Here is a 72,089-nt window from a genome sequence, read left to right as displayed (position 1 = left end):
CATCCACTGGAGGTGTCTCTGGAGCCGGATATGAGCATCATCTCAGTAGAGCAAGGTTCCTCTATGATGTTGTCCTGCAATAGTTCAGGGTGTCCTCATGCACAGATCATCTGGAAGAACGTGACACATCAACCACACCTGAGCTGGAATGACTCTCTGGCATTTGGATCCCAGCTTGGCCCATGGACCGTAGATGTGGAGGATAACCGAACGTTCATTTGTGAAGTTAAATGTGGCTCTGTCGTGAAGTCCAAGCTCACACAGATGAAGGTTTTCTGTAAGTATCAAGCTTTGCTTCTATTAAATAGATCTTATTCTTTTTTCAGTTGCTCCCATTAGTAGTCACTACAGCAGTTCATTTGTCTCCATACCACCCTGTCCTCCTTATCTGCCTCTTTCAAATGAACCACCTGCATGACTTCTCTCACCACATCCATAAACCTCCTCCTTGGCCTTCCTCTTTTCCTCCTGCCTGGTGGCTCCATCCTCAGCAAATCTTTGAGCTCTTCTACTATAAAAGCGTTTGACACTGATGTCATTTCAAACTTTCACAAAATGTTCTTTCTTAGATACTGCCAGGAAGCCATGCATTAGTTTAAGGAAAATTACATTGTAATGATGAGACACAACGTTTCAATCTCAAAAACATTGTGGTGTTTCCTTGTTTCAGCCTTTCCTTCAGATCCTACTATTGAAAGTTCTGGACCTTTTCTGGAGGGTAAAGTAACCAACCTGACCTGCACAGTTCGTGACATCTTCCCAGCTGACCATTTTCATATACAGTGGCTGGATGGAGATGTGGAGCTGCACTCAAGGCATGGGAATTTCTCAGACAAACTGCAAAACCTGATTCTGACTCTCCCCTTCAAACCTGAATACAGCAACCAAAAGAAAACTCTTACCTGCAAGGTGTCACTGGAGATGGATAAAAAATCATCACAGAAGACAGCTTCCACTACACTGGAGGTGCATTGTGAGTAGAAATGTTTGTTTGGGGAAATTTAGAGGAATTGTGACTAAAAGAAAATACCTTATTTCTGAAGCAAAGGTAAAAAGATGCTCGATGGGGATGCATTTGAATTTTAACACTTGTCTCTTGTCAGGAATGACAGTATTTTTATGTTTTTACAGATCCACCCAAGCATACCAGCATTGCCGTGAGACCCCAGAAGAAAGTGAACGAAGGGGAGACTGTGACTATCGTCTGCAGCACTGAGAGTGTTCCAGAGGGAGACGTTATTTTAAAAGGGTGTGGAATGGAGAAAAGAAAACTTTGGTTTCCAGTAAGGGGACCCAAGCATTTTTCAACATCTCCTCAACTAGTGTGTCGGACTCTGGCATCTATGTGTGTGAGGCTGTAAACAAATATGGCAATCAGAGTGAGAACGTCCAGATTACTGTGCAAGGTAAGAAAAATCTCCCTTCAACCATTTTCCTGACTATTGAGATATCTACTAAAAGGCTGTCAGATAGTCCTGAAATCCAGGAGACTTTTTCTATATTCTGGATTATGTACTTTGTTTCTGGTTCTGACTGAGAATGTAGCTCTCACCCATGTTGCCAATATCCTATATTATGGGTTCCACAGTTTGGGCATAGGAGGGCCATATTTCAGCAGAGCCTGCTTTATCCCACCAGGTAAACCTGGTAATAATCTGGTGAACTGAATTAGGTCTTCTTAAAGGGGAATCACTGAATTTAATCATAAATCTTGAAAAGCTTTAGGAAATCTTGTTCCCAAATATAATACATGTGGCATAATGGCATTGCTGCCTCAGAGGTGCATGGTCACCAGTTTGCTACTGAGCTCAGGCACAACATTATAACATTATGAGAGGTGAAGTGAATAACACTGATTATCTCTTCATCATGTCACCTCGTAGTGTGTGGGATATTATTAGGCAGCAAGTGAAAATTTTTTCCTCAAAGTCGAGGAAAAAAGTGCAAGCGTAAGGATTTGAGTGAGTTTGATAAATTGTGATGGCTAGACGACTGGGTCAGAGCATCTCCAAAACTGCAGCTCTTGTTGTTGTTCCTGGTCTGCAGTGGTCATCATCTATCAAAAGTGCTCCAAGGAAGGAATAAAGGTGAACCAACGACAGGGTCATGGGGCGCCGAGGCTCTTTAATGCACATGGGGAGTGAAGGCTGGTCCGTGTGGTCCAATCAAACAAATTAACACAAGTAGCACAAATTACTGAAGAAGTTCATGCTGTTAATGCTCGAAGGGTCGGAACTGTTTTAGCAGCAAAAAGGGGACCAACACAATATTAGGCAGATGATCATAATGTTCTGCCTGATTGGTGACCATGAAATTATGCCTGTTTAGTGTACCTAATGTGGTCCAGCCAGGGTTCTCTAAGTTCTCTCTTTTCTGTCCACTTCTCACGATCATGATAAATGGACTGGTCGCTCTTATCTGCCTGTAGGTGTAAATGCGTGCTTGCATTCCTTCGCAGATTATTTTCACTTTAAAATCAAGGATCAACCCATGTGCCCCAAAGTCTAATGCCTTAACCACTAGGCTACCAGTTCCCCCATGAATAAAAATACAAGGTATTTTTCCTTGTTCTAAATTTACTCTCACATTTTCTTTTTTAGCTCATCCACTGGAGGTGTCTCTGGAGCCAGATATGAGCATCATCTCAGTAGAGCATGGTTCCTCTATGATGTTGTCCTGCAATAGTTCAGGGTGTCCTCATGCTCAGATCATCTGGAAGAACCTGACACATAAACCAAGCCTCAGCTGGAATGACTCTCTGGCATTTGGATCCCAGCTTGGCCCATGGACCGTAGATGTGGAGGATAACCGATCATTCATATGTGAAGTTAAATGTGGCTCTGTCGTGAAGTCCAAGCTCACACAGATGAAGGTTTTCTGTAAGTATCAAGCTTTGATTATATTAAATAGATCCTCTTTATCTGCCTCTTTCAAATGAACCACCTGCATGTCTTCTCTCACCACATCCATAAACCTCCTCCTTGGGCTTCCTCTTTTCCTCCTGCCTGGTGGCTCCATCCTCAGCATTCCAAGTACAACATTGATATCATCCTATTTCCAAGGCCTATGAAATGCCTTATATTTTGATCAATTAAGGGATTTGTTGGTAGTGTTTTAATTTGTGTATGTATATAATTAAATTTAATAAAAAAATCAGCGGAATGGCCTGAGTTGTAGAGTTGTTGTTTTTTTGGGAGATGTTTTGACCCCTGCAAGGCATCTTAAATTATACCCTGGTTATAGATAACTAAAATGATATCCCTGACTGAGCTGAGTACCTGATAAGCTCTAATAAGAAGCAGCCACTGATTCAGCAATGAGGGAGGATGAGAAGCAGCAAGCATTATAAAACATCTCCCAACTTATTAAAAAGGGAGTATCTTTGAGCTCTTCTACTTTGAAGCGTTTTTGACGCTGATGTCATTTCAAACTTTCACAAAATGTTCTTTCTTAGATACTGCCAGGAAGCCATGCATTAGTTTAAGGAAAATTACATTGTAATGATGAGACAAAACGTTTCAATCTCAAAAACATTGTGGTGTTTCCTTGTTTCAGCCTTTCCTTCAGATCCTACTATTGAAAGTTCTGGACCTTTTCTGGAGGGTAAAGTAACCAACCTGACCTGCACAGTTCGTGACATCTTCCCAGCTGACCATTTTCATATACAGTGGCTGGATGGAGATGTGGAGCTGCACTCAATGCGTGGGAACTTCTCAGACAAACTGCAAAACCTGATTCTGACTCTCCCCTTCAAACCTCAATACAGCAACCAAAAGAAAACTCTTACCTGCAAGGTGTCACTGAAGATGGATAAAAAATCATCACAGAAAACCGCTTCCACTACACTGGAGGTGCATTGTGAGTAGAAATGTTTGTTTGGGGAAATTTAGAGGTATTGTGACTAAAAGAAATTACCTTATTTCTGAAGCGAGGGTAAAAAGATGCTCGATGGGGATGCATTTGAATTTTAACGCTTGTCTCTTGTCAGGAATGACAGTATTTTTATGTTTTTACAGATCCACCCAAGCATACCAGCATTGCCGTGAGACCCCAGAAGAAAGTGAACGAAGGGGAGACTGTGACTATCGTCTGCAGCACTGAGAGTGTTCCAGAGGGAGACGTTATTTTAAAAAGGGTGTGGAATGGAGAAGAGACAACTTTGGTTTCCAGTAAGGGGACCCAAGCATTTTTCAACATCTCCTCAACTAGTGTGTCGGACTCTGGCATCTATGTGTGTGAGGCTGTAAACAAATATGGCAATCAGAGTGAGAACGTCCAGATTACTGTGCAAGGTAAGAAAAATCTCCCTTTAACCATTTTCCTGACTATTGAGATATCTACTAAAAGGCTGATAGTCCTGAAATCCAGGAGACCTTTTCTATATTACATATTACATTCTATATCCTATATCATGGGTTCCACAGTTTGGGCATAGGAGGGCCATATTTCAGCAGAGTTAGATGTTTGGCCTGCTTTATCCCACCAGGTAAACCTGGTAATAATCTGATGAACTGAATTAGGTCTTCTTAAAGGGTAATCACTAAATTTAATCATAAATCTTGGAAAGCTTTGGGAAATCTTGTTCCCAAATATAATACATGTGGCATAATGGCATTGCTGCCTCAGAGGTGGTCACCAGTTTGCTTCTGAGCTCAGTATACACAGATCAGGCACAATATTATTACATATAAAATATTGTGCTGTAAAGTGAATAACAGTGATTATCTCTTCATCATGTCACCTGTTAGTGTGTGGGATATTATTAGGCAGCAAGTGAACATTTTGTCCTCAAAGTCGATGTGTAAGAAGCAGGAAAAAAGTGCAAGCCTAAGGATTTGAGCGAGTTTGATAAATTGTGATGGCTAGACGACTGGGTCAGAGCATCTCCAAAACTGCAGCTCTTGTTGTTGTTCCTGGTCTGCAGTGGGCAGTATCTATTAAAAGTGCTCCAAGGAAGGAATAATGGTGAACCCACAACAGGGTCATGGGCTGCCGAGGCTCTTTGATGCACGTGGGGAGTTTTAAATGAAGCAAAATAGTGTTCCATGACTAACCAGTTACTCTCATCATTTACAACAAAATCAATGCAATTTTAGCATTTAACCACTCTGACACTTTTGTCATTTTGTTTTGTTTCCCAACAATAGCACCTCCAAGGAATATCGTTGTGACAGTATACCCATCAAAGGTAGTGCAAGAGGGTGATTCTGTCACAATCTGCTGTCAATCATTGAGCTTCCCACCCTCTGACATCACCTTAAGGAAACTCAACAATGGAAGTGACATCTACTCTTCTAATGGCACCTTCCTGCTGGTGAACCTCACATCCAACGACTCAGGCCAGTACCAGGTCAAAGCTACCAATGCCCTGGGTTCCGACACCGAGATTTTCACAATTAATGTACTCCAAAAAAGCAAAAACGATGACAGTATATACACAGACCTGTTTCGAAGAATAAGCTCTATTGACTTCATAATTCCAGTCATCGGCTTAGGACTTCTGGCTATGTCAGCCAGTATCCTGGACTACATAAGGAGAGCAAAAAGGAAGGGTTTCTATGAGTTGACTGAGGGCACACCAGAAACTGTGTAGACTGCAAATGAATCTATGTATTCTGCATTGAACTTTAGCAGAGTCTACTGAACCTAATCAGATTCACATTCTGCTGAACTGAATTTCACTCAGTCACAGTTTGAGATGTGCTCTGGCAACCTGAATGACTGATTTCGGTTTTGGTTTGTAAAACTCTGCTGAACTGGATTGCACTACACTTAAAGGGATCACAGTCACACTTCGAACGTCGAACAGAAACACACTCGTTTTAACAGACTCGGTTTAACTTATACGGATTCTGCTGAATTGAATTACACTCTAAAGACTTGGATCACACTATGTTGAACCGAGTCTCACACGACTAAACCGGAGCACTCTACAGATTGTTCAGTTGAAGCAGAATCTGCCGAACTAAACTTGAATAAACTGAATCGCACTCCACTAAACTAAATTACAATATAAATTAAGACTGTGACCGAGCCCTGTAAGGTCTTCCATTTATCTGCTGTGGTACTGTGAGATGGAAAAGTCTCAGACTTTTGTAGCAGTTTGGTGTGTGTGTGTGCGTGTGTGGAGGGGTTTTTGATGGGCTCTTGTCTTTGTATACGACATGGACAATGAGCATAATGTATAAATTATTTTGCAAAAACTTTATTGGACAGATTTCTCATATCTAATACAGTCTTTCCAGCTAGGGGAAGTATAATTTCCTAAAATAACTGCAGGGCTGAGAGAGATAAACATAATTCGAGTGACGTGTAGCATAACATCACGTGTTAACGTCTTTACAGTGATTGTAGTAGCCTTTTTATCTTTCTAATGTGATATCAGAATTGGTGTCGGACATTTAAATGAGACATTTATGGCTGGTTAATGATTTTATAAAGTTTTTTTTTTATAAAGTCATTTTCATTCATTTTTGACATGTCTAATAAATATTTATTATAGAAAAAGTAGCCATATAATGTAAATGCTGCCACTCTTGGGCCCTTAATGGATGCTGTATCATGGCTGTGCGAAGAAAGAATTTCAATGCGCTGTACATGTGACAAGTATAAATAAATCTTTCCAATATGTGGAAGTTTTGAGGTATGTAAAGAGGATATTTCTTTTCCAATCTATTTCAGTCTTCAGGGTTTTACACATTTTCTAACAACTCACTTCAATAACTCACCACTGTTCATTTCAATGGGAGGAAGTGTTATATAAAATGTTTATACAGACACAGTGTCGTTCGTCTCCATAATGTGCGCCAAAATATTTCTGTTTATGCAGTGTAGGAAAAACATCCATGCACATTCATATTATGAATGCTTTCATATTATTAGATTATGTTGTTGCACGAGACAGACAAGATCAGCAGCCAGACGGCACCAAACCTGGAGATTGTTTCAGTCTGTGATTATTAAGATGAATCTGTTGCAGCCACAAAAATAACAATTTCCTTCCGTATAATTCGCATTTGCTAGTGGTTGTTTTGTATTCTCTGAAGAAGAATACAGGAAAACTGGAGGAAGATTATGGGTAAAAATGTAAATAGAAATCAAAGGTTTTAGCTTCTTATGTATCAAGAAAGCACAGCATTGTATATGGAATAAATCCCTAATTTAGTGTTTTAAAGTGCTGTTATCACCCTGAAGTTCAATATTTTCTAATAAGTCCTGAAGTGCTTTATTCCTCTTATGCCACAAGGACCAACTCACTGAAGATCTGTTTATTTATATTTCCATCAGCAGTAAAAAAATGTTTTAGTTCTTACATACAGTCATTTTGTCAACGGCATCTTTTTCCTTACTTTTTAAGTCAAAAACCTCATTAAAAGAGTCCTAAAGATCTCGGAAATCATAAAGGTACAGCTCCAATGTTGAAACTACACTGACACTGAAGACTCCTTCCATAAATGTTAAATAAATGCTAGTTAAAGACAACGTCACAATATCAATGATAATATAAAAGCAGTATTTTAAAGCCTATTCATTATACTTCGATTTTACCTTTCAAAAATATAAATGATATATGATCAATGATCAGAAAGTTGGGGATTCTAGCCCTGGTATTGCCAAGCTGCCTACCTCGGGGCCCTTAAGCAAGGCCCTTAACACTCTGTGACCCAAGAGTGCTGTATAATGTCTGACCCAAGCTTCTTAATATCATTGGTATATGCAAAGAAAGAAATTCACTGCACAGTACATGTGACAAGTATAAACCACCTTATTTTTTAATGATCTGACCAATCGGAATCTATAGAACATATGAACATCACTTTCATAAGCAGAAATGTAAAAATCAGCCAAGAAGATCAAAGAACATTACACCCCTTTGTCCCAGAATAATTACTTGATTATGTTCCAGGATCTGTTCCAGTTTTTCATGAGAAGTTATTCAAGATGTTCCAGGATGCAACCATAATCTAATATCCCTAGCTCAATAAGAAGTCTAGAAAATAAAGAGCAGCTTCATTCATCCCTGCTGTCGGGGCTTTTCTGTGGTAAAGTGTAAACCTCCTGTAATGGAGACGTTACACAATGAGAACTCAATGAGGGCTTCTTGCTGTCTGATACGGCTCAGGTGCTTCTCTTCTCGGTGTTGAATATTAACACACACATCACACCTTATCTTTATTCAGAAATGACAAGAAAATTTGTTCTAACATGCCTGGTCTAAGGTTTTTTTTTTTTTTTAGCATCTATTGATTATAGTCTCTTACTGATAGAGTCAGTTGTCATGGAGACAGGCTCGATCCCTTGTGCACCCCCAGAGGGAAAAGATGAGGTGGAGTGACAGAGGTGCAAATCGCAACCCATCTACTGGGCAAAATGAAATAAGATGGGAGAAAACGAGTCTTTTCCTCTAAATCTGAATCGAAACTGTTTGTAAAGAATAAACTTCTTTCATCTTTTTTATATTTCGAATTTGTTGATTTGGACATATTTATTGTAAAAGTGGTGTTAAAACATGCTAGTCTTGATCCTAATATATTATTTATATTTATATAATATGTACAATATATATTTATATATTGATCTGCACTTGCCAATTTGCACAATTGCTACTATTTGCACTTCAGGTGGATGCTAAAGTGCATATTGTTGCTGTGTACCTATGCTTTGCAGTCCATCCATCCATCCATCTATCTATCTATCTATCTATCTATCTATCTATCTATCTATCTATCTATCTATCTATCTATCTATCTATCTATCTATCTATCTATCTATCTGTCTATCTGTCTGTCTGTCTGTCTGTCTGTCTGTCTGTCTGTCTGTGTCTGTCTATCTGTCTGTCTGTCTGTCTGTCTGTCTGTCTGTCTGTCTGTCTATCTATCTATCTATCTATCTATCTATCTATCTATCTATCTATCTATCTATCTATCTATCTATCTATCTATCAGTATGACATGGCAACCCTGTATCAGTTGATCTGGGTATCTTTTTATAGCATTAAAGTGTAATATAACACTGTTGAGGAAATGGTAGATGATTTGGCTGGGAAAGCAGCCATAATGTTAAGAGGATCTCAGCTTTTACTTGGTAGAAACAGTGTGAACATGTCTTTTTTTAATTCAATTCAATTCAATTCATTTTTATTTGTATAGCGCTTTTAACAATGAACATTGTCTCAAAGCAGCTTTACACAGATAATGTGGTGATTAAACATAAATATGTTCTTTGTAAGTATGTTTGTCCCTGATGAGCAACTGTGGCAAGGAAAAACTCCCCGAGATGGCATAAGGAAGAAACCTTGAGAGGAACCAGACTCAAGAGGGAACCCATCCTCATCTGGGTTGCACCAAATGTCCATTTGAAGCAGATATACAATGTTGTGGGGTACAGTGATGATGATCAGAAGCAAACTGCACTCCCGAGTCAGTGCAGCAGACCGCCGACACCAACTACAGTCCAATCCGTCCTCAAAGCACCCGTTCTACTCCGAATTAAGAGACCGTCCCGAGCTGCACAGAAGTGTGAAGATCCAAGGAGGGAGAGGGGCAGGAACACTGGTCACTGGAGCCTCAGGAGCATGTTTAACTCGACCGAAGAGAGAGAGAGAGAGAGAGAGAGAGAGAGAGAGAGAGAGAGAGAGAGGTGACGGAAGAGAAGGATATGGATTATTAAGTGTAACTATTGGTGTATGAAAGTTAATGTCACTGTGCAGTTTGGACTCCGGCAAGACTCGCTATGGCAGCATAACTAAAAGGGAGAACCAGAAGGTAACACAGACATGAGGGATCTCTGGGATAAGAGACGACCCACCACACCACCGTCAACAAACCTGAGTGAACGTGTGAATGTGAGGGGACGACAGTCTATATCCATGTTCCCTCCAGATCTGTGCCTTTACCTAAGAGAAATCTACTGATAAAAGGCTTGACTAAATAAATACGTTTTCAACCTCGACTTGAACACTGAGACTGTGTCTGAGTCCCGAACACTGATTGGAAGGCTGTTCCATAACTGTGGGGCTTTATAAGAGAAAGATCTGCCCCCTGCTGTAGTCTTCATTATTTGAGGAACCAACAGATAGCCAGCACCTTTTGATCTAAGTAGGCGTGGAGGATCATACTGGTACAGAAGTTCACTCAGATACTGCGGTGCGAGACCGTTAAGTGCTTTATCGTCAGTAGTAATATTTTATAATCAATGCGAGATTTGATTGGGAGCCAGTGTAGACTGATTAAAACAGGGGTGATGTGGTCGTATTTCCTAGATCTAGTGAGGACCCTTGCTGCTGCATTCTGGACTAACTAAAGCTTATTTATGCACTTACCGCACACCCAGACAGTAAAGCGTTACAGTAGTCTAATCTAGAAGTAACAAAAGCATGAACCAGTTTTTCTGCATCCTGTAACGACATCATATTTCTAATCTTAGCAATATTTCTAAGGTGAAAGAAGGCGATTCTGGTGATATTATTCACGTGAGACTCAAAGGAAAGACTCGGGTCAATAATCACACCAAGGTCTTTGACAGCCGTACATGCTGAAACAGAAACACCATCCAGAGATGCTACGTAATCGGAAAGTTTACTTCTAGCTGCATGTGGTCCTAGTAAAAGTACTTCCGTCTTATCTGAGTTGAGCAGAAGAAAGTTATTAAGCATCCACTGTCTAATGTCCTTTACACACTTCTCAACATTGTTAAGCTGATCTCTCTCATCTGGCTTTGCTGAAATATACAGCTGTGTGTCATCAGCATAGCAATGGAAGCGAATCCCATGTTTATGAATAATTTCACCAAGAGGCAGCATATATAAAGAGAAAAGCAGTGGGCCTAAGACAGATCCTTGAGGAACACCAAACTTTACCTCATAGAGCGTGGAGAACTCACCATTTACATCCACAAACTGATAGCGATCAGTCAAATAAGACCTGAGCCAAGAGAGCTGTTCCTTTATTCCTACAACATTCTCAAGTCTAGCAAGCAGTATAGTGTGATCAATGGTGTCAAAAGCTGCACTAAGGTCGAGCAAAACAAGTAAGGAGACAAAACCCTGATCAGAGGCCAATAACAGGTCATTTACCACCTTAACTAGCGCCGTCTCTGTGCTATGATGAGGCCGAAATCCTGACTGATACATTTCAAAATGTTATTCATAAGCAGATGTGAGCATAACTGCTGTGCTACAACCTTTTCTAAAATTTTGGATATAAAGGGGAGATTTGATATCGGTCTGTAGTTGGACAACTGACATGGGTCAAGGTCAGGTTTCTTAATAAGGGGTGGATAACTGCCAGTTTGAAGGATTTGGTACATAACCAGTGCTAATGGAAGAGTTAATTATTTTTAAAACAGGTTTGATTACCTCTGGAGCTATCTGTTTAAAGAAACTAGTAGGCAAGGGATCGAGAATACAGGTTGATGATTTTGATGAGGAGATTAATGAAATTAAGTCACTCTCATGAATAGTAGTGAAGCTTTGTAATTGATTGTCTGCTATAATGACACTGCTGTCTACAGGGTTACTTGTAAAATAATTTGGATTTATATTAACCGCCTGGATTTCTTGCCTGATGTTTTCAATTTTATTATTAAAAAAGTTCATGAAATCATTACTACCTATTGATGGTGTGCATGTTAGCGCAGTGCTTTTATTCCTGTTAATTTTGCTACCGTGCTGAATAAAAATCTAGGATTATGCTTGTTATTTTCTATGAGGGTGGAGAAATATGCTGATCTGGCAGCACTAAGAGATTTTCTATAATTTAGAGGCTCTCCTTCCATGCTATTTGAAATACTGTTAATTTTGTTTGACGCCATTTACGCTCTAGTTTTCGAGTGTTCTATTTTAAGGTGCGCGTATGATCATTATACCACTGTGCTAATTTTTCTCCCTGATCATTTTGGTCTTAAGGGAGCTACATCATCTAGAGTGTAACGTAACGTTGTTTCTAGATGTTCAGTGGCCCAGTCGAGCTCTGCGGGTCTGACGGAGATCTATCTAATATCGTAATATCGGAAGATTATTAATAAACGCGCTGCTGTAGCTGACGTGAAAGTACGCTTAACACGGTAACGTGGTGACGTAGAAATGCAATGACTAAGGCAAATTTTAAACAAGATTAGATAATGGTCTGAAATAGCTTCAGACTGTGGAATTATGACTAAGTTTTTTATTTTTAATCCAAATGTTAACAACAAGTCGAGAGTGTGTCCACCACTATGAGTGGGTCCTATAACATTCTGATTAATTCCGACTGAATCTAGAATGGACACAACTGCTGCTCTTAAGGAGTCTTCCTGATTATCAAAATGAATATTAAAGTCTCCAACAATTAATGCTTTGTCTAAAGAAGTAGCTAGATTTGTAATGAAATCAGAAAATCAGAGTAGGGCCCTGGGGGTCTATAAATAATAATTAGTGGAATTAACTGACTTGACCTGCTTTCGGACACTGAATATTTTATGTTGGTGTAGAGAACTTCAAATGTTTTACATTTGTGTTTAGTCTTTTGTGTGACGTTTAGATTATTATTATAAATAGCTGCTACTCCGCCTCCTCTGCCATTTAGACGGGGTTGGTGTATGTAACTATACCCAGGAGGACTCGCCTCATTTAATGCTACATATTCATTCGATTTAATCCACGTTTCTGTCAAACACATTATATTAAACTCCTGGTCGGTAATAATTTCGTTTATAGTAAGCGCTTTTGGCGTGAGAGATCTAATATTCAACAATCCTATTTTTAGATCAGAGGTGCTGGCTGTGCGTTCAGTCCTATTTAATTTAATGTTAATCAGGTTACTTAAACAGACTTTCTGATAATTCCTATATTTTGGTTTTGCTCGGGGGACAGACACAGTCTCAATATGGTGGATCCTGAGTGACGACTCTGTGCAGCTAGCAGACGGTCGGTTTAGCCTGTCTGTCTGCTCCCTGGCCTTGGCTCTAGACAGTCACTTGTTAACTAGTGCTGTTCTGAGACTATGACCTATACTACAAGAAATGAGAGCAGCACCTTCCCGGGTGGGATGGACACCGTCCCGCCCTAACAGGCCAGCCTTGCCCTCAAAAATGCTCCAATTATTAATGAAGCCCACATTGTTTTTGGAGCACCACTCGGACATCCAGCAGTTCAGCGACCACAACCTGCTGTAGGCTACATCGCCACGTCGCATTGGGATGGGGCCAGAGCATACTACAGCATCGGACATTGCCTTCGCTAATTTACACACCTCTATAATATTACTCTTAGTAACCTCTGACTGTTTTTTTATCCTGCTCCCACAGACACTCTTGACCAATTCCATCTGCTCTCACGTTATCATTATATTTCCTGCAATAATTTCTTGGTTCCCTATGTACACTACTACATGGACATGTTTGGGGACACCTGACTAATAGATTCATATGCTTTTAAACATCGCATTCCACATTTAGTCCCTATTTGCTGTTATAATATCCTCCACTCTTCCAGGAAGATATTTACATTTTTGTATTGTGCTTGTGGAGATTTGTTCTCATTCATCCACAAGGGTGTTAGTAAAGGCAGGTACTGATGTAGGAACTAAGGAGGCTTTAACGAGGCCTGGGGTGAAGTCAGCATTCCAATTCATCCCAAAGGTACTTAGTAGGGTTGCGATCAGAGCTCTATATCGGCCACTTAAGATCTTTGACTCCAACCCATGTAAAGCATTTCTTCATGGAACTTGCTTTGTGCACAGGGGCATTGTCATGCTGGAACAGGTTTGGGTTTCGTAGTTCAAGTGAAGGGGAAATATAATGCTTCCTCATCCAAAGACATAATATACAATTACAAAAACTTGCAGATTGAGGAGGAACCACATATGGCTAGAAATAGTCAAATGCCCTGGTTTTGCCCATATATTTAATTTATTCCTGATGAGCAACCTGGGACGACTGAGGCAAGAAAAGAAACTCCCTTAGATGGTATGAGGAAAAAGCTTGAGATGAATCAGACTTAAAAGGAGAACAAATCCTCATTTTAATGACTCCAAGAGTGTGATGATAAATCATTAAAACATAATAAACACCGGAGTGTGAGAAATATCATGGAACGTGTGATTATGAGTAATGTCCTTTCTACAGTCAGTTGGAGTTGTGGAACCTGAGCAACTCATAAACTATCTCAGCATCTAAGATCATTATAGATTCAACACCAACTCCTCCATGGTAGAGTCTTCGAATGATGGAGAAACAGAATATGTAACATCTAACTGGAGCTGGTACATCTTTATATAGGGAATAAAACTCTAGTAATTGAACTCATAGCAACCGTGTTTATTTAAAAGCATTTAATAAAGATGCCTGCATGTCTGCATTAATGTTCCTGCACCACTGTCTGTAATAGAAAACACATTCTCACCAATCAGAATCGAGAATTCAACCACACTGTATTTTAAACATTACATTATATTATATTCATCTCTGGTCCTGAGCTGCTCTGCAGTGGGTTTGCAGCTATGCAACGCTGTCAGAATGAACTCTCGTACCATGGCCCACTCTCTGGTTTAAATATAGTATAGAGTTTACGATGGATTGTATGAGGGTCAGAACGCTTCAGCACTTGAACACGAGGAGAAAAAAAGCATGTTTTTCCTTTCTAAATCATCAGAGAGAGTGAAGGTTCTTAGTGACTACTCAACAATGATTTATATTTCATGTTAAATGCCTTTCTGCACACTGCTGGACAGAGAGACCTTCCTGCCCTCTGACCTCTGCCGAAAGGTCTCTGCATATGGAATTGCTGAGGAGAGAAAGTTTTGCAGAAAAGGAACAGCTTATACTCTGAGATTATTTGTGCGCAGGCTTGCTTTTAATCGCTTACAACTGCTGGCATTTCCTGGTTCTCGGTGGCCGTGGAGACACTGTCCCCCAAAAAGGAGTCTCAGTCACGAGGCTGGTGGCTCCAAGTGTGGCTGTTAGATTGCTCACTGAACAATGGCAGAATATTTATGGAGGAGGAGAAGCCTGAGGTTCAGCAGATGGAGTGTGACCCAGGGACACTGAACTCACGCTGAGTGTACTCTGCTCTTGTGCAGCGAATGCTTCAACATGCTATCTGCAATCCTCAGCAGCTTTTTAACAGTCCCCAAACTCTGTTTTTATGGTCATTTTATGGTTATGCAGTGGGTATGAACTGTTGTAGAAGATGTTTGAATATCCGGGTAAGAAAACTGAAGGACTCTTAACCGGGATGTTTGTCTTTCCTGCTGTTCATTATCAGATTCCTTGCAGAGCTCAGATGTCCCTGTTTGAGCTTCTCTGGCTTGAGTTCTCTTGTGTGTAATCTTCTTTCATTTTGATTGCGGTCCTAGAATCTCTCATATCTCATGCACTTTCACTTTTCTTACTGTGTATTTTCACTTTTCATTTAGTTTATAACAACCCATGTTTCCATGAAACTTTGGCCTCTGCCTCATTGTATTAAACTTTAGACATCTAAACAAACACAACACTCGTGTTGGCTAACCTCGTCCTTGTGTTTAAACTTTTCTTGCATAGTTTTCACACTTTCAGCTGGTTTTAGAAAAATATAGAACTGATTTCAACTTTTTGCCATTCTAAACCCTTACTTGTTGAAGGCTATTAATAAAAACATACTTGTTGAAAGCTAAAACAAACAGCATTTTTTTTAAAAGATTAATAATTTTAATATAATCACTGTGTTATCTCCTTTTTAAACCGTTTTTATTTTTTATCCATGAGGTCTTTCTACTGTGTTTTGAGGGTTTGAACTGTGTTTGCTTTACATATGCCGCTTTGCACTTTGCCCAAAGAACATTCAATCTTGCAATTTGCAACTGAAACACACACACATTCTTATTGCTTTAGTAAATTGTGTAAAGTTATGCATATTTTGGAAGATTTCAAGAAACATACTATATGGATCAAATCAGAAAAATCAGAGTATTTTATTGATCCCACATGGAAACTGGTGGAATGATACACCTTTCCAGCCTTATGTGGCTCTTCCCCAGACTGTACCACAAAAGCTGAAGAGACAGAAATCTATAGAAAGTATTTGGATGCCAAAGCATGAAATGTTTCTTCACTTGAACTAGGAGACCCAAACCTGTACCAGTATGATAATGCACAAATCCAGTTGATAAAGATATGGGTAACATGAAGTGAAAGATCTTGTTTGGCCTCATATAGAGATCTGAACACAACGCTGACTGGACCCTTAGCTTTTAGTGCTACAATTTACCTGAATTTACTAAGACCCTTGTGGCTGTAAGAGCACAAATCTTCGCAAGCACAATCCAGAATCTTTTGGAACATCTTCCCAATATCTTCTTTTTCTTTCGGCTGCTCCCATTAGGGGTCGCCACAGCGGATCATCCGTCTCCATACCACCCTGTCCTCTACACCTGCCTCTTTCACACCAACTACCTGCATGTCTTCCCTCAACACATCCATGAACCTCCTCCTTGGTCTTCCTCTTTTCCTCCTTCCTGGTGGCTCCATCCTCAGCATTCTTCTACCAATAAAACTCATGTCCCTCCTCTGCACATGTCCAAACCATCTCAATCTCACCTCCCTCACCTTGTCACCAAAACGTTTAACCGTGACCCGCATATTTGATTTGGCACATGTTTTATGCTGGATGCCCTTCCTAACGCAACCCTCCACATTTATCCGAGCTTGGGACCGGCACTAAGAGTGCACTGGCTTGTGCCTCCCTAATGGCTGGGTTAACATCTTCCCAATATATGGGGAATAAATGAGAAATAGGATGTTCAAAACGCACATACAAATATTACGGTCAGATGACCACAAACTTTTGTCCATACAGTGTAATTATCCAGATGTTCTTCTGAAGAATTTCTGTCAAGGATAGGTATCTCCTTTACCTTTAGGAACAGGGTTGTAAACATGTGTATTAATGCTGCAATCAATTGTTCTTAAAACTTGGGGGAAAAAACAGATCTACCGACTTGAAAAAGTGCAGTGGAACTGTAATTCCTGGTAGAGAATTTTGTTAAACATCTATTTAGCCCGAGTTATATGACACGTGTAAACTTGACTTCACTTCAAAACACATTTAAGAGTAAACCGCTCTGCCTTTTTATCATTCTATGCAGGAGTTTTTTTGATAAACAGATTTGTAAGGTTTAGATCTTTAGCTCAAATAGGATAGTATTGTTGTGGCATAATTTTTATCTGCGAAGAGGAGCAAGCCAGTTCTTTTCTTTATGTGTGTGTTGTAGATGTGTGTATCCATACATCTCAGGATATGCTAGGTCACATGCTGTGTTAGCACCGCAGACATTATTGCAGTTTGACCTTTCATATGACTGCTTTGTCCTTTTCGTGCATCTTTAAAAAACATGCAGAGATTAAGAACAAATGTTGCTGACCTCAGCAGAACTCTGTACTGTACAAATAGTTTTATTATTATTCCGGAATCTGGTTTTAGAAGTCATGACCCGCTTGGTGCTGCCTCCCACACGTTCTCTCATATTAATGTGTATTTGTTCAGCAAAACAAGTTGTAGTTTTGGTATTCCTTATGTAGATGTGTAAAATTAAGCAAATTTAAACTGACTTTCAGAAATTTTAATGTATGAGTGAGGATAAGGGGGTCTGGGGTCAGTAAGAGTTCCAATTCATCCCGAAGATGCTTAGCAGGATTGAGCTCTATAGCAGGACATCTTCCATTACAACCCATTTAAACAATATCTTCATGGAGCTGGCTTTATGCACAGAGGCATTGTCCTGCTAGAACATGTTCGAGTCTCCAAGTTCAGATGAAAGGAAAATGTAATGCTACCGCATCCAAAGACATCGTTGTGTGTCTTCAATTTTGTGATAACAGTTTAGGGAAGAAACGTATATATATACACAGCACTAAAGCAACTAAAATAAATAATCTGCCCAAACAAGCAAAAGTGTTGTTGTTCACATCTGGAAAGTACAGAGGCAGCACTTGGTCAGCAGACTCTCTGACTATGCTGCTGTTGTGCCAGGACAAACACAACTGTGGGGTTTGTTATGTAAGCCCACTATAAGGGATCTTTTAGAGATCATATCACATTGCAGGGTTTTTTTATACAGGAAGTACACGCAGTCCAACAAAGTGTGTGTTGATGAGATATTTCAGAAGCTCTTCCCAGGGGCAGTTTCACTAATATTAGCTTTACTATGATAAAAGAAGTTTAACAATGGTACCATGATTATTGATATATATGCTTTGGGGTTCTGTTTGTAACGTGACAAGTGGATTTTATCTTAAAAAAGCAAAGAAAGAAAGAAAAAGTCTGGTGTCTAAAAACAACTACTTTCACCTGAGTAAGAACAATAAACTTGATGTTCGCTATCATTACATATAACTATAAAAAATACTTCAATCTCCTTCAAACATATTTCAACTTTTTAATAACAGAAGTACAGAACTTCGTGGTGTATATATAGAGTGCGCTCAAAAAGTATTTAGACCCCCTTCAATTCTTTTCAATTTTGCCTGCCTGTTACACTCGTTCAATTTCAACACTCAGTACCCCATACTGACAAAGTGAAAACAGAAAAAACTAGTTATTAAAAAAACCCTAAAATATCACATGTACATAAGTATTCAAAACCTTAAAAACGAGTTCAGGTGCCACCCATTTCTCTTTATTGCTGCTGAGATGTTTCTACACATTGATTTAGAGCCCACCTGTGGAAAAGTGTATTGATTGGTCATAAAAAGACACCTCTCTTTAGAAGGCCTCACAGCTGACATTGCATATCAGAGCAAAAACCAAGCCAAAGGGTCAAAAGAACTGCCTGAGCAATCGGAGGAGAAGGGCCTTAGTAAGAGAGGTGACCAAGAACCCAATGGTCACTCTGACTGAGCTCTGGAGATCCTGTGTGGAGATGGGACAAAGTTCCAGAAGGACAACCTTCACTGCTGTCCCTCCACCAATCTGGGTTTTATGGCAGACGGACGGCTAGACGGAAATCTCTCCTCAGTGCAAAATGGAAGCCTGGCTGGAGGTATAGACATATAAAAGATTCTCAGATGGTGTGGAACAAGATTTTCTGATCTGATAAAACCAAGATTGAACTGTTTGACTTCTAAACGTTATGTCTGGAAGAAATCAGTCAACACTCAGCGCCTGCCCAAAACCCTCTGGTACACAGTTGGCAACTGGTACAGAGCAGAGAAAGTATAGAGATATTCTGAATAAAAACCTGTTCCACAAAGCTCAGGACCTCAGTCTGACCCGAAGGTTCACCTTCCTACATTACAACAACTCAATAATAGAGAAAATGTGAAGCGGGGGCTGTATATATAAATACACTCATAAATATGGCTGTGTTGTCTCTAAGGTCATGTGACCAAATCATTCATGCTAAGATTTTTTACATTCAGGAACAAATTCTTTATTATGTCCTATTGTGGGAGCATTGAATGCAGATACAAGTCGCTGTACTTTCACAGATATAATACCAAGCTTAGTAGTCTAGTGGGTGAACGTATAGCAGCATGCTATCTGGAATGGTGAGAGAAAACGAAGCTCTTATGAGAGGTTATATATAGAGCTGGCCATGTGTTCAGTGATATTTCAAGCCCAGCTAAAAGCCTGATACTATTATCACATCCATATGATTACTGATTGAGTAGATTCCTATAAGCGCTTCCTTCATTTAAACATAGCTATTGCTAGCCGAATTTCTTTGGAATATAAATTTAGTTCAATTCCATTTTATTTGTAGAGCGCTTTCTAACAATAGATATTGTCCCAAAGCAGATTTACACAGATAAACAGCAGTAATAAAACGTTTATAGGTTTATAGGTTTAACCCTTTATCTCTAATGAGCGAGCAAATGGTGACTGTGGCGAAAAAAAATCCCTGAGATGGCATGAGGAAGAAACCTTGAGTGGAACCAGACCTCAAAGGGAAACATCACCATCTGGATGGCACCGAATGTCCATTTATTATAATTTGATGATGACAGTGATTAAACGCAGAGCTGTTAATGCGAACTGCAGTTCTGAGCCACTGTAGTGGACTGTTTATATCAGTTACAACACAAATTCATCCTCATCGTTCTTGAGTTGATCAATAACTTCACAGATCTTAAGGCTGTTCATGTGGAACCATCCTCAGGTGCACAGAGTGGTCTCCACTTGAAAGGCAGATCCGAAACTAAGAAAGGGACAGGATCACTGGTCACTGGTACAGAGAAAGAGAGTAGAGCAAAACAAGGATTATGTTGAATTGAAGAGTTTCTCAGCATTGACAACTCTAGAACGAATGGCAAAATGTTCTTCCAGGAGAAATGGCTTTTACATTTCATCTTCTCCATCTTCTCTCACCATTGTGATGAATTGTATAAGGGCCATTTATTTTCAGTGTTTTGAAATAAAAATTGCACCACATATTTTGTTATATAGAGTGTGTTTAAGATCAGATTACTCAAATAGTGCATGTTTATTACGTGTTATATAATTTTCCTTATTAGAAAAACTTCTATTCCAGGAGCAGTGTGTGTCTCTTTTACACGTTCACACTTATTGTTCCTTGAGCTGACCCATACTGAGTTGGCGGTTCAAGCTGGTTAACTGGCTCTGTTCATCTTCTGTCCCTAGAACAGTTTCCATGGGAACTCCTTTAGTCCAGACTGTGTGAATTATTTGTTCTTTTTTTACTTTAAAGCGTTTAAAATGCAGCTCATGTACTGTTTGTTGAACCGCTTAAAGCTCTGGTACCTCATTATCCCAGACGGTGTATATTATTTTTCTCTTCTCTCTCCTCTTTTGCTTCTGTCCTTCTTTCTTACCATTTTCAGTTTCTTTATTTCTTTCATTTAATTTCTTTTCATTCTTTTCTCCTTTCCTTTATGGTGCTGATGGTGAAGAAAAATCAAATGCTAATGGGGAAATGTATTTTTTTCCTTTCACATTTTCGAGTTGCTGGAAAGTTTGAATCCAGCAGCTTTCTAATATGAAACAAAGAGAAATAAATATTTTAAAGCGTTATAAAACATTTGCGGGATGATACAAGACTGACATCTGCTGGATGAAACTTGCCATCTATCTATCTATCTATCTTATTTATAAATGCATTTGATTAATATGCAAATTTATAATTCCTAGCTAGTAAGATCTGATGATAATGATGATGATGTTTATTATTATTATTATTATTGTTGTTGTTGTTGTTGTTGTTTTGATAATGTATTTCAGTAAAATATTCTACAAATATTCCACATTTGAGCTGATATCCTGTTGATTTATTGTTAATGTAGTTATGTAATTAGGAGGCACAAGCCAGTGCACTCTTAGTGCCGGTCCCAAGCACGGATAAATGGGGAGGGTTGCGTTAGGAAGGGCATCCAGCGTAAAACATGTGCCAAATCAAATACAGTATGCGGATCACTAAAGAGAATTTTATACCAGATTGGTCGAGGCCCGGGTTACCAACGACCACCACAGGCATCGTTAGCCTACAGGGTACCGGTGGAAATTGGGCTACTGTTGGCCGAAGGAGTAGGAGAAAGGGGGAAGACATCTACAGAGACGGCAGGGAAAGGAGAAGTGTAGGAGAGTAGACTTTTGGTTGGTACTTTAAATGTTAAACGATACTATGACTGGTAAAGGAAGAGAGGTAGCTGATATGATGGAGAGGAGAAAGGTAGATATGTTGTGTGTTTAGGAGACCAAGTGGAAAGGGAGTAAGACCAGGAACATTGGAGGTGGTTTTGAACTGTTCTATCATGATGTGGATGTAAAGAGAAATGGTGTAGGGGTGAATCTGAAGGAAGAGTTTGGTAAGAGTGTAGTGAAGGTGAAGAGAGTTTCTGATAGGGTGATGAATGTGAAGCTGGAAGTTGAAAGGGTGATGATAAATGTCATCAGTGCCTATGCTCCACAAGTGGGTTGTGAGATGGAGGAGAAGGAAAAATGGAGTGAGTTAGATAAAGTGGTAGAAGGTGTACCTAGAAATGAACGATTGGTGATTGGGGCAGACTTTAATGGGCATGTAGGTGAAGGGAACAGAGGTGATGAGGAGGTGATGGGTAGGTATGGTCTTAAGGAGAAGAATGTGGAAGGGCAGACTGTGGTAGCTTTTGCTAAAAAGATGGAAATGGCAGTGTTGAACACGTATTTTAAGAAGAAGAAGGAGCATAGAGTGATGTATAAGAGTGGAGGAAAGTGCACACAGCTGATAAATGAGGAAAATGAGAAAGCGAGAAGGTGGGATAGTATGAAGATTGTGAAGCAGGAAGTGGATAGGATTAGTAAGGAGGGAGTGAGAGCAGCGATTAAGAGGATGAGGAGTGGAAAGTCAGTTGGACCAGATAACATACCGGTAGAAGCATGGAGATGTTTAGTGGATGGAGAAGTATAGAGAAGGTCAGAAGGAACTGCATTGTGTGTTTGTGGATTTAGAGAAAGCGTATGACAGGGTGCCAAAAGAGGAGTTGCGGTATTGTATGTGGAAGACAGGTGAGCAGTATGTGAGGGTGGTGCAGGACATGTATGAGGACAGTGTGACAGCAGTGAAGTGTGTAGTAGGAACGACAGACTGGTTCAAGGTGGAGGTTGGACTGCATCAAGGATCGGCTCTGAGCTCTTTCCTGTTTGCAGTGGTGATGGACAGGTTGACGGACGAGGTCAGATAGGAGTCTCCCTGGACTATGATGTTTTTGGATGAGTAGAAAGTCAGTAGGAGTAAGACAGAGTACATCTTTGTGAATGAGAGGGAGGGCAGTGGAGTGGTGCAGTTGCAGGGAGAAGAGGTGGAGAAGGTGGAGGAGTTCAGGTACCTGGGGTCAACAGTGCAAAGTAATGGAGAATGTTTTAAAGAAGTGAAGAAAAGAGTGCAGGCAGGGTGGAGTGGGTAGAGAAAAGTGATAGCAGGAGTGATTTGTGATAGAAGAGTATCTGCAAGAGTAAAAGGGAAAGTTTATAGGACTGTGGTGAGACCTGCAATTGTTGTATGGTTTAGAGACAGTGGCTCTAATGTAGTAGTGTAGTATACAGTACTGTATGATGTAGTAGTGTAGTATTCAGTACTGTATGTAGTAGTGTAGTGTTTAGTACTGTATGTAGTAGTGTAGTATTCAGTACTGTAGTATTCAGTACTGTATGTAGTAGTGTAGTATTCAGTACTGTATGATGTAGTAGTGTAGTATACAGCACTGTATGATGTAGTGTAGTATACAGTACTCTATGATATAGTAGTGTAGTATTCAGTACTGTATGATGTAGTAGTGTAGTATACAGTTCTGTATGATGTAGTAGTGTAGTATACAGTACTGTATGATGTAATAGTGTAGTATTCAGTACTGTATGATGTAGTAGTGTAGTATACAGTACTGTGATGTAGTAGTGTAGTATTCAGTACTGTGTAGTAGTGTAGTGTTTAGTACTGTATGTAGTAGTGTAGTATTCAGTACTGTAGTATTCAGTACTGTATGTAGTGTAGTATTCAGTACTGTATGATGTAGTAGTGTAGTATACAGCACTGTATGATGTAGTGTAGTATACAGTACTCTATGATATAGTAGTGTAGTATTCAGTACTGTATGATGTAGTAGTGTAGTATACAGTTCTGTATGATGTAGTAGTGTAGTATACAGTACTGTATGATGTAATAGTGTAGTATTCAGTACTGTATGATGTAGTAGTGTAGTATACAGTACTCTATGATGTAGTAGTGTAGTATTCAGTACTGTATGTAGTAGTGTAGTATTCAGTACTGTATGATGTAGTAGTGTAGTATACAGTTCTGTATGATGTAGTAGTGTAGTATACAGTTCTGTATGATGTAGTAGTGTAGTATACAGTACTGTATGATGTAATAGTGTAGTATTCAGTACTGATGATGTAGTAGTGTAGTATACAGTACTCTATGATGTAGTAGTGTAGTATTCAGTACTGTATGTAGTAGTGTAGTATTCAGTACTGTATGATGTAGTAGTGTAGTATACAGCACTGTATGATGTAGTAGTGTAGTATACAGTACTCTATGATATAGTAGTGTAGTATACAGTTCTGTATGATGTAGTAGTGTAGTATACAGCACTGTATGATGTAGTAGTGTAGTATTCAGTACTCTATAATTTAGTAGTGTAGTATTCAGTACTGTATGATGTAGTAGTGTAGTATACAGCACTGTATGATGTAGTAGTGTAGTATTCAGTACTCTATGATATAGTAGTGTAGTATACAGTTCTGTATGATGTAGTAGTGTAGTATACAGTACTGTATGATGTAGTAGTGTAGTATTCAGTACTTTATGATGTAGTAGTGTAGTATACAGTACTCTATGATATAGTAGTGTAGTATTCAGTACTGTATGATGTAGTAGTGTAGTATTCAGTACTGTATGTAGTAGTGTAGTATACAGTACTGTATGATGTAGTAGTGTAGTATTCAGTACTGTATGTAGTAGTGTAGTGTTCAGTACTGTATGTAGTAGTGTAGTATTCAGTACTGTAGTATTCAGTACTGTATGTAGTAGTGTAGTATTCAGTACTGTATGATGTAGTAGTGTAGTATACAGCACTGTATGATGTAGTGTAGTATACAGTACTCTATGATATAGTAGTGTAGTATTCAGTACTGTATGATGTAGTGGTGTAGTATACAGTTCTGTATGATGTAGTAGTGTAGTATACAGTTCTGTATGATGTAGTAGTGTAGTATACAGTACTGTATGATGTAGTAGTGTAGTATTCAGTACTGTATGTAGTAGTGTAGTATTCAGTACTGTATGATGTAGTAGTGTAGTATACAGCACTGTATGATGTAGTGTAGTATACAGTACTCTATGATATAGTAGTGTAGTATACAGTTCTGTATGATGTAGTAGTGTAGTATACAGCACTGTATGATGTAGTAGCGTAGTATTCAGTACTCTATAATTTAGTAGTGTAGTATACAGTTCTGTATGATGTAGTAGTGTAGTATACAGTACTGTATGATGTAGTAGTGTAGTATACAGCACTGTATGATGTAGTAGTGTAGTATTCAGTACTCTATGATATAGTAGTGTAGTATACAGTTCTGTATGATGTAGTAGTGTAGTATACAGTACTGTATGATGTAGTAGTGTAGTATTCAGTTCTTTATGATGTAGTAGTGTAGTATACAGTACTCTATGATATAGTAGTGTAGTATTCAGTACTGTATGATGTAGTAGTGTAGTATTCAGTACTGTATGTAGTAGTGTAGTATACAGTACTGTATGATGTAGTAGTGTAGTATTCAGTACTGTATGTAGTAGTGTAGTATACAGTACTGTATGATGTAGTAGTGTAGTATTCAGTACTGTATGTAGTAGTGTAGTATTCAGTACTGTATGTAGTAGTGTAGTATTCAGTACTGTATGTAGTGTAGTATTCAGTACTGTATGATGTAGTAATGTAGTATACAGCACTGTATGATGTAGTGTAGTATACAGTACTCTATGATATAGTAGTGTAGTATACAGTTCTGTATGATGTAGTAGTAGTATTCAGTACTGTATGTAGTAGTGTAGTATTCAGTACTGTATGATGTAGTAATGTAGTATACAGCACTGTATGATGTAGTGTAGTATACAGTACTCTATGATATAGTAGTGTAGTATACAGTTCTGTATGATGTTGTAGTGTAGTATTCAGTACTGTATGTAGTAGTGTAGTATTCAGTACTGTATGATGTAGTAATGTAGTATACAGCACTGTATGATGTAGTGTAGTATACAGTACTCTATGATATAGTAGTGTAGTATTCAGTACTGTATGATGTAGTAGTGTAGTATTCAGTACTGTATGTAGTAGTGTAGTATTCAGTACTGTATGATGTAGTAATGTAGTATACAGCACTGTATGATGTAGTGTAGTATACAGTACTGTATGATGTAGTAGTGTAGTATTCAGTACTGTATGATGTAGTAGTGTAGTATACAGTACTGTATGATGTAGTAGTGTAGTATTCAGTACTGTATGATGTAGTGTAGTATTCAGTACTGTATGATGTAGTAATGTAGTATACAGCACTGTATGATGTAGTGTAGTATTCAGTACTCTATGATTATAGTGTAGTATACAGTACTCTATGATATAGTGTAGTATACAGTACTGTATGATGTAGTAGTGTAGTGTTCAGTACTCTATGATATAGTGTAGTATACAGTACTGTATGATGTAGTAGTTTAGTATTCAGTACTGTATGATGTAGTAGTGTAGTATTCAGTACTCTATGATATAGTGTAGTATACAGTACTGTATGATGTAGTAGTTTAGTATTCAGTGCTGTATGATGTAGTAGTGTAGTATACAGTACTGTGTGATGTAGTAGTTTAGTATTCAGTACTGTATGATGTAGTAGTGTAGTATACAGTACTCTATGATATAGTAGTGTAGTATACAGTTTTGTATGATGTAGTAGTTTAGTATTCAGTACTGTATGATGTAGTAGTGTAGTATACAGTACTCTATGATATAGTAGTGTAGTATACAGTTTTGTATGATGTAGTAGTTTAGTATTCAGTACTGTATGATGTAGTGTAGTATACAGTACTCTATGATATAGTAGTGTAGTATACAGTTTTGTATGATGTAGTAGTGTAGTATACAGTACTGTATGATGTAGTAGTGAAGTATTCAGTACTCTATGATGTAGTGTAGTATACAGTACTGTATGATGTAGTGTAGTATACAGTACTGTATGATGTAGTAGTGTAGTATACAGCACTGTATGATGTAACAGTGTAATTAATTAGTACATTATAATTTGCTTTAATTGCCAATTTGACACCCGGATGTCAGCGTGATTACGTCACTTACTCCCCCCCCCTTCCTCTTCTCTCCCGTAATAACAGTTGAAGGAACACCGGAGCTGCAGGTGTTGGTGCTGTCTGAACTAAGATGTTACCTTTATCCATTAAAGATGACGAATATAAACCTGCCAAGTTCAACCTGCTCCTCAAGCTCTCTGGCTGGTTCAGGTAATCATCTCAAAACTGCTTTTTTATTTTGAATGGAACTGAGAAGCTAAGAGGCTAAACAGTTAGCATGCTAATCCTCTAGGTTGGGAAGTTTGATACAGGAAGCGATGGATAATAAAGACATTTTGGCTAAATTTAATGTCTCACCCTGTTATTATGCTTTAAATGAATAATAATGTTGATGATGACAGTTTTGAGGACATTTATTTAACAGGTCAGATTTGTAACTTTGAACGCTAGCTTAGCTAACTAGCCATGTACACACACACTGAGATATCAGTGATTTCAGCTGGAGTGGTTTGTAGACAGGGTGCGTTAGGTTTTATTGATGGTTTATACAATTTATACAGATGAGATGTAATTTTCTTTTAGGGATTTTGAGCACATTTTAATCTGATATAAAGTCTAGAGATTCATTGACACGGATAAGCTAAGACAAAATACACCATTCTTTTTCATTCCCTGCCTTCAGATCCATCCTGGCTGACAAGACATCTCGGAATTTATTTTTCTTCCTGTGCCTCAATCTGTCTTTTGCCTTTGTGGAGTTAATGTACGGCATATGGAGTAACAGGTAAGTGTATTGGGGTGGGAGGTTACTGCCATGAAGCTAGCAGATTAGCTAAGAGGGAACCAAACAAACGTCACCGTGAGCTCAGATGTGCCACGTAGGTCTAAAGACTGCAGGATCCGAGATCACTGCTCACAGCTCACGGCTATTGTTCCTGATTGTGAAATAGACACTTTACTTGTGCAAAACCTTTGCCTCAAAGGAATCCTGACTGCCCCGGCTGCTTATTTGTCTCCTTGTGTGTTTATAAACCAAGCCCAAGTGTGATAAGACTTCAGCTTTTGTTATGTTTTTACTAGAGCTGCCACATTTCTGAACTCCGATAAGGGATCAGCCAAACAAAGCACGTGCCCTCGAGAACAGTACAGTTTTCTGCTCTTCTACACAATACATGCTCAGCTATTACCGGCTGTTCTGCATATTCAGTCCTATTGTCAAAATCACATTCAAGAGAAAAGATTTATTTCTAGTGAAAAGAAATTCTTTGTTGACAGAACCACAGGGTTTTTATTTGTCACATGTGCATTGCAGAACGATGATTGGTGATTGTTGTGAATAATAGTGATTGGTTGCAGGGAATAATAATGATTAATGATTGGTTGTTTGGAATTATAGTGATCGGAGGAAGCGTGTAAGGATTTATGGTAATTAGTTGTTTCAATAACGTGACCAGTTAAGGGTCATGGTTATTAATGTTGATTGGTTGTTTGAAAGAATAGTGATCAGAGAAGGGTTGCAAGGATTGATGGTGATTTAGTTGTTTGAATAATAGTGATTGTTTGCTGGGAATAATAGTGATCAGCAAAAGGTCATAGGGATTGATAGTGATTAGTTGGAAAAATAATGATTGTTTATTATGATCAGTATTACCTGGAATAGCAGTGTTGTGTTGAGTTGTTGGGAATAATAGCGCTCAGTAAAAGACCAAAGGGGTTGATTGTGATCTTGTGATCAGTGATTGATTATTGAGAAAGTTGGTGATTGGTTGATTGGATCTACGGTGATAAGTACAGTAATCCCCTGCTTTACTGCGTTTAGAATCTCGCGCCCCTGGTTTATCACGGAATTGCATTTGCCACGCTGATTTTCCCGGTCTCTTGCAGAGAGCACTATAGACCAAAAAATAATGACATTTATTATATACATTATAATATATATATATATATATAATATATTTAATAATTATAAAATGAAGTACAATGTTTATATGTTAATAAAATGTATACATAAAATAGCATTTTTGGGGTTGGGGTCCGTTTATCACGTTTTTTCGTTAATTGTGGGCTCTTTTTGGACCGTAACCATCGCGATAAACGGGGGATTACTGTACTTGGTAACTGGGAATAATGTTGAACGTTGGTTGTTTTACATATTAGCGTTGAGTCAAGGAACCTGCTCACTCAACAGCTGTGATGTGAGCTGGAGAGACATCAAATAAAATGACTAAAGGTGTATGAGAAGAATTCTAGCAATTTACATGTGGACAGACATGTCTTCAGTTCAGGTCACAGCTTTTCAATCAGGTTTGTTGTTATTGAAATTTGTATCTGTGTGCCAAATAATAACCTTCTGGCAGAGGCAGACAGGTTTTGACTTTAAATATGCTTCAGAACATTATACTGTACTGTTGTCAGGATCTGCTTCACTTCCTAAAAGTTTAAAAGCATCAGTGATCCACTCCACTACATTTTACACTGTTTGGGAACTAATTTTGTTGTGTTTACAGTTTATAGCAAATCTATCTGTCCAAACTGTCCAGAGAAATAAAAGTACTGGTTTAATTTGTTTGTATTAATGAAATGTCTTAAGGATTTATTAATTAAGGACTTTTATTTGCCTTCATTACAAATATTTTAATCTCTATATTTTTCTAAAACTCATCAGTGCTCTGCTTCTCTCCGCCTCTCCTCCATACCAGTTTAGGGCTGATATCAGATTCCTTCCACATGTTTTTCGACTGCACAGCACTTCTGGCAGGTCTCGCAGCGTCAGTGATTTCACGGTGGAGGTCCAACGACTCCTTCTCATACGGGTAAGCGCTCACACCCTGATGGAACATCTGATCGGCTTTATCTTGTTAAAAAGATTTAAGAACTTTTGAAAAACTCTAACTTTTTTAAGCTCAAATATTGTGCGTTTATTTACGTCTTTATGCGAGCATTATTTTTCCCACATTTTTCAAGACCCTGGAAAATGACGAACCTTTATAACGAGCTGTGCTTCTGCTCTTGTGCAGAAAACAGGCAGAAACTAGCCTTCTGTGTAAGCTGGGGAAAGAGACATACCCATCCAAAATAAGCTTGCTAGCTTTCAAGATCCAAAAGTTTATCATACAGTATATGGAAGTTTGTGGACACTTAATTATACCATCCCATTCAGCCTAAAGGGTTTTAGTAAAGTCAGGTACTGATCTAGGTGAGGTGAGGAGGTCTGGGTGTTCAGTAGGGTAGAGGTCAGAGCTCTATAGCGGCCCACTCGAGCTTCCACTCTTCATAGAGTTGACTTTGCGTACAGGGGTTTTGTCATGCTGGAAAAGGTTTGGGTCTCCTAGTTCATGTGATTTTTATTTCAGTTTAATGCAACCATTATAATTTTGCACTACCACCATTGTGGTAACAGTTTGTAGAAAAAACGCATATGGCTGGAAAAGTCAAATCTTTTGTTTTTTTCGTGTATCTACAGGAAATCATACAATGAAATTCCTAATCTGAATTTTCCCAACAAGCCTTTGACATAAATTATAAAGGATATAAGGAAAAACTATGCAATAGTGCTTATATAAAGTGTGCAGTGGTACCATAGACATGCATGTGCAGTACTTTGTAACTCACAGTACAAATGATATTAAAGTAGATTTTAATGGAGAATTATGGAGTGTGATCACGACTCAACGAAAACCTGCGCGACATCAAGAAATGTTTTTGATAGCGATAATGTACCTCATAGTTATACATTTTTTGTTTTGCTTGAAAAAAAAAAAAATAGTATTTCCAAACTCAAAATAAATTTTAAAAGTTTAAAATATATTTGTGCATTATGGACATCATAAAACAATGAAACATGTTTTGCTGGTGGTTATTTAGCATTATGTAACACCCTTATATATCGCAATTTATATCATGTATCATTGAAATGTATTCCAGTAATTATTCCTGATTTGAAACCTAAATATCTTGTTGGAACAGATGACATTTGTCTTTATCATGTCTTCAAGGTGTGCAAAAGTTTGCACCAGACTGTATATAGAGTTCAGTATAAAGGCATTATTGTGCAGTGGCTTAGTTTTTAAAATCACATGCCTTAATCACATGCCTTGCAGTTATGTGAGAGCAGAAGTGCTGGCGGGTTTCGTCAACGGCCTCTTCCTCATCTTCACTGCTTTTTTTATTTTCTCTGAAGGAGTGGAGGTGAGTGCAGGACCTGCATTTATTTTTCTTTTGTCTTTTTTTTGTTTGTTTTTTTAATCTCACCTGATGTGTTGACTTGTTGCTGTTGCCTGATTAAATCTTGTTCTTGCTCATTTCACAGAGAGCGTTAGAACCTCCGGATGTACATCACGAGCGTTTGCTGCCTGTGTCCATTGCAGGGCTTCTCGTCAACCTCGTCGGCGTCTTCGTGTTCCAGCATGGAGGACACGGACATTCTCATGGTGGAGAAGGTACTTTTGTTTTTTTTTGTTTTTTTTTTACCAACTTACATTGCCTATTAAACATAGTCTTTGTTGTTTTTAGAGACACACACACAGACACACACACACTCACAGAGTCTTTATTGTTTTTTGAGAGAGACACACACACACACACACACACACACACACACAATAATGACTATATATATATATATATAATATTTATTTTAGGGATGCACTGAAATGAAAATTCTGGGCCGAAAAAGAGGAAAGCAAGGCCGAAAACCGAAACACCGAAAGAAATGATGCCAATTATTATTACCATTGCATTTATGTCTATGACTGTGTACTAACCTTACTAAAATCAAGGCATTTCAATTGCATAAATTAATATTAAAGTTTCAAAGAATAAATCAATTACAAATTATGAAAATATTTATTTATAGCACATTGCGACAATGCACAGGATAAAATTAATTAAAATTCAAACTTAAATGTTTAACTTTAATGCACTCATGTGTACATTAAATAATAATGTACAGGCCCTCTGGCCTGCTGAAAGATTGTAAAATTAAATATGTTCTTTCATAAAAACAAAGTGCATTCAGAACAAGTGCAACTGCTTAAAGATACAATACAACACTATCACTGGGAAACTTCCTGCCTTTTCAAAAACGTCCACCACAGACGGAGTGCACATGCTCGGAGGGGTTTTGCTTTTCTGTGCCGCGTTCCTCTCATATTCAGCATAGCGATCGGAATGTTTGGATTTCAGGTGATAAATTAAACCCGACGTGGAGAAGGTTTTTTTTTTTTTACCAACTTACATTGCCTATTAAACATAGTCTTTGTTGTTTTAGAGACACACACACACTCACAGAGTCTTTATTGTTTTTGAGAGACACACACACAGACACACACACACACTCACAGAGTCTTTATTGTTTTTGAGAGACACACACACACACTCACAGAGTCTTTATTGTTTTTGAGAGACACACACACACAATAATGACTATATATATATATATATATATATATATATATATATATATATATATATATATATATATATATATATATATATATATATATATATATATATATATATATAAAATTAGTTTTTATAGGGACCAATTCTTTAGATTTCAATGTTATTTTAATTAGAATTTTTCTATACATTTATGAAAGGAGTCTACATTTTACAGTTTCACAGTAACCTGACAAACTGCATTTTTTTTGTTTGAGAGAGCGAGAGACAAAGAGCAACTGTTTTTTTTTTTTTGGGATTTTTTTTTTAAGTCTTTACAGAAACCAATCGGTTTTACAGACACAGCCAATGTGACTATAAATGGAGAAAAGTGTGTTCTAGTATTTGAATTTATAAAAATTATTTTTAGCCACTGGCAATTAGTTGTGTTTAGGAGAATAAAACACTGTAGGACTACTTCTTCTTTCGGCTGCTCCCATTAGGGGTCACCACAGCGGATCATCTGTCTCCATACCCCCCTGTCCTCTACATCTGCCTCTTTCACACCAACTACCTGCATGTCTTCCCTCACCACATCCATGAACCTGCTCCTTGGCCTTCTTTTCCTTCTTTTTCCTCCTACCTGGTGGCTCCATCCTCAGCATTCTTCTACCAATATAACTCGTCCCTCCTCTGCACATGTCCAAACCATCTCAATCACGCCTCACTCACCTTGTCAGCAAAACGTCCTACATGCGCTGTCCCTCTAATAAACTTATTTCTAATCCTGTCCATTGTCGTCACTCCTAACGAAAACCTCAACATCTTCAGCTCTGCTACCTCCAGCTCCTCCGCTTGCCTTTTACTCAATGCCACTGTCTCTAACCCATACAACATCGCAGGTCTCACCACAGTCCTATAAACTTTCCTTTCATTCTTGCAGATACTCTTCTATCACAAATCAATCCTGCTATCACTCTTCTCCACCCACTCCACCCTGCCTGCACTCTTTTCTTCACGTCTCTAACACACTCGCCATTACTTTGCACTGTTGACCCCCGGTACCTGAACTCCTCCACCTTCTCCACCTCTTGTCTCTGCAACCGCACCACTCCACTGCCCTCCCTCTCATTTACGCACATGTACTCTGTCTTAATCCTACTGACTTTCATTCCCCTTTTCTCCAGCGTGTACCTCCACCTCTTCAGGTTCTTCCCAACCTGCTCCCTACTCTCACCACAAATCACAATATCATCCGCAAACATCATAGTCCAGGAGACTCTTATCAGACCTTGTCCGTCAACCTGTCCATCACCACCGCAAACAGGAAAGGGCTCAGGGCCGATCCTTGATGCAGTCCAACCTTCACCTTGAACCAGTCTGTCGTTCCTACTGCACACTTCACTGCTGTCACACTGTCCTCATACATGTCCTGCACCACCCTCACATACTTCTCTGACACATACAGACTTCCTCATACAATACCACAACTCCTCTCTTCGCACTCTCTCGTACCCTTTCTCTAAATCCACAAACACTCAAAGCAATTCCTTCTGTCCTTCTCTATACTTCTCCATCAACATTCTCAAGGCAAATAATGCGTCTATGGTGCTCTTCCTCGGCATGAAGCCATACTGTTGCTCACAGATGGTCACCTCTTCTCTCAGCCTGGCTTCCACTACTCTTTCCCATAACTTCATGGTGTGACTGATCAACTTAATTCCCCTGTAGTTACTGCAGGTCTGTACATCTCCCTTATTCTTAAAGATTGGTACCAGCACACTCCTTCTCCATTCCTCAGGCATCTTCTCACCTTCCAAAATCTTGTTGAACAATCTGGTTAAAAACTCCACTGCCATCTCTCCTAAACATCTCCATGCTTTTACCGGTATGTCATCTGGTCCAACTGACTTTCCACTCCTCATCCTCTTAATCGCTGCTCTCACTTCCTCCTTACTAATCCTATCCACCTCCTGCTTAACTAACTCCACATCGTCCAACATTCTCTCTCTCATTTTCCTCGTTCATCAGCTGCTCAAAATACTCCCTCCACCTTCTCAACACACTCTCCTCACTAGTCAACACATTTCCCTCTCCATCCTTTATTGCTCTAACTTGCAACACATCCTTCCCAGCTCGGTCTCTCTGCCTGGCCAATCGGTATAAATCCTTTTCTCCTTCCTTAGTGTTCAACCTCTCATACAGCTTCTCGTATGCCTTTTCCTTGGCTTTCGCCGCATCTCCTTGTACTCCTGCCTACTTTTCTCATCACTCTGTCTATCCCACTTCTGTTTTGCCAACCTCTTTCTCCTTATGCTCTCCTGCACTTCCTCATTCCACCACCACGTCTCTTTGTCTTCCTTTCTATTTCCAGATGTCACACCAAGTACTTTTCTAGCTGCCTCCCTCATCACTCCTGCAGTAGTTTCCCAATCATCCAGCACCTCTTCACCACCACTGAGCCCCTGTCTGACCTCTTCCCTGAACCTCACACTACACTCTTCCTCCTTCAGTTTCCACCATCTTATTCTTCTTTCAGTCCTCACTCTCCTCCTCTTCTTCACCTCCAAAACCATCTACAGACCACCATCCGATGCTGTCTAGCTACACTGTCCCCTGCCAACACCTTACAGTCTCCAATCTCCTTCAGGTTGCATCTCCTACATAGAACATAGTCCACCTGTGTGCACCTTCCTCCACTCATATGTCACCTTATGATCCTCCTTCTTCTTAAAATACGTGTTCACCACTGCCATTTCCATCCTTTTAGCAAAATCTACCACCATCTGCCCTTCTACATTCCTCTCCTTAAAACCATACCTACCCATCACCTCCTCATCACCTCTGTTCCCTTCACCTACATGCCCATTAAAGTCTGCCCCAATCACCAATCGTTCATTTCTATGTACACCATCTACCACTTCATCTAATTCACTCCAGAATTTATTCTTCTCCTCCATCTCACAACCCACTTGTGGAGCATAGGCACTGATGACATTTATCATCATCCCTTCAACTTCCAGCTTCACGTTCATCACTCTGTCAGAAACTCTCTTCACCTTCACTACACTCTTACTGTACTCTTCCTTCAGAATCACCCCTACACCATTTCTCTTTCCATCCACACCATGATAGAACAGTTTAAACCCCCCCCTCCAATTTTCCTGGTCTTACTCCCTTTCCACTTGGTCTCCTGAACACAACATATCTACCTTTCTCCTCTCCATCATATCAGCTACCTCTCTCCCTTTACCAGTCATAGTACCAGCATTTAAAGTACCAACCCAAACCTCCACTCTCCTACACTTATTCTTTTCCTGCCGTCTCTGTAGATGTCTTCCTCCTCTCCTTCTCCTCCTTCGGCCAACAGTAGCCCAATTTCCACTGCTACCCTGTTGGATAACGATACCTGTGGTGGTCGTTGGTAACCCGGGCCTCGATATTTGATTTAACACATGTTTTACGTTGGATGCCCTTCCCAACGCAACCCTCCCCATTTATCCAGGTTTGGGACCGGCACTAAGAGTGCACTGGCTTGTGCCTCCCTAATGGCTGGGTTAAAACACTGTAGGACTTATTATAGGAAAATATTGACGTTCTGCTGTAATCACCACTGTCATGTTTATTTAGTATTTAGTATTCCAATAAGCACGTTTAAAAAGGTTGGATTTGTCTCTGTGTAGGTCATGGGCACAGCCACTCTCTTTTTAATGGAAGTGTGGGCCACGGACACGGCCACGGCGGACACGGGCACAGCCACGATTCCAAGCACGGACACGGACACGATCACGGACATGATCACGGACACAGTCACGATCACGGACATGAACACGGACACAGTCACGATCATGGACACGGCCATTCACACGAAGGCCCTCACTGCCACGGTAAAATCCAGATCTGTTTTTTCTCAAGTTGTTTGATTATGGGATTAATCAAATTTCTAAGAAAAATTTCATTTTCAGTAACAATCCTCTTCATTGCATTGCATCTTCTTGTTCTGGCTCGGTGAAGTTGTGCTGCAGACGTTTTTCTTTTTTCGTTGTCTGTTTCTTTTAAAAGGTTTGCCATGAAAGGTTCAGTTGGCACTAGAGGACGGCACATCGCTTTTTTCTTTTCATGATACTAATTCTAAAATCATCTGAATCTGAAGTTTCTGAATCTGAAGGGTGCTGAAAAATGCTGCATGTGACTTGCAAGCCAGTGAGATGTAATTAGTGATTATTTACCGCTTCACAATAATGAAGCGTGTAGACTAATGTAATGCTACAGATTCGTTCATTTTTTGAGGGGGGTACATTTGTAAACTTGCATAATTCATGTCTTTTTTGTTCTGTTTTTTTAGATGATCCCTTGCTCAGGCCAGAGAAAGGCTCCAACAAACAGATCTTACAAGGTAAAACTTCCCTTTCAGTCCACTAGATGGTGCACGAGTCCTGTCTGTACTGTTCTGTGTGCCACTTTTTTTCCCACCCTCTATGAAAATATTTGCGTTTCTAACGGTCGTGCCTCGGACCGTGGCATTGCTTGTTTTGTTAGCTCGCGTGGAAAAGAAAAAAAAAACACACTGGGCAGTGAAAAGTGCTTCATCGTCATGTGACACCTTCATTATCGCTAGATGTGATTAGTTGATTGAGTTTTATTTGTGGTAAGGTGATGGGTCAGACCAGCCCTTAGGCTGACCTTCGACCCTCCAAGGACTAACCGGGTTAACGTTGACATCTGAGAGAGCGCAGGAGCGCTGTCACTTTAAAGCTCTTTGTGTGAGGCTCTGTGGGAAAAATGAGCAAAGAAGAGAAAGTGAGTGTGTCCCCTTTTAACCTGGCGCACACACACACCGAAAATGGATCCTATGGGAGGCCCACTCAGGGGAAATACAGGGAGGAGGAGACAGTGCAAAAGGTTACCCTGTTTTTGGGTTCTGAGACCTTTTCACCTTTTCACATCTCGGCCTTGTGATGAAACGATTCTCAAACCCTCTCCAAGATTCTTTTTGGGTGTCACTGCTTTTTAAGGTTCTTAGCATTCCTTTTTTTTTTTTCCTCCTTTGTTTGTGCTTTCACTGCACTTGGATGAGCTTTCCACTTCATTTAGGGTTGTGTGGTTGCGTGTTCTGGGAACCTGAAAGCAGCCTCAGTCATGACGTGTTCAAGGGAAACTTTTTTTTTTTTTTATAAAAAAAGGGGTCATTGTGCTATCACAACCACCTCGTTCTTTCACCACACACTTCGACCGTTTATTTGCTGTTAGTTGCCAGTGCACGTGGACCTCTTCCTGCCTGCAAGGTGTCTGAATGGCTGCCATTTTTGGGAGTACCGATGCGAACCCTTCGCCTGACTCCATCTGACCCACGCTATTTCTAGAAACGAAAACGCCGACCCCATGGCTTTTATTCTGCGTCACAGTTCACTAAACAAACATCCACTCGGCTGCAGCCCCCAGCCAAAAATAACTTTTTTTTTTGGTGTGAGAACTGGTTTGAATTTAACACCGTGTTCAGGAGGACACAAGCGATATGCGTGTGTGTGTGTGTAAGTGATTAGATGCGAGTAATGTGAAGCAGCTGTGTTTAACCTCCTGCAGGAGTTTTTCTCCACATCGTCGCCGATACGTTGGGAAGCATCGGCGTCATCATCTCGGCCTTCCTCATGCAGAAGTACGACCTGATGATCGCTGATCCAATCTGCTCCATGCTCATCGCCCTTCTCATAGGTGTCAGGTGGGAACACACACACACAAGCAGACACTGAGCAGTGAACACGTGCAAAAATACAGGAAGCTGCACACACAAGCAGCAGTCACATATTTCGAGACATACATGTAGACAGACTCACACAAATACACATGGATACAGACATATACAGGGACACAGGCAGACTTCCCTCTCTTCCATACATCCATTTATTTACTCAACGCTTAATTATTAACCTCACGGCTGTGTGCACATGCATGTGTGATGGTTACAGTGAAGCACAGTCTGCTTAGCCTGAGGTGTTGCTCTGGGTTTTGGGTGGAGTTGACCGAGGAGGAATTGACCACAACCGCACACAGATACACACTGAGCTGAACGATTGTGGTACATAGGGTGGAGCCTGGTGTTTCCCCCAAGTGGTAAAGCCAACATCTGTCTTCGTGTTCTATTCTTTTAGCTTCTTTTAACTGCTAAAGGAGACCAAGTATCGAATGGAATTCAAGTAATCGTATTATAGTGTTATATAGTAATATAGTATATAGTAGTAAATAAATCATACACACACACACACAAAAATGTATAAGTAATGGGTGTGTATACACATTATGTAGTGTGTGTGTGTGTGTGTGTGTGTGTGTGTGTGTGTGTGTGTGTGTGTGTGTGATTATATATAAAAAAAAAAATTCAGTTATATATTAATTATTATAATATAAATATCAATTATTATATTATTATATATAATATACAAATAATAATATACACATTTTTCTTTATAGTGCCAATACTCCAAGTTTTGCACCATGCAAATTTCTTTTTGTCATGATTCTAAAGCCACAGTCACTTCCAGTTCAAATTCTGAGAAAGCTGTAAATGCTTGAAGCAGTACACACGCATATTGTGGCATTACAGGAAGTAGGGTGGGCGTCAATTGCCAAACGCACAACTTGCGCTAAATACCCTCCTGCATCTCTCGTCTTCACTGTTTCCCTATGTTTGAGGCTTTTCTTCTCCCCTCTGTGGAATGTGGCCGTGATCTATGACTATGTACTTTAAAAATTTGAGAACAAAGACATCTTTTTAAGATGGATTTTCCCTTCTCTTTCCTTGATCTCAAAAGAAAAACGGGGGCTCTGCGTCAATGAGACCCGATTTCATTCATTTATTTTTTTTCTTCTTCTTCTTGAAGTTCCTCTCTCTTCAGTCGCAACGAGCGGATCAGTTGCTTGACAATACATACAAAGCCTCCTGCTCCTCCTGCTGTTCCTGTTTACGATGTGAAGACTGGACTGTGAATGAGAGATACTTCTATGCAGGTCCAGCGTTAAGAGGAGACTAAAACTATTGCACAGTCTGAGCTGCTGATTAAAGCTCGGCTCTGTAATAAGAAAAAGGTGCAAGGTTCCATAATGAGGCAGACCTGCTTTAACATGGTCATGCTGGGAAACGTTCTTACTGGCTTTTATGAAGTCATATGTACTGCGATTATTATTGTAAACATTGTTATAGTACCTAATATAATATTTTCCAGACTTTTGCAAGAGGTGTGATGTAGTATCTCGCATTCCCCAATTGTCATAGTCAATTCCTGAACAGTTTTTGCAGTGTGCCAGGGAACTTTATCTTTCTGAAAGAGGCCAGTGCCATGAGGGACTGCTGTTGCCATGAAGGGCTGTGATAGTCAAAGTAACATCAATACAAATTCTAGGATCTATGGTTTCCCAGGAGAACATGTGAAAAGTCTACAGTTCTTTTTTTTTTTTTCTTTGTCTGGCTACATGATATAAGAGGAGATGGGTTTAATCAGACCAGACCATCCTCCTTCATTGCTGTATGGCCCTGTGCTGATGCTCACATGCCCACTGTAGGAACTTTTGGCAATGGAGGGGGGTCAGCATGGGCACTCCGACCGATCTGTTGCTACCCAGCCGCATACACAGCAAAATGTTTGGACTTTGTGTGATCAGTGGCAGCAGTAAAATTTTCAGCAACTTGTGGAATTGGATCAGATGGGCTATCCTTTGCTCCTCACACATGTCAGTGAGTCATGGCTCATCGGTTCTCCTTCCTTGAACCTTTATTCCAGGAACATCTCACTGAGACCCGCTATGTTTGACATGCTTTGTTCCAGTTGTCTAGCCATCCAAGTTGGTATTGCCAAAGTTCCTTAGATACTTGTGTTTGCCATGATCCTAACGTGTGCCATTTTTCCAACACACTTCGTTTCACTTGCTGCTTAACTTTCTAACATTCTGTATAAGCTATGAAAAAGGAGTATTATTTCTTTAGCGGGCATAGGCATTCCATCATTATTGTCTAATTATTTGTATATTTGATTGATCACACTGAAACACTGATCTTGTAAAAGAGAAAATGTTTAAAAGTTCAGGAAAAACTTGGACATTCTTAAAAGTCATCGAACCTCTAAAACTCCTCTAAACCCATCATTGCTTGTCTTTGGTTTGGTTTGGCTGATTGGTTCTTTGGCATCGTCTGAAGTTCGTTCAGGGAGGTCATGCAATGTAACGGCTTAGCGGGAATGCCTGTGGTCTCAGTCGTTGGACTGTAAGATGGACACGCTGGTGATTGGAGGGCTGAAGCACGCATTTTCCAGCTGCAGGAGATCAGCAGGCTCGTATTTTGTTTTAAGACCTTAACCATGAGCAACTGACGAGGCTTGGATTAAAAACGGGAGCGAGGAAGTATTTAGGCTGTCTATATAGCAGAAGCTTTGTGTGCATGCAGAAAGCGCTTGCTGTTATGACCCTGATATTTCCAAAATGCTGCTTAACTGCTTTAAGCCCTCGCCCTTAAGCCCGACGATTGACCAGAGGGAGGAATATTAACATAAATTAACATTTGTGCTAAGCCTAGCCCATGAGGACGGATTTATTTTAGCTGTGATCAGAGGTGAGGTATTTAGCAGTGCCTCAGTGAAGTTAGTGTGTGAGCGTGTAAAAGGTTTTCTTTTTTTTTGGGAATACCCAACAAGCCTTCCTTTGAGGGAGGGTTGAGAACCTGTTGCAAAGAATACATCTCTTTCAGCTGAGATTTACACACAGACATGCTGGATGTTTACATCAGCGAGATCTTTGGGAGGGTCTGGATATGTCTGTTGTGGGAAGTGTTCACGGTTGGACGAGATAAGCACACCACACGTCGCTCGATGCCAGCAACAGCTCTGGTTTCTCTAATGACAGGCTCCCCAACTGGATCTTTTTGAAAAGTTTCAGTTTCCAGCTCGTTCAGCTTTAGCTAATGACCATGTTCAAGGCTGCACTTATAATCTCTAGCGCTCCCTCCTTTAAAAAGAAATGTATATAAAAAAAACAAGGCCTCAGTTTCAGAGATTTCACAGAAGGGGTCTTTATTTTTAGGCTCTCAACATGTTTGTTAGATTTGTAGTAGACTTTGCACAAAAGAAAAAAAAAGGCAAAGGCTGAAAATAATCCAGTCTTCCATCCAAACCATAATAAATAAGATTAAAATACTTAAATGTTATGTTCAAATGTCTAAAATTTCTATTATATTTAAATCTAAAGCCGCAGCAAGGCCATCCCTTCTCTTCAATGCTTTTTTCATGACCCTTGTGTTGTGTTCATGGGTCTTGCAGCATCTGAGAGAAAAAGCTACCGTATTTTTCGGACTATAAGCCGCTTCTTTTTTCCTACGTTTTGAACCCCGCGGCTTAAACAACGAAGCGGCTAATTTATGAATTTTTCCTGGGTTTTTCCCGGTTTCACAAACTTCAAGCCAAAAAACTGAACCCCATAATATTAGACCAATGAAATTTCCGAACGGAAACGAAAAAACGCACCTCACCTGTGTTCTGAGCTGCACGGCATCGGGAGAAAAGCTTTCACCGGATGATTTTTAAACACGCGACGATGCCAAAAGATAAACTCCCGAGAGAAATAGTTGTGAAAGGAAGGAGGAAGACAGTGAACAATGACTTTCTTGGTCAGCTACTGTTTAGATACAAGCCATTGTAACACGTTGAGTCTGGGTGAAGGGATAGCTCGCTAACTCCAGTTGCAACAAAAATCATATAAGCACAGACAGGTTTCCAAAACTTGTGCTTTTTAATTTTTCTTGGCAACAGAGTTATGGGTTAGTCAAAGAAACATAGAAATCAGTATCAGAAAATAATAAGGATATATTCCTCAGTCTTACACACACGCAGTAATTCTGGAAAAATGCAGTGGCAGGCTATTCCCAAAATGCTGCTTTGCTGCTAAAGGAAGCGCAACATATTTCACCCGTTACACCGTGTGTAACGTGTCTTTCATTAAAGCCTGTGTAAAGTACATTAGTGTAGACTTATAGACAGGTGCGGCTTATTTATGTTAAAAATTAAAATATTTGTAAAATTCATTGGGTGCGTCTTATATATGGGTGCGCTTTATAGTCCGGAAATTACGATAAATCACTGGCTTTAAAAGAAAAAATATATATATGAACGAAAAATTTGTTTTTCTTTTGAGGGGAAAAAAAACAAGTGGCACTACATAAATTAACATTTCATATAAATATCTGAAAAAAGTTTACAAGGGAAAATAGTAATATTTTGTGAATAAATACAGAATATTGAATAAAGGGAAAAGTTGTCGGATGTTTCATATAGCAAGAAAACCGTCACCAGGTTGACACAGTACGTCTGTCTGTCCGTCTGAGAAAGCTCTTTGGGGAGCAACATGACATGAGTGTGTGATGCAGAACAGTGACTCATCTACAAGCACAGGAAGCTTGGAACAATACTATGATGTCAGAACTCAGGTCCTCTCATGAGGCACTTTCCTGTTTTCATTTTTAATGCATGAAGAAAGCGGGGCTCAAGCGACGCGCCAAGATTCTGCGTTGTATATAAAGAATTCCATCATTCATGGGTAATAGTGGCATGGGAATAGAACAACTCATTCAGTTTTGTGCTTTTCTAGACCAATATCCAGCGATTCATTTCTGTGATGTTTTATAGTACCAAAATACCAAAAGATTATTGACTTTTTATCCAGTTATAGTTACACATGAAACGTTTAGGAATGTAACAAACGCAACTAGTTCATGCTCTTTTTATAGCAGCTATAAACCGTTGTTCTCTCGCTTTCTTTTCTCTTTTCTTCTTCTGTTGGACATTTTTAAGGAAGTTACTAATAAGCTCAGGGTTTTCATACAGCTGCTACTCCTAATCTATGTACTTGGTGTGTTCCATACTATAGACGTGCCAACAGAACGAATCGATGATTACACTATGGACAAAAGTGTGTGGTCACCTGACCACAAGAATTACATGCAGTTTTTCAACATCCCATTTTACATTTAATCTCCATTCGCTGTTTATAATTACTCTCCACTCTTGTTGGAACGTGTGTGTGTGCGCTTGTGTGGACATTTAATTCCAAGGTGTTCAATAGGGTTGAGTTTAGAGCTCTATAGCACACCACTAGATCTTTCACTCCAACCCATATCCACTTAACCATATCTTTTGTATTGTTGTGCTAGAACAGGTTCAAGTGAAGAGAAAAATGTTATGCTCCTCCCACATCCAAAGACAATTATTTGCCTTCAACTTTGGGATAGCAGTTTAAGAGAGTACACAAACCGTATACTTGAGAAAGAAATAAAAAAAGTCCAAAAGTATTTACCTTCAAATGTATCTTAAGTATCCAAAGAACTATGATTTTATTATGGTTATAATCAAGTCAAGAGTCAAGTCAAAAAGCTTTTATTGTCATTTCAACCAAATATAGCTGACGCAGTACACAGTGAAATGAAACAACGTTCCTCCTGAACCCTGGTGCTACATACAAACAACAATCACAAAAACAGAAAACACAGGGCGAAGGACTAGTAAGTGTCCTCGCCACATAAAGTGCATCGTGTGCAAACAGTGCAAGACAAATACACAAAATAGCTCTGCCAGTAAACCTGTTGTAAAGAGACATAAAGTGAATAATGTTCCTATTATCATTTCAGTCACATGATTTTTTTTTGCTTAATCAACTCCGTTTATGTGAAAAGAATCTGTTACTCTCAACACCGATCTATTAATAGAATGATATTAACGAGTCAAACACTGATTTCTATTTAAATGATCATGAGCCCAAAACCTTCTTTTCAACTACTCAAATACAAATAAGGCACCAGGTGTTGTGAGTTAAGAGTCTGGAGTTTCTTCCATCATTTATTCCACTCTAAATGTTCTACTTGCTGTTGAAATAACTGAACTGTATGTTGGTGATGAGCAAATATGGATTGCTGCGTGATTTGATCAGTTAAGTTTTTATCCTCATAAATAAATGATAAAAATGATTGATTTTGCAAAATGTAGTTGAGTAAAAAGTCTTTGAAATAGAGTAAAGTAAAAGTCTTCCCAAATGGAAATACGTCAGTAAAGTACAGATACGTGAAAAAAGCTACTCAAGTACAGTAACCAAATACATTTCTTTCTGCTCACCACTGAAAGCCACATATGGCTGGAGAAATCAGGTGTCCCAATAAATTTGTCTGTATAATGTATATACACCCTTTTTTTTTAATGCAATTTTTATTATCAGGAAATATTTGAAGTATAATAAAGCACATTGCGTAGTCTTTAAAGTACCAGGACGGATTTTTGCGCACTCGCCCAACCCCTGGTAAACCCTAATAGAGGTCTAAAACAGAATGCTTACTTGTGCAAAAATGAAAACACTTCTGTAATATTATTTCACCGCAGAGAGGTTACTTGGAAGAACTGCTGAGCTCGTGAAGTCTTATAGATTACAGAAGATCTCCACATAACCGCTAATGGTCCTTGAGTTGGTTTGAGCCATTAGCCGCAATCGTCCGAACGATGAAAAAAGTTGTTTACCGAGGGGGTAGGTAAACATGTCTGTTTACTGCAGATTCGTAAGGAATTGTCTGGATTGACTGCATTTGAGGAAATTATGATGATGCAGTAGGACATTTGTGGAAATGATGATGATGAAGAAGTAGATCTCTGCCCTAGGCGACTGCTTACCCTGAAAGCTGTGTGAAGGATGAAGCAGTGTTTGAGTGAAAAGGGGGGTAAAACCAAAAAGATGAGGGGAGAAAAAAGTAGGCCAAGCCTAGAAACCCTCTAATGGTTCCCAGATGCGTTCGTGGTCGAGGTTTGAGGGTTCAGAAAAGGGGAGAGCAATGAAGATCATGCTACAGTAGATGATCTCCACAGAGCTCGGAGAGGAAAACAGGGCCGTGTGTGGTTTAGGATAGCATGGCCACGCCAGCTATGAGGTCACATGCTAGCTATGCTGACCACGTCATGAGCAGCAGCGTGGTCTGTCATTGCTTTCAATCACTGGTCATCTGGTTCTTGCGAAAAAATCAGCCCGGGCCTGTGACTGCTTCGGTCGGACTTGGCTCTATTGAAACACCACTGGCTTTTTGAAATGAAGTCTCATATGTTTGTGCAGAGTCAAATTAATTGGAATCTTGTCCTCCACAGTGTGGTTCCTTTGCTGAGAGAATCCATCGGGATCCTGATGCAGCGAACTCCACCTGCACTCGACAACACCCTCCCAGAGTGCTATCAGAGAGTGAGTGCTGCTTCTTTTCGCTTTGTGAGAAAACCGGCTGGCAGATGTTAAACCCTAGAATGGCCAGAACAGCTGCCTTCCAGTCTTTCTGCTTCCTCTTAATCATTAGCGGTGGTTTCTCGTGGTTGTCTGTGCAGGTGCAGCAGCTGCAGGGTGTGTATAACTTGCAGGAGACGCATTTCTGGACACTGTGTACAGACGTCTACATCGGTACCTTGAAACTCCTCGTGGCACCAGACGCTGATTCACGATGGATCCTCAGTCAGACGCACAACATTTTCACACAGGTGAGAGAGAGAACGTGATGGAGGCGCTGATAACCAGTTCAGCAGATTCAAACTTTATCTATACATTTCATATATATGTGTGTGTGTGTGTGTGTGTGTGTGTGTGTGTGTGTGTGTGTGTGTGTGTGTGTGTGTGTGTTGGGGGGTAAGAGTCAGAGTTGTAGATTCAGTCCTGGTGTACATTTGACATTTTTGTTGTATGGTAAGATAATATTCATCACATCACAGTGTTATTCAACTATTTCAAAACATACAAGCCAGGAGAGGGAGGGAGGGAGGATAAGAAAGAAAGGAAGGAAGAAAGAAGGAAGAGGGAAGAAAAAGAAGGAAGATGGGGAAGAAAGAAGGAGGGAGGAAAGAAAGAAAGAAAGAAAGAAAGAAAGAAAGAAAGAAAGAAAGAAAGAAGGAGGGGAAGAAAGAGTGGAAGAAGAAAGGGAACAATTGAAGGAAAGGTAAAGAATGAAAGGAAGGAAAGGTAAGGAAAATGAAGAAAGGAAGAATGTAAAAGGAAGAAATAAAACGAAATAAAGGAGGGAAGAAAGGTAAGAAAGGAAGGTAGGAAAGAAAAGGAAGGAAGGAAAGGTAAGTAAGAAAAGGAAGGAAGGTACACAAATGAAGGAAGGATGGATAGAGGTGAAAGAACAGATAAGAAAAGGAAGAAGGAAAGGTAAAAAAGAAAAGTTAGGTAAGAAAGGAAGGAAGGTATGAAGATAAGGAAGGAAGGTAAACAAATGAGGGAAGGATGGAAGAAAGAATGAATGAAAGAAAAAGAGTGGTATGAGAAGGTTTTTCAGTGTAGTCATGTCGCTGTACTGAGAACTGGAGGTGCTGTAGTGCACTGAGGGACGTATGTAAACGTGATGAGAAACACCTAAATAAAACCTGATCTGGTTTAAAAAAGAAAAGAGAAATGCATTTTAAGCAGTATTTTAAATAACAACCGTGAGGTCCATTTATTTATGATGACTAACTTGATCATCATAGCAACACTGAATAAGATTATTATGGGATTTAATATTTGATTGTACTGTATAAAGAGGCGTATACACACTTTTTGACCGTGTTTGTGTCTCCAGGCTGGAGTAAGGCAGCTGTATGTTCAGATCGATGTGGCAGCCATGTAGGAGTTAATCCCTAATTCAGGATTCCTGGGACCAAAGCCCTCTGTGCTGCTACCAAAAGCTCATCACCAAACCTGCCCTCTTCTCTCTTTTTTGCCCCTTTTTGTAATTTTTCTGGGGTTTTTCGACACCGTTATCACCCAGTCGGACAAATCCTGAGCGGCCGAAGTGCAGTGCAGTACGGTACACTGACTCTTCCCAGGAAAACCAAACAGCTTGAAGGCTACATTGGGAGCCCCTGGTCAAGAGCTGTCCATATTCCTAATTCTTTGTTTTTTTAATATCCCTTAAAGACTTTGATCTGTATTTGGTGTCTCGTCCTCATTACAGTAAGGAATGAGGTTTTAATTTTGTATTTGCTTAAGAAGGAAAAGCCTCCAGCAGTATGTAAAGTGAATCGTCATAGTATTTTCTCTGCGGTCTGACGGCTTTTCAGCTGCAGGCGTCGGTCACTCGCGTTATCCCGCACTTCAATACTTCAATTCAGAATCACACTTTGTTCTCTTAAGTGCCTTCCCCCCCCCTGGTGGATCTCTCGGACAATCTCCCACATGTCTCGTTCATCCGACATCGCTTATAGGGCCTTTTAACATTCCTTTGCCTTTTTTTTTTTTAAACTGCAGTGTTCTCTGATCGATTCACTGATCTATTTCTCAGATCTCTGCGTCATGAATGAAACACCAGCTTTATTCATCCACAAACGGATCTGATGAGCCACTAATATGTGAAGTCCATAATTTAATTGCCCGTCTGGATTTAAAAAAATAATAATCTGCGCCACTGGCCAGTACATTTGTGCAATTCAATAAATTATCTCGGCATCTGATTTTATTTTTATTTTTTGCATTTGATGGAATAAAATCATTACTATCAAACACTGTTCACATGGATTACTGAGAAAACAAAATCGAAATCCGAAGTGCGCACACTCGAATGATCATTTTGCTTTGAGGAAAGCGATAGCTCAGTGTTTAAGGTGTTGGAATTTGGATTGAAAGGTTGTGAGTTCAAATCCCATACGTTGCAAATGCTGGGGTCTTGACAAAACTCCTTATAACCTTTAACTGCTCAAACTCTGACTTAGAATGACGTAATTCTACGCCACTCTCTGGAGAAGTGGGAGGTGGCAGCTTAGTCCATGTCCACACTAATATGGTTTCGTTTTGGAAACGCATATCTTTCTCTCCGTTTTAGCTTTTCCGTCCGTTTTTAGTCACGTGTCTGTGCCTTTCCTCAACATTCTGCAACACAATATTACAAAGAGCCGGATAGTAAAGAAACGGGCGGTGGAAATTATGATGCAGGTTGAAGCACAGTGTTTCATTGAGGATAAGCAACTTTTGGGAAACAAAGTGTGGACGAAAACGCCGTTTTCAAATTAATCCGGATTAGTGGTTACAGTGTTGGACTTTGGACCTGAAAGTCGTGAGTTTAAATCCAAGCCGTTCCTGTGCCCATGAGAAAGACTCCTAACCCCGTAGCTGCCCGGTTGGAAAAAGGGGGGTGTCTAAGCAAATGCAATATATAAATATAAAATGTTAATATTTTAGGGAAACAGCAAGTCAACAAAATTTTGTTAGAAAATCACAAGTAGAGACGTGTGCCAAGAATTCTGACAGGAGCAGGACTGGGATAAAAAAAAATAGATCACACCTCTAATTCAGATCTACAATAAATAGTGTATGATTCTGCACTCATGGTTAAAAGGGTGAAGCATAATGTTTTTGTTGTATATAAATGGTATGAAGATTTTCCTTGTCCTTTCAGCTTCACGTGACCTCCTGCTCTCACCAAAACAATTGGGGGAAGAAAAATGCTCCTGTGACTGATTTCTTAGGATCTTGCACACCTACAAATGACTTCTATTTCATGTTTTTTTTTTTTTTAAAGATATAGAAAACATTTGGTCAGATTAAAGAAGAAAAGCAGAATGTTGTGAAAACTGGTTTTATCAGTTTTGTACATTGATTGAGAAATGTTTCAACATCCAGAACCCGGAGCCGAGGCGTGTTGAATCGGGACTGCAGGAAAAACCCTGTAGGAAAATAAAACGTTTTACGTTCACGTGACGATCCTGAAGTTCATGTGCACTAATTTGAATCACAATCGAATCCCTTAACATTTCACAGGCATTAATTTGGCCCAGAATTTTTTTTCTGTCTCTGTGGCCTTTTTGTTGCCATTTCCTTCTCTGTAATTCAGGCAATGGCACAGCAAAACTGAACTCAGCAACACTATATTATTAGGCAACTTGCGCAGATCTTTTTTTTTTTTTTGAGGTACTCGACCAAAGTAAAAACAAAGACGTAATGTGTGGTTTCCTTGAAACTCCAGAATTGATACAGCAGAAGAGTTAAAGTTCTGGGTTGAAGTCCTCAGGAGACATAGGTAGAGCTGTCGGTCATCTTCAGGCCACTGAGACCCTCTGGGCTGCTGAAGAGCTTTAGCATGTCCACCTCGAGCGGGTGCAGGCGGCCCGTGATGATCATAGAGTGCAGCGGTGCTCCCAAGTCACACGCCGCCATCTCGCGCAAAGATCCGGCTCGAACGGCCTGGTCGTCTGCTCCCACCCGTGCCAGTCCCACACACACGGTGTTCTCGGTGATGGCTACAGCAACACACAAACCCAATAATCTCATCAAACACTTTCAATCAAACCTAATCCAATTTTCATGCAACGCCGGACAGATCGTTCACCGGGGCAGATGGTCCAGCCGTGAGTTTATTACTCTGTATTAAAGCAATGAGTCCAGACATAGGCAAAAAAATAATTAAACAATACAGATTTATAGGTAGAACAATAGAATTCAGATGGACTGTCTCCATGGAGACATGGAGACGTTTTTCTCAGTTGCTTTGGAGCATTTCTTGAATCATTCTTAACGTTTGTACACCAGTAAGTGGATTTCTCAAAACAATTAGTACAAACATTGTATTTCTTGCAAAAGCCTGTACTTTTCTCAAAATCCTACTGAAAATGCACAAGGCTAAATTTCTTCTGCACAAATTTACACGTTACTGTATGTGGGACATTGATTACAAGAGACCAGACAGGATTTACACTTTTAATGCAATGTATTAGTGTTCATTCGCTTCCTGGATGTTCATCCATTTTTTTTTAAAATAGTAATTCTGTTTTTCTCTCTATTTGCTCACCAAATTTAGGGTTCGCGAGATTCACCTTTGACCTATTTTAGAGAACTAGTTGACCAATCTAGTTGTTAATCCTGTCATACACTCACCTTTATTAGTGACATTCTAGATTCATCTGAACAATTCGTCAACTCAAGACACATTTGACTTTGAGATTGTGACAACTAGTGTAACCATTTTGCATTCGATGAACGACGCAACGAACTGATGCCGAGATGTTTTGGGGGTTAAAACTAATCAGGCGGGAACCAGTTTAATATATTGTGATCATCATGAAAAACACTTGATAATGCAGAAAATTGTATACAATCAATTGAATAAATCTCCAAAGCATTCGCTCCAAAATAACTGAGGAAAACTCAAATACCTCAACGCTGCAAAATTCTCGAATCTGACACTCAGAAAGTGTTTATAAATGAGGCTGGTGCGGAAAAACGACTGCTTATAGCTGCTATAACATAAGTGAAAACAGGAACTGAACTCTAGGACATTAGATTATATTAAATGCAGCTACACTATATGGACAAAAGATATTAGGACACCAGATTTTGTGTTTGTTTCCCCCAAAACCATTACCACAAAGTTGGTAGCAAAAAATTTTACAGGACGTCTTTGGATGCGGAAGTATGAAATTTTCCCTTAACTTGAACTAGGAGACCCTAAACCTGTTCCAGCATAACAATGGACCTGTGCACAAAGCCAGCTCCATGAAGATATGCTTCACATGGTTTGGCTAGAAGATCTGCTGTAGAGCTCTGACCCTAAAGAACACCGCTGAGCTGAAAGTGATTGCTGACAGCACCCCAGGCTTCCTCACCTCACCTCCATCAGAACCTGACTTTACTAACACTCTTGTGGTTGAATAAAATGTCCACAGGAGCACTACAAAATCTAATGGAACATCTACCCTGTAGAGTGGAGGTTATTTTAATAGAAAACAAATGAGGACTGGATGTTCAGCACAAACCGATCTTATGGTCAGGTGTCCACAAACTTTGGTCCATATAATGTCCTGATAATGTATATTGTGTTGTGTATAAGTTGTGGTTTATGAATGTAATAAGTGAAGACCTGCACAATGTGCCAGAGAATGAACTGTCAAAAGTTGCAGGTCAGCAAAAAACATTTTCTTTTTCACCTGGTTCCTCTGCTCGTTCTCGGCGGTTCTGCACGACCTCCAGCAGCTGCTCGGCCGCCTGAGCCACCGACATGAACCTGGGTGGCTCGTAAACCTTACGCCCTCTTTAAAGAGAGAGTGAGTGCGAGAAAGAGAGAGAAAGAGAGACAAAGAACTCTAATGGACTTGTAGTATTTATGGCAATTGTTCTTAAGATAGACATATTGACTGCGAGTACTGAGTGCTCTTTACATGGTACAAACCCTCGTCTTAATGCATCACTCCATATTAACTTAATACAGGAAACAAGCGCTAAATGTATTCGCCTTGCTTTCTGCTGAACGACGAGGCTGAAACCTCATTCGACAAGCATGCTCGGCTCTGACCAGAAACCCAGAAGAGTGCGTGTTTCTTCCATTTCCGAGGAACGATCCAACTGAATCAGTCGATCTGGGAGAAATTAGGGCCTTTTCCCGGTTCCACTTGGGCTGTGGCATAGCGGTATTGAGGCCTCCGCTCTTTCCAGCGGCCGCAGTGGAACATGCAAGCCCACCTGGGTCCGTGTGAAATGGGAGGTGAAATTATAACGTGTTCTGAAGCGTGAAAGAAACGAACGACCTTTTCTGTAAGCTGAGACGCAACGTGCCCTTAAAAAGCTCGGGCTGTAAATCAGATTTTTCGAGTGCTTGAATAAGAAAGTAATAAACGTTTCGTTTCTTTTTTTTTATGGCACATCAAGAATCCAAGTAAAACAAATAACCGTGTTTATCCCTCCGTGGTCAGCTCACCTGGGTCACGTCCAACTTTATAAACCTTTAGAAAGCGATCGTCTGTAATAAACCACAATCTCCACTGACAAAGTGCTACAGGGCTGCAGATATAAATCAGACCAGACGTCTTACCTCATAAGGTTCTCCATGGACTGCTCCTTCACTTTGATATCTGTGAAACAGAGAATGTAACATATTAAATAGAATTCATATTATTGAGTGTCCTAGTCTTTTCCATCATATTTCTTCAGTCGTTCTACTAAATAAACTGGCTGTAACATTCTTTTATTTCAATTCTTCATTAGAATTGCATATTTTTCATGCAAATATTTTTACAACGGACATTGCCCAAGTCCAAGTTACAGTTGAGGGGCCTTGCTCAAGGGCCCCAAGAAATGCAGCTTGGTGATACTGGAAGTTAAACCTGACCTTCTGATTAGTAACCCGGAGCCTTAACCACTGAGTTACCACTTTTCTCCTTATAAAGATAAATAGGTTATAAAACATAAATTAAAGTGTTGGTGCCTTTAAATGTAGTGCCTATAAGATCAACTCTTATGAGTGAGCCTGGTGACAGTAGCATGGAAGAAAGAGGAAAAAGCTCCAAACGATTTGAACTTCCACACAAAAAGGTTTCTCTCAAGGTAGATTTGTTTATCCAGCGAGTTAAAATGCTAGCCGGGGTCTTCAATTTACGGCATTTGGGAGACGGCCTTATCAAGAGCGACTTACAAAGTGCTTTGAAGCGTTTTGATAAATACATTCTATTGCTGGCTCACCAGGACAAAGACTAAAAATACAATTAGTCTAAACCTCTTTTGGGAGACATTCCACTGCCATGCCACAACAGAGACTAGTCTGAAATCATGGCTTTCCTTGTACCCTTAGAGATGGTGGAACCAGTCGAGCGGTGATGGATTATTGGAGGGAGCATGGTGCAGTGAGGGGAGAAGGCTGGGGGGGTAAGAGCTTAGAGGTAGAGGGTTGATGGTCTGTTTCACAGGATGCCATGCCAGTGGAGGAAACTGGTATACAGAAAGCCAGTGAAGGGAACTGGTATACAGGAAGCCAGTGAAGGGAACTGGTATACAAGAAGCCAGTGAAGGGAACTGATGAACAGGAAGCCAGTGGAGGGAACTGGTATACAGGAAGCCAGTGAAGGGAACTGGTATACAGGAAGCCAGTGAAGGGAACTGGTATACAGGAAGCCAGTGAAGGGAACTGGTATACAGGAAGCCAGTGGAGGGAACTGGTATACAGGAAGCCAGTGAAGGGAACTGGTGAACAGAAACCCAGTGAAGGGAACTGGTGAACAGAAAGCCAGTGGAGGGAAATGGTATACAGGAAACCAGTGGAGGGAACTGGTATACAGGAAGCCAATGAAGGGAACTGGTATACAGCTGAGGAAATCAATGTTTATAGCTTTTATTACAGAAGTGATATAAAGTACTTATTTGATTATATTTGATACTGCATGCAGCTTTACATGCATGATAATTACTGCCAGAAAACAGAATTTAGGATCTTCTAGCATACAAAGAAGAGACTTACAGGCACTGACACACACACAAACTCATTTACAATCAAATTGATTATGCTACTTTGGAGTAATCTGTGTCAGGCTGATAAATAATCTATGGCTTGTTAGTAAATGTAATGAAGGATAAACCAATCAGTGTGCGGTGTCTGGAGTGTGAGCTGTCTGGTGTGTGTGTGTGTGATGTCTGGGATGGGTGTGTTGGTGGAAGGTGAAGCAAATAATACGGGTCTCGCTGTCTGCTGTTGAATAATGAGGTTAATAACAGCTCACATTCACTCTGGCCTCATGCTGATCTGAATCCCACCTGAGCCCTCACTGCCCAGCCTTCACCACTACCAGGCAGAGGGCGGAGTCACCTGTCATTCAAATTCTGCTTTCTTTGGGGATTTGATCCCTTAAGGTGGTGGAGTTAAACCTAAATCATCATTTCCCTATGAAGACCATCTGGTGCACGTATACACACATGGGCAAGCTCACACACACGCGCACACACACACACACACACGCACTTGCGTCGGATACATTCATGCCTTTTGTGTGTGAAAGAATTAAGCTGATTTAACGCCGACTCCAGGGAGAACACAGAAAGGAACAGTGTGTTGCGGGGACAGGGTGGAGTCAAGTCCCTCAGGGAAGTGTCTGGCTTTGACATTTTCATTGCCATGTCTTTGTCGGTCATGTTCATGTGTCCTCATATACGGGCAGCGAATTTTACACCTTGCGCTGCTCCAATCCTCAGTTACAAATGGTTGCCATGGTTTCCCTGGTTGATACTGGGCAAAAGAAAATGGCCACAGGATCAGTGTAGCTAGCTCCAGAACCAACTGGAGGTCTTTTGGTTAGACACAGAAATGCACATGTCACTACTGCATCCTGACCCACTAGTTTGAAACACAGAGGCTGGAGTTTTTTTTTTCAGGATTCTGCAGGTTCCACCAAGTCAAATTTAAGACTTTTTACGACCTTTTTAAGAAATTTAAGTGTAGCTAAACTTGCACTACCCCGTAGCTGAAAAATAAAATCCGTTTCATGTCTGTAAACCAATGCAAGAGAGGGTCACGCCAATAGCAGAAAGCTGATTGGCTGTTGCATGTTGGTCTTATTTGTAATCGTAATACAGCAAATTGTATTTGGACGAGTGAAAGAAAGAACTACAAAACCACGGAAACTAACAAACAAAAACTTTCTACGGTGTTGCAGGAGCATTTAAATGAGAATGAAAGGTAGCGTTACATGGGCATCGGAAAATAAAGACTTTTTATTTTAAAACTAGAATAAGAAATAAAATTATTTAAAAGTAGAACAGCGAATTTAAGACCTTTTTAAAGCCTAAAATTCATTTTAGATTTTGGGTTTGACATCCTGCTATATTATACTTCTTCTTCTTCTTCTTCTTTCGGCTGCTCCCGTTAGGAGTCACCACAGCAGATCATCCGTCTCCATACCACCCTGTCCTCTACATCTGCCTCTTTCACACCAACTACCTGCATGTCTTCCCTCACCACATCCATAAACCTCCTCCTTGGTCTTCCTCTTTTCCTCCTTCCTGGTGGCTCCATCCTCAGCATTCTTCTACCAATATAACTCATGTCCCTCCTCTGCACATGTCCAAACCATCTCAATCTCACCTCCCTCACCTTGTCACCAAAACGTCCTGCATGGGCTGTCCCTCTAATAAACTCATTTCTAATCCTGTCCATCGTCGTCACTCACAACGAAAACCTCAACATCTTCAGCTCTGCTACCTCCAGCTCCACCTCCTGTCTTTTACTCAATGCCACTGTCTCTAATCCATACAACATCTCAGGTCTCACCACATACAACCTCATGAAATGTGTTTAGCTTTATTACAAAGTAAAAATACAGCCTGGAGGGAAGTAGCCATCATGGTGAATGCTGAAAACAGCTTGAAAACAAAGCTGGTATGAACCCAAGCATGTAGCATTCCAATCAAATGTCAATTCTCACACTGATCAGTACATTATTTCTGTATGCAATTAGCTTTCGAAGCTAAAATAGGAGTTAATTGTTCACATCACGACATTGGCCTGCTTACCCAGAAGGCAGAGCGTGTGCATTCCCATGTCCCTGTTCTTCTTGATCTTATCGTAGAAGCTCTCAGGTTTCCAGCTGTCTGTCCAGAACACGATGGACACTGTCTCACCAAAATTGTACAACTGGCAATTGACAAACAGACAGACAAATAAATGTTACACAACATCCACTGAACATCCCATTCCACATTAAGTTCCCATTTGCTGTTAGAATAAACTCCACTCTTCTGGTGAGATGTTCCACTAGATTTTGGAGTACGCTTGTGGAGATTTGTGTGAGATTCTTTCAGTCACATGGCTGTTAGTAAAGTCAGGTACTGATGTAAGTGAGGATGAGGGGGTCTGGGGTGCAGAGTCAGCGTTCACATTCATCCCAAAGGTGTTCAGTAGGGTTGAGGTCAGAGCTCTAGAGCAGAAGATCTTTCACTTCAACCCATATCTTAATTGAGCTGGCTTTGTGCAGGAGCATTATCATGCTGGAACAGCAAGCTCCTAGTTTAATTGAAGAAAAGATTTACTGCATCCAAACGCATATACTATTATGTGCCTCAAACTTTGTGCTAACAGTCTGAGGAGGAGCCACATATGGCTGGAAAAGTCTGGTGTCCCAATACTTTTGTCCATATATACTAGGGATGGTAACATAAAACTAAACCGATGTGATGCATCAATTTATTTATATATATTTAATAGTAGATGTGCTTTTACTTTTTTTTTTTTATTATGAAAAAAGATTGGGTTTTTTTCTACCTAATCTGTTTCTCGATCGCGTTCTCTCAGCACCACTGCTGCTACGTGAATATGACGCATCACAACACTACGGAGACGGAGGCGTGTCCTGAGAGTCACATGGAATACAGATTGACATGGCAGAGGTAGAGCTGCAACTTCCTGGAGACACAACAGGAAAAGAACGCTTAATAATTTTATGTCTTTTTTTGAAACACAAAGGTCTGTGTGTGAAAGAGTAACAAGTCAGAAGGCACTTGTGTGAATGTAGGATTTGTTGTCTGTCTGAACCAAAGAAATAAAAGTGAACTCTCTCTATTATATTGAATAGCGCCAATAGCATCGTATTTATTCCATCATGGCATTGTATGGCATTGAATCGCATTAAACTGCATCGTAATTGGGGTGAAATGCATCGCACCGGTAGCTGCTTCATATGTATCTTTAATGCATCGTATCGTTGGCAACCATCAAGATGCGAATCAAATCTGCCTCAGTTATTAGTGATGTGCATCTCCAATATATAGTGTATGTATATAATCGCTGAAATGTAAATTGGTCAAATGTGATATAAAATCATTTTTTGTCCTATGGAACTTTATAAACACCTTCATTTTGTATATTTTGAAATTTTTTTCATATCCACTGCTATGTGAGTAACTACCAGTACTGGGCCAGGTGCTTCCTGTTACTTAGTGAGTCAAGCCTCTGTGTGTGTGTGTGTTGATTTGATGGCTCGCTGATCCAGCTGACACAACAAAAACACACTCTTATCGATCTGCTCGATCCCGTGCAAGCTCGCACAGCCACTAAAAGGTGTCGTCTATCAAAAACAAATATTTATGCACTTGCGGTCATTGTTTTCGCATTAGAGTTAATGAGGTATAAATGGATTGGATAAACAGAACCACGCGTCTCTGGTTACACGCGGTTCATCCTGTGATGGTTTGTTAGTGCCGTCCACGCGCTCTTTTCTCATCCCAGTGGAAAAACTGATCCAGGATGAGCTGATGGGATTAAACTATTTTCAATTACAGGACTAATAAATCACAGGACTGATCCCAGAACAGCAGTGTGAGAACAGCTGGGGTCTCAGGGAGCACAATGGTGCTCGAACAGCTCAATACCCAGCCGTGTTATTGATGGATCCGTGCTGAATGCCGGGAAGATACACGGCTCGGCACGCTGCTTTGAGGATGGTTTTGGATTGAAATGTATATACGTTCTACTACAATGGCGCATGAGTAAAGTTTGCATGAACAGTTTTGCATTTAATCGCCTCAACAATGTGTAATGAATGGACATTCGATATTAAGGATGAGGATGGGTTCCCTTTTGAGTCTGGTTCCTCTCACGGTTTCTTCCTCATGCCATCTCAGGAAGTTGATCCTTGACACTGTCACCACTGGCCACGACTCAGGGATAAACATACAAATTATAAGGAACGAACTTATAGGTACTAAACGTTTACAATCATTTCACAATCTCTATAAAGCTGCTTTGGGACAATGTGCTTTTTTAAAAGCGCTCTACAAATAATACAGAATTGAAATGAACGTCCACATGACTACAATTTCAACTGTTTAGCTGTAGTTGCTGGATATGATAAAGAGTTTAGGAAAAACGAAAGGACTACCTGCAGCCCACAGCAGCCCACTGCATTCAGGATAGAGGCATTATGGATGACTCTGTACTTTATCCCAGCATTCACTGCTCTCAGGACCAGGTCACTGTGAGTTGTGGCTCTAAAACAACAACAACAAAATAAATCAATTACAATGACTACAAAAACCCCCAAAGAAAAACAAAGAAACACAAAAATGAAAAATGGTTATCGAACATAAACCACAATTTTCCTGCTTATAAGTGCACTATTTAGATTTTAGTATCAGCCCAAGAAATGTCAAGCATCTGGCTTTGAAATATATCATTAAACATCATTAAATAAGAATCGTTTTTGTCCAAAAATGAGGAAAAAAATAAACAGTGAAACAGGCTGCCGGTTTCAGGGCCCGAGTGGGTTTCAAATCAGGGGAAAAACACGCGGAAAGGAAATGCATACGAAGCCAACAGCATGTATTACTGCGTGGTCAGGCAATGGTTTAGCAGATGAATACTGGCCAATGAGGGCTTCTGAGAGGAGCCCAGGAAAAAAATCACAGAGGTCACAAGTTCATCACTGTATGGATGCAGACTGAAAAATCGTCCATGTGATGTTTAGATGATGTGCATCCACAAAAACACGTTTATTGTTCTTTTAAATATACACTCTGTGTGCTGCCAGTGTCTGGTGTAAAGGCATCTGAGGCATCAATGCGGAATTATATATCTGTTTAACAATTAGGTTGTCATATGTAGCCAATATGGCAGGTGGTACCCCAATGGTGAAGGCAATGGACTTTGAAACCAAAAATTCAAATCCCAACCTCATCAAGCTGCCATTCCTGGGCCCCTGAGCAAGGCCCTTAGCTGCTCGGTTGTATTAATGAGATAAATGTAAGTCGCAATGGATAAGGACGTCTACTAAAAGCCATAAATGTAAATGACCTAATAATCCATGTTTCTCTCTCATCTCCCCTTTTCCTCCTCCTTTCTCTCTCTCTATCAACCTACCCAATGATCCTGAACCCTTCTTCTTTCCAGCCCGATTCATTCTGAAGGCTTATATATAGAAGGAGCTTGAAACCATTCACTGCAGCTGAGGATCAACTTAAACAGCCCAAAGATACATGAGGATTCTGTAAATCGTTTCACTCAAGAAGATGGATTAACAGTCTGTTACAAGGGTTCAAGACTACATTTGCCATATTTTGTAGTCAAACACTCATTATAGAACAATTAGTAACCGCAACAATGATGGGACTGTAATAACTGGACATTCGGTGCCACCCAGATGAGAATGAGTTCGCTTTTGAGATTCTTCTGACCAGTTTCACCACCGGTTTGCTCATTAGGTATAAACTTATAGGCACTAAACTTCTAATTCAGATTTTATAACCTATTTATCTCTGTAAAGCTGCTTTGGGACAAATGTCTCTTGTTAAAAGTGCTAAACAAATTGAATTGAATTCGAATCAAACATAAGATAAATAAAATATAATTGCAATTAAATTAAATTATTCTTTTATCATTCTAAAAATTTACAATTATACAATTATAGTAATATAGCCATCTGTTGGCTTTCTGAAGCTTTCTATCCTTTAATTTTCCTTTTAAACTTCAAATTTCACAATTTTATCCTTTTCTTCCATTTTTTTGCCTGAAGACCAGTCTTTGAATGCGCTTCACTGCATGTTGCACTGTGTCTGGTTCTCTATGTGACAAACAGTATTTCAATAATAGTATAAGTTGTATAAGAAATGTATATTTTTGGGCTATAGCCAAAAGTACGGTAATATAAATATTGTGGATTTAGTGACGGGGTGGGGTAAAGACCAGTAAAGCATCCAGGGTACTAGAGGTTTCTGTGTGTGTATATATTTTTTTCTTCTTACCCAAATGGATCTCCCACCACCAAGAAGGCCACATCACTGACATCAGCACCCTTGAGGATCTCATCTGCCTCCTGTTCCACCATGTCTCTGTCTGCCAAAATCAGCTCTCGTCCATAATACTTCTCCTGTACACACACACACACACACACACACACACAGAGAGAGAGAGAGAGAGAGAGAGAGAGAGAGAGAGAGATAATATGACTATTCATTATTATGAACTGTTCACCAATCCCTGTTCAAGCATAAAAAGCATCTCATCATGCACAAAACTTCTGGCCTTCAGGTGGATGAGCTACAACAGCAGAAGATCACATCTAGTTCCACGTCTTTCGGCCAAGAACAAGTGTCTGAAACTATCATGGACACAGATTCATCTTGTCTCACCTGCTTTTTTTTTCCATGTCTTCAGCTGTTTAGTTTCAATGAGTCTTCACATAAAACAGCCTAAGATGCTGAATCTCCACAATGTATTTTGAACCATTCTGAGTAAACTATAAGGGCAGTTTTGTGAAATTCCCAGAAAATACTGTTACTGAGACTTAATCCAGCCCTTCTGGCACCAATAACCAAGCGACCGATAAAGCCATACTCTTCTCTCATTCTCATTGTGGATGTGAACATTAAAAGTTCTTGACCCATGTTTAAATAATCTGCTGCCGTCACATATATTTTTCTGGTGAGTGCAAATAGTTTGTGCTTTAGTGACTAAATATGTTTTTTTCTATATCATTTTGTATATGTAGGACGTTTTGGAGAGATTGTGAGAGAGGCGCGATTGAGATGATTTAGTCTTGTGCCAATGAGGGACATGGGGTTCATCAGGAAAAGAATGTTGATCCTCCAGGAAGAAGGAAAAGAGGAAGGCCAAGGAGGAGGTTTATGGGTGTGGTGAGGGAAGACATGCAGGTGCTTGGTTTGAAAGAGGCAGATGTAGAGGACAGGGGGGTTATAAAGACGGATGATCCTCTTTGGTGACCCCTTATGGGAGCAGCTTCAAAGCACAATATTAGGTAAAGATAAATACACACTAATTGTACAGTAAAATGGTAAGAAATAGTACCTTTTAATACCCATTTTTCACCTCAACTGACATCCAAATCATGTTAATCATTATTAAATCTTTATTAAAACATATTATTATTATTACTCCAGAGTTTAAGTGGGTGTGTTATGAAGTACAGGGTGTTTAAGATGACACAAGCTGACTCCTGCTGTTTCAGCCTTTCTGGAGAGATTTCAGGTAGAAAAATTGTACAGAGATTTTAAAGAGTCCAATGGAGTCGCATTTTGTCACCCGATTTGTCCATGTTATTTAATATAATTAAGATTCGGTAAAAAAAAAAAAGAAATGTTCCATGCATCCCCTCCATTTTCATACCAGTGCATCTTTCCCCACAGTCAGTATGGACGTGTAGGCTTCCAGGTAAACGCGGCTGCATTGCTTGATTACTTCCAATCCCTTTACCGTGATGTCTTTAGCATCCCCGAGCCCGAGACCGATCAGATAAAACATTGCTGAAGACGCATGGACGTTCACTACTGGAGCAACTGGCATCCGTTTTGCCGGAAAGCAGCAATCGTTTACGACACTGTCGCGAATCGGGACCCTTCTCAGCGTGTTCTGTACTTGAGTTGATGTTAAACTTATTTGAATAGCATTTATAGTAAACGTGCATCAGATAAAACGTGAAATAATTGTTTAATATGTATAAATCCAATATTTAGGATATTATTATATTACCCCAACGTTTCACAAAAACAGATTTCCAAACAACCTGATTTCTTAAAGCAGCCTGATTATTTAATATGAATACAAACTACTGAGGCCATTTTTTGAATAATGAATATGATAAAATATTATTTAAAAAAATAATAATATATATAAAAAAGAAATATATATATAAATACTAATAAAATAATATAATTTAAATGATTAATTAATTAATGAAAATATATAATTAATAATTAAAATGCTATTTTACGTATACAGTACTGTACTGTATTAATATATATATATATATATATATATATATATATATATATATATATATATATATATATATATATATACAGTATATTATATACATACAGTATATTACATATAATCTAATGTACTGTATATATAATGTAATCCGTATAAAAGTTAGAAGAGGTACAGTTTCTCTGGCATCACCTCATTAACTGTGTGTGGAAATCAGTGTCCTGATCTTCTTTTTCTTCTTCTTCTTCTTCTTCTTCTTCTTCTTTAGCTACTCTTATTAGGGGTCGCCACAGCGGATCATCTGTCTCCATACTACTCTGTCCTCTACATCTGCCTCTTTCAAATCAGCTACCTGCATGTCTTCCCACACCATATCCATAAACCTCCTCCTTGGCCTTCCTCTTTGCCTCCTTTCTGGTGGCTCCATCCTCAGCACTGATATACCCCATGCCCCTTCTCTGCACATGTCCAAACCATTTCAATCGGGCCTCTCTCACTTTGTTTTCAAAACGTCCCACATGCGCTGTCCCACTAATAAACTTGTTTTTAATCCTTTTCATCCTTTCACTCCCAATGAAAATCTCAACATCTTCAGCTCTGCTACCTCCAGCTCCTCCTCCTGTCTTTTACTCAATGCCACTGTCTCTGAACCATACAACATCGCAGGTCTCACCACAGTCCAATACATTTTCCTTTTCACTTTTGCAGATACTTTCACCGCAAATAACAATATCATCCGCAAACATTATAGTCCAGGGAGACTCCTATCTGACCTCGTCTATCAACCTGTCCATCACCACTGCAAACAGGAAAGGGCTTAGAGCCGATCCTTGATGCAGTCCAACCTCTAACTTAAACCAGTCTGTCGTTCCTACTGCACACTTCACTGCTGTCACACTGTCCTCATACATGTCCTGCACCACCCTCACATACTTCTTTGCCACACCGGACTTCCTCATACATTACCACAACTCCTCTCTCTCCACCCTGTCCTACGCTTTCTCTAAATCCACAAACACACAATGCAACTCATTCTGACCTTCTATATACTTCTCCATCAACATTCTTTAAGCAAATATTGGGTCCTTAGTGCTTTTCCTCAGCATAAAACCAAGGGGGGGGGCGCTCTGTCCGATTACGCCGCCATTGATGTTTAATTGTGCATTTTTGAGTGCTATTTGTTTACGTTCATGTTGATCTGGATGGACTCGCGTTCTTGTTGAGTCCATCCAGATGGTCACCTCTTTTTTCAGCCTGGCTTTCACTGCTCTTTCCCATAACTTTATGGTGTGGCTGATCAACTTTATTCCTCTGTAGTTACTGCAGGTCTGCACATCTCCCTTATTCTTCAAGATCGGTACCAGCACACTCCTTCTCCATTCCTCACACATCCTCTAACCTTTTAAAATTTTGTTGAACAACCTGGATAAAAACTCCACTGCCATCTCTCCTAAACATCTGGAGCTGGTATGTCATCTGGTCCAACCAACTTTCCACTCTTCATCCTCTTAATCGCTGCTCTCACTTCCTTCTTACTAATCTTATCCACTTCCTGCTTTACCATCACCACACATCCATCCTTCTCTCTCTCATGTTCCTCATTTATCAGCTGCTCAAAATACTCCCTCCATCTTCTCAACACACTCTCCTCACTAGTCAACACATTTTCATCACCATCCTTTATTGCTCTAACTTGTAGCACATCCTTCCCAGCTCGGTCCCTCTGCCTGGCCCATCGCTATAAATCCTTTTCTTAATCCTTAGTGTCCAACCTCTCATACAGCTCCTCATATGCCTTTTCCTCTGCTTTAGCCACATCCCTATTGACATGCCCATTGAAGTCTGGCCCAATCACCAGTCGTTCATTCCTAAGTACACCATCTACCACTTCAACTAACTCACTCCAGATTTTTTCCTTCTTCTCCATCTCACTGATGACATTTATCATCATCCCTTCAACTTCCAGCTTCACGTTCATCACCCTATTAGAAACTCTCTTCACCTCCATTACACTCTTACTGTACTCTTCCTTCATAATCACCCCTACACCATTTCTCTTTCCATCCACACCATAATAGAACAGTTTAAACCCACTTCCAATGTTCCTGGCCTTACTCCCTTTCCATTTGGTCTCTTGAACACACAACATATCTACCTTTCTCCTCTCCATCATATCAGCTACCTCTCTCCCTTTATTAGTGATAATACAAACATTTAATGTACCAGCCCTAACCTCCATTCTCCTACACTTCTCCTTTTCCTGCCGTCTCTGTAGACGTCTTCCTCCTCTCCTTTTCCTCCATCCGCTAAGAGTAGCCCAATTTCCACTGTTGTCCTGTTGGCTAACGCTACCTGTAGCGGTCGTTGGTAACCCGGGCCTCGACCGATCCGATATGAAATTTTGCTTCATGATCCGCTTGTTTGATTTGGCACATGGTTTACGCTGGATGCCCTAACACAACCCTAACAACGTGTAATCAGTACTTCAACTTTAACCAGACTCTTTTAAAACAAAGATCATGGATATTTATTCACTCATGAATAAAAGGAATGAATGATTTTGCAAAATGTAGTTGAGTAAAAAGATATTTGACTTTGAAATGTAGTGAAGAGAAAGTAAAAGCTTTGCCAAATAGAAATACTTTAGTAAAGTACAAATACGCAAAAAAGCTACTTAAGTACTATAACGAATTACATTTACATTGTTACTGCTCTGGTTTTCATATTGAGGTTCTGTTCAATACATCACTCAATACATCACTGCTTATATATATATATATATATATATATATATATATATATATATATATATATATATATTCATAATAAATATATTTATTGAAGGCATATGATCCATTCAGATCAGAATGGGTTGCCTTTATTGGGTCTGGTTCCTCTCAAGGTCTCTTTTTGTCATCTCAGGGAGATTTTCTGGTTTGCTCATTATATCTTATTAAATTAATCAAAAATATATGTATATATTTATAAATTGAAAACTGAATTGAATAAAATTGTCTGTGCATAAAGATTTGTTTCTAATGCCCAGAATTCCCACATGAATATATGTTTAAAAAGCTGATCACAGGTTTACTTGTTACCCACCACATTATCTGTCTCATGCTATAAATAAACACCTTCAAGTTTTTTTGTGACATTCAATAGAAGTGAAACTCTGACTCACATGTCATGTGAGAAATAAAACTCAAGTATCCAGGAACAATTTTTGCATACAAAAATTGTTTTACTTACATGTAGGAAACACAAAACCATAACCAGAGGCAGAATATTAGGTGATAACGAGTTTCTGGTTACCAGTAATACGCTTGTGGGTTTCGGTAAGAAAGGTAAGGATATTGCTGTCTCACAGACTGGAAATATTGTCTGGATTGGATCCATCCATTCATTGTGATTGGAACCAGTTGTATAAACTGGGCTTTGTTACATTTAGGAAAACACCACTCATAGAGGAATTCGGAGTTAAAGTCAAAAGGTCAAGGGCGGATATTGATTAATCGACCTTGAGCCTATTTGATTTATTCATTCATTTTCAGTAAATGCTTTATCCCAGTCAGGGTTATGAATGATCTAGCCTGGTAACACTGGAAAGAGGGTGGGAGGAAACTGGAGAAACCCTCAAGGAGACAATGTGAAATTCCACACAGACAATAAAACAATCTCAAGATCGAAACAGGGTCCCTGGAGCTGCGAGACGGCATCACTACCCGCTGCACTATTTCACAGTTTAATCAACTCTAAATGAAAATGCTGACCTTCAGTCTAATGCAGCTGCCACTTCCAAAGCACACATATTGGAGTCAAAGGTCCTGAATCTGAATATAGCATCTTTTAACCCTAAGGGCAAAAGTACCATCTGGTCTCTACCCTAGTACAAGCCACACCCCTTTTTTTGAGGTCTGACTATGACAACCTGAACAAATTCGGTCTTTACAAGAGCTCATTTCAATATGTTTAAAATATGTAGCTGTCACTTATCAAAGTTGAAGGGGTTTTTTTTGGCTGTTTTTACAGTTTTATAATTGATTATAGAAAAGAAAGCCTTAAGTGGACGTCTCAATGTCTCAATGGTCTTGCTTTTTCTCCCACAATCACGTAACTAATATAAGAGTATGGTACAATACAGAATTTACTGTAATTATTTACTTACTTTCTCTTATGAAATAATGCAGTTTAATTGTCCACAGTCTGACCACAGACATGAGCTAGCAACAAAAAAAAGCTTTTCATTCAATTCAGGTTGTCTTTAAAGAGATAAATACAAAAAAAGACCACATTTTGGAATCTTAAGGTCACAATAAAATGTGTCAGCTTTATTGTAATTAATTTTTCCCAATAAATAAATCGAAATGCTTTTTTAATTGTCTATATAATGTGAAGGAAAACTCATTTTATTAAACAAAACACATGGATTAAGTGTTTTTTAAAGTTGGTTAGGTAAACATGTGTGTAAAAGAGAGAGAGAGAGAGAGAGAGAGAGAGAGAGAGATAGAGAGAGAGAGAGAGAGAGAGAGAGAAGAGAGAGAGAGAGAGAGAGAGAGAGAAAGAGAGAGAGAGAGAGAGAGAGAGAGAGAGAGAGAGAGAGAGAGAGAGAGAAAGAGAGAGAGAGAGAGAGAGAGAGAGAGAGAGAAAGAGAGAGAGAGAGAGAGAGAGAGAGAGAGAGAGAGAGAGAGAGAGTGGTTATAGTGCCTCTCCAGTGGTGCTTCCTCGTCATTTGTTAAGCTCTGAAAGGCCTCCGTCAGTGTGCATTATGCCTGGCAGAATGGGTTTACTGAGGCCTGGCATAGGGTTTTATTTTTTTTCGGGATGGGACTCCGGATCCAGAAATGCCTGATTCCTTAGCGCAGGGCTGCCTGCCGCCTCACGTCCCATCTCCATGGCAATGCTGCCAGGGTCGGCGTCTAAAAACAATTTGGCACTTAATGAGAATTTACTTTGCGTAAATGGTGGGAAAGTGGGGGCGAGGGGTGGGATGCGGGGGGCACGAGGGGAAGAACGAGGTGCATGCTTGTTACGCAGAGCCAGATGAAGGAATTTGATTGTGGTTTCTGGCCTAAATACTGTAGCAGACTCAACTAAATGAAACAATGAGATCTTCAAATGATCTTTCAAACTTTTGCATTACAGGAAAAAAGAGATGGAAGGATGGCTTGATCAACTTGTAAACTTGTGTTTGTGTAAGAGGGAGAGAAAGATAGAGAGAGAGAAAGAGAGAGAGAGATTATGTAATGGCTCACCAATGTCAAGCATATGAGGACCATTCAGGTTTCTTTCTCCTGGTTTTGTTTGAGTCCAGTGAGCCAGTAGCAAATTGTCCCAGTAGCCTTCGCCAATCTGTTCGACCAAAGTGTGTTGAGAAAATAAGCTGTTTCTCTCCACTGGGGGAAACATAAGACAAAAAGACATAGACAAAAGAGAAATAACAAGTCACATAACAAGGAAATGTTTTGTTCAGGATTTATTAAGATTCATGTCCATTTATTGTTTCCTTGTCCTGTTTTGCACCATGAGAGTTTTAGTGTTTTTTTTCTGGAGCTGTGTTTTGGCTCAGCATTTGCTTCTAACCACTTTCTATGCCTGGCAAAGAAATCATCAGCAATATTAATACATAATTACTTATAAAAAGGAAAAATGACCACATTTCCAAAGTTCAAAACATTAACTTCTTAAATACTTTCCAAAAGAAATGACTGGTAAGAAGACTGTCCCTGTTTCCTCGTTCTGCAGTCTGGGCATGAAGCAAAATGTTTTCCCTCGGCAGCCCCAGCCTTCTCCCACGGCTCGCGGTGGGAAGTTTCTGCTCCCCCTGGCTTGAGGTTCTCCTGAGAGGCGGAAGTGTTAAGGGAATAGGGAAGAATGCCTTTTTTGGGGGTCTTTAATGTTTACGCTGCCCCTATCACCCCACCCTTTCCCTGCACAGAATCAGGCTTTAAATAGTCTTAAATAACGGAGCTGGCACCAGAAACGGAGAATCAGAGATCCATTATGACGGAAATGTTATTCTAATAAATTTGTTGTATATCAGGCCCTGTTTTGGGAAGTGTGGGTAAAAATTATCCAGAAATAAAACATTAATACTGATTTCACATAATAAAAATGCCAACAGAAACAAACTTTATTTTTGTATATAAAAAGAAATTATAGAGGATTACTTTGTAATTAGAAATACTGTATAAGCCCAGTGTTTCTCATGATGGATAACCAGAAAATGGTCATTAAAATTAAAGTATGCAACCCACATGCTGCATACTTTTCTTTGTTTTTGTTAAAAAAAACAATGGGGGTGGTAAATACAATCTTTTCCAATAAATTGCACTTCCAGTAGGTGTCTTCACCAACATACACCCTTTCCATGTCTTTCTGTCCTTAGAACCACTGAGACTTTGGTTGTCACTAAAACATCATACTCAGTAAAGAGTCATTTTCTCAATGAATCTATTCAACTTGGTCAACAGAAGTGAAAAGTAACGAATTCAATTTGCTTGCGTTACTGTAATTGAGAAGTTTTTCTTGTGTGTACTGCTACTTTTCAAAGTAGTTTTTGAAATCTGCAATTTTCTTTTTCCTGTTTTGTCTGTTAAAAACTTCATTTTAAATCGTATCTGTTACTGGGTAAAAAAATTTATGCATAAAAGTAAAAAAAGGGGGAAAAAAGATTGATGGATGGATGTGAGATCAAACATGCTTAAATAAAAAAAAAAGATGGAAATGGACAAGACAGAAGCCAGTGATGCAGGCAAAGCTAAAAACTAAATTTCTTCTTCTTCTTTCAGCTTCTTCTATTAGAGGTCGTCACAGTGGATCATCTGTCTCCATACCCCCTGTCCTTAAATCTAACTCTTTCAAACCAACCACCTGCATGTCTTCCCTCACCACATCTGTTAACCTCCTCCTTGGCCCTCCTCTTTTCCACCTTCATGACAGCTCCATCCTCAGCATTCTTCTACTGATATACCCCATGTTCCATGCTTTGCACATGTCCAGATCATCTCAATCTCGCCTCCCTCACCTTGTCTCCAAAACGTCCTACAAAACGTCCCCTCTAATAAACTCATTTCTAATCCTGTCCATCCTCGTCACTCCCAACGAAAACCTCAACATCTTCAGCTCTGCTACCTCCAGCTTCACCTCCTGTTTTTTACTCAATGCCACTGTCTCTAATCCATACAACATCTCAGGTCTCACCACAGTCCTATAAACTTTCCCTTTCACTTTCACAGATACTCTTCTATCACATATCACTCCTGTTATCACTCTTCTCCACCCACTCCACCCTGCCTGCACTCTTTTCTTCACTTCTCTAACACACTCTCCAATAAATTGCACTGTTGACCCCAGGTACCTAAACTCCCTCACCTTTTCCACCTCTTCTCTTCTCTTGTTTTTGCTGTGAAAGTCTATATCTCACATTAGACGCAAGTCATGGACTGTAGTGCTTTTTAATTAATTAATTTCATTTTATTTATTTTTAGTTTTTTGCACTTTAATTTGTAAAGGCGTTTTTAACTACATTAGAAATCCCCACCCCACCCCTCACTGTTAAAAACGTACATTTTAGTTGAGTTGATTATTAGAATTGTATCTTTGCTCATTTCAGTAGAATATTGTATTACTCTTTCCACCTCTGTTGGTCAGATAATGTCAACTGAACATGTGTGCAACACAAGACAAAGCAATTCTATGTTTATTCTATAAAGCTCACCATAGCTGGGTTAATCAAGCTTAGAAAAATAGCCTGGCATGACACAATGACTTTCTTTCAGGTCTGTAAGAAGAAAATCCAGCACATAAAGACAAGCAGGCACCCTGAGACTTTTTTATCCTTTCGTTAAGGAGCACCACTGGAAGGCAGTAGAAGGAAGAGATCAGGAAATGTTCGATGCATTGGTATGCTGTCCATTCCCTGTAACATAATGCACAATCGAGACTGAGTCACTTTCTAAGAAACATGTCTCTCTTCTTACCGCCATGTTTTCCTAATACTACATCCTTCAATCCAGACACACCCAGCTTGTTTACACAGCTACGATCAAACGTATTATATAATTATTGATATATTGATATCATTTACAATGTGTGTGAGTTCCAATTTTTCCCATTTTCCCATAAAAAATAATTAAATTTTTTTTTTTATTTATTTGATTCATATGATTAACAAATTGCACAAATATACAAGTAAATGCAGAAATAACATACACTCAATTTGTCTCTAATGTTCACTGTGTCTCTATTAAACCACCTTTAACCTGCAAAGAATCAGGCTTTACATGGTTTTAAATAACAGAGCAGCCACCAGAAAAAAAACAGAAACAGAGAGTCAGAGTTAATCGACTTACATTAACATAAACTGCTTTTATTTTATGACTTATTCTGGTGAATTTATTGTATATCAGACTCTGATTCTGAGATGATGGAGAAAAAATAAGGCAAGAATAATAAATTCAAGCAAATATACATAAAGATTTCACATAATAAAACCAGAGGCTGTTTGATGCATATAATTAATGAATTAAATAAATATAAAAGTGAATGTGGAAATATAATACATTTATAACACACTCACTGTTCAGTTTAATAGAAACACCTACCTGTTTTTACAGTTCAACCATATAAATCAATCATGTGGGAGCATCCAAACATGTGGCAGTGAGCTGGAACCCAAATCATTTAGAAACAGGACAAGAGATACTGCACCAATGTTCCCTAGAAGTGGAAGCTCAGTGGTTAAACTGTTGGAGATCTTATACGAAGGCTGTGAGTTCAAATCCCTGCATTGCCAAGCCTTGGGTCATCAACTGCTCAGTGGTTTTAAATGTGATAACTGTAAATCCCTTTGGATAAGAATGTCTGGCAAAAGCTGTAAAGTTACTACACCTAATACGGATATATATTACTATAAATAACTGTTCATGGCTAATTACTTACTTGCTATACGAATAAAACATTGTTGTAGGAATCATAATACAAATGTTACAGTTCATGTTATAGATAATATATAAAAAAATGATTGTTGAGATCGGTCTGGGCATCATGTCAAGTCAAATCAAGTCAAGACTGTCATTCCAACCATTTCAACCATCATGTGACCTGATCTCATGACCTCACAACTTCATCTACCTTTTATTACATTACGTACGGCCCTACATTACGTACGGCCCTTTCCCAGAGCAACTTATGTTTATCTTATTGATACAACCGAGCAAATGGGGTTTAAGTGCCTTGCTAAAAGATCCAGCAGTGGTAGCTTTGAACTCACAACCTTCTGAGCAGATAGTCAACATCTTAACCACTTAGCGATCACTTTCCAGGACTAAATAAAATATTTTTATGCAATAAAAAAAAAATTACAATATATTTTTGTGTTGTTTTTTTCATCCTTCTGCTTTTGGTGTAACTAATTAGTAAAGTAAAGACATGGATAATATGTAAAGGAAAAAGAAAAATCAAAAGATTCTTTATGCTTGTTGCATGTACTTTACAAGCATAGTACAATAATTTTTTTCAGTGATGTTAGGAGCTGTGGCAGGCATTTTAATTCAATTCAATTCAATTCATTTTTATTTGTATAGCGCTTTTAACAATGAACATTGTCTGAAAGCAGCTTTACACAGATAATGTGGTGATTAAACGTAAATATGTTCTTTGTAAGTAAGTTTGTCCCTGATGAGCAACTGTGGCAAGGAAAAACTCCCCGAGATGGCATAACGAAGAAACCTTGAGAGGAACCAGACTCAAGAGGGAACCCATCCTCATCTTGGTTGCATCAAATGTCCATTTGAAGCAGATATACAAAGTTGCGGGGTACAGTGATGACGATCAAAAGCAAACTGCACTCCCGACACCAACTACAGTCCAATCCGTCCTCAAAAGCACCCGTTCTACTCCGAATTACATGGAACCACCCAAGGTGTTGATGAGATACCGTCCCAAGCTGCACAGAAGTGTGAAGATCCACGGAGGGGAGAGATTTTACAGCACCCCTGGAGCACAGAGGGTTAAGGGCCTTGCTCAAAGGCCCCAAAAGTAGCACCATGGCAATACCAGGATTTGAACCACTGAACTTCTGATGAGTAACCCAGAGTCTTAACCACTGAGCTGTCTGCATTTTACGTCCAGTTCATCAACCAGAGGTTCCTTGCTTTGGAACGTCAGGCAATTAATTGCTTCAAGGATCAAAAGCATTTTAAACCTGTTAAAAATATAAACCATGCAATTTAAACCGTGAACAATACGCCTAGACTCTTAAATGGAACCATAAACTGATAAAAAAGCATAACATGTTCTTTAATAAAGAATTAAGTTGGTAAAATAGCTTTAATACACTGTTGCATATGCTGTTGTAGGAAATAAATCAACTCTCGATTGGTGGCAACAATAACATTGCTTTGTCACAAAACCTGTCATTGATTAATTTCCTATAACACTGTTTAATTTTATATTTATGTGATTATAGTTTGCACACA

General features: G+C 39.5%; 3 protein-coding genes across 4 annotated transcripts in view; 2 read left to right on the top strand and 1 right to left on the bottom strand.

The window, feature by feature from the left end:
- vcam1b (vascular cell adhesion molecule 1b) overlaps nucleotides 1-6,564 on the top strand; it is a 9,265-nt gene extending 2,701 nt beyond the window's left edge. The window contains exons 1-5 of one of the 2 annotated variants that reach the window (XM_046857535.1): nucleotides 1,274-1,406; nucleotides 2,601-2,879; nucleotides 3,556-3,858; nucleotides 4,017-4,292; nucleotides 5,148-6,564. In XM_046857535.1, the coding sequence (XP_046713491.1) occupies nucleotides 2,633-2,879; nucleotides 3,556-3,858; nucleotides 4,017-4,292; nucleotides 5,148-5,593 (1,272 nt within the window). In that variant the 5' untranslated portion in view covers nucleotides 1,274-1,406; nucleotides 2,601-2,632 and the 3' untranslated portion in view covers nucleotides 5,594-6,564. Of the gene's footprint in view, nucleotides 278-670; nucleotides 974-1,131; nucleotides 1,407-2,600; nucleotides 2,880-3,555; nucleotides 3,859-4,016; nucleotides 4,293-5,147 lie in introns of those variants that run through there. The other variant, XM_046857534.1, reaches the window with a different exon arrangement.
- A 20,234-nt stretch (nucleotides 6,565-26,798) lies between these two features.
- Nucleotides 26,799-47,645, top strand: slc30a7 (solute carrier family 30 member 7). Its single transcript, XM_046857541.1, has 11 exons — nucleotides 26,799-26,948; nucleotides 27,421-27,522; nucleotides 29,438-29,551; nucleotides 30,839-30,926; nucleotides 31,048-31,177; nucleotides 35,801-36,004; nucleotides 36,463-36,513; nucleotides 37,701-37,836; nucleotides 45,272-45,362; nucleotides 45,500-45,649; nucleotides 46,726-47,645. Exons 1-11 carry the CDS (start codon nucleotides 26,869-26,871, stop codon nucleotides 46,771-46,773), a joined length of 1,194 nt encoding a protein of 397 aa, XP_046713497.1. The 5' UTR covers nucleotides 26,799-26,868; the 3' UTR covers nucleotides 46,774-47,645.
- Nucleotides 47,646-48,701: 1,056 nt separating this feature from the next.
- dph5 (diphthamide biosynthesis 5) lies at nucleotides 48,702-61,243 on the bottom strand. The gene is made up of 7 exons (XM_046857554.1): nucleotides 61,009-61,243; nucleotides 59,628-59,752; nucleotides 57,770-57,878; nucleotides 55,407-55,527; nucleotides 51,943-51,982; nucleotides 51,062-51,165; nucleotides 48,702-49,378 (listed from the first exon to the last, which is right to left on the bottom strand). Exons 1-7 carry the CDS (start codon nucleotides 61,183-61,185, stop codon nucleotides 49,146-49,148), a joined length of 909 nt encoding a protein of 302 aa, XP_046713510.1. The 5' UTR covers nucleotides 61,186-61,243; the 3' UTR covers nucleotides 48,702-49,145.
- Between the last annotated feature and the right edge of the window lie 10,846 nt (nucleotides 61,244-72,089).

Source organism: Silurus meridionalis, chromosome 9 (assembly GCF_014805685.1).
Source record: "Silurus meridionalis isolate SWU-2019-XX chromosome 9, ASM1480568v1, whole genome shotgun sequence".
Classification (NCBI taxonomy): domain Eukaryota; kingdom Metazoa; phylum Chordata; class Actinopteri; order Siluriformes; family Siluridae; genus Silurus; species Silurus meridionalis.
This window is presented reverse-complemented; position numbering and strand designations above follow the sequence as displayed.

Bases quoted from the DNA above. Each gene is read 5' to 3' on its own strand.
- slc30a7 (XM_046857541.1), top strand. From the start codon at position 26,869: ATGTTACCTTTATCCATTAAAGATGACGAATATAAACCTGCCAAGTTC. The intron at 29,552-30,838 runs GTAAGCGCTCAC...CATGCCTTGCAG, and splicing joins AACGACTCCTTCTCATACGG to TTATGTGAGAGCAGAAGTGC. The intron at 36,514-37,700 runs GTAAAACTTCCC...AACCTCCTGCAG, and splicing joins CAACAAACAGATCTTACAAG to GAGTTTTTCTCCACATCGTC.
- dph5 (XM_046857554.1), bottom strand. From the start codon at position 61,185: ATGCCAGTTGCTCCAGTAGTGAACGTCCATGCGTCTTCAGCAATGTTT. The intron at 59,753-61,008 runs GTATGAAAATGG...GTGTGTGTACAG, and splicing joins CTGTGGGGAAAGATGCACTG to GAGAAGTATTATGGACGAGA. The intron at 55,528-57,769 runs GTAGTCCTTTCG...GTCAATTGCCAG, and splicing joins TGGGCTGCTGTGGGCTGCAG to TTGTACAATTTTGGTGAGAC.